General features: G+C 41.8%; 2 protein-coding genes across 3 annotated transcripts in view; both read right to left on the bottom strand.

The window, feature by feature from the left end:
* Positions 1–12,453, bottom strand: part of si:ch211-266g18.6 (synaptotagmin-like protein 1) — a 56,916-nt gene extending 44,463 nt beyond the window's left edge. For both annotated transcript variants that reach the window (XM_065025613.1, XM_065025614.1), the window contains exons 1-6: positions 12,026–12,453; positions 6,912–7,055; positions 6,589–6,684; positions 5,649–5,694; positions 5,516–5,558; positions 3,881–5,419 (exon numbers count right to left, since the gene is read on the bottom strand). In XM_065025613.1, the coding sequence (XP_064881685.1) occupies positions 3,881–5,419; positions 5,516–5,558; positions 5,649–5,694; positions 6,589–6,684; positions 6,912–7,055; positions 12,026–12,156 (1,999 nt within the window). In that variant the 5' untranslated portion in view covers positions 12,157–12,453. The remainder of the gene's footprint in view (positions 1–3,880; positions 5,420–5,515; positions 5,559–5,648; positions 5,695–6,588; positions 6,685–6,911; positions 7,056–12,025) is intronic.
* A 16,582-nt stretch (positions 12,454–29,035) lies between these two features.
* Positions 29,036–55,339, bottom strand: LOC115138266 (uncharacterized). Its single transcript, XM_029674943.2, has 3 exons — positions 55,000–55,339; positions 42,593–42,728; positions 29,036–30,713 (listed from the first exon to the last, which is right to left on the bottom strand). Exons 1-3 carry the CDS (start codon positions 55,204–55,206, stop codon positions 29,575–29,577), a joined length of 1,482 nt encoding a protein of 493 aa, XP_029530803.2. The 5' UTR covers positions 55,207–55,339; the 3' UTR covers positions 29,036–29,574.
* Positions 55,340–72,089: the final 16,750 nt, after the last annotated feature.

The raw sequence follows: 72,089 nt of genomic DNA, 5'->3' as shown, positions 1-72,089 counted from the left end.
CCAATATATATATATATACACTGCTAAAAAAAATAAAGGGAACACTAAAATAACACATCCTAGATCTGAATGAAATATTCTTATTAAATACTTTTTGCTTTACATAGTTGAATGTGCTGACAACAAAAATCACGCAAAAATTATCAATGGAAATCAAATTGATCAACCCATGGAGGTCTGGATTTGGAGTCCAAAATTAAAGTGGAAAACCACACTACAGGCTGATCCAACTTTGATGTAATGTCCTTAAAACAAGTCAAAATGAGGCTCAGTAGTGTGTGTGGCCTCCACGTGCCTGTATGACCTCCCTACAACGCCTGGGCATGCTCCTGATGAGGTGGCGGATGGTCTCCTGAGGGATCTCCTCCCAGACCTGGACTAAAGCATCCACCAACTCCTGGACAGTTGGTGGATGGAGCGAGACATGATGTCCCAGATGTGCTCAATTGGATTCAGGTCTGGGGAACGGGCGGGCCGGTCCATAGCATCAATTACTTCCTCTTGCAGGAACTGCTGACACACTCCAGCCACATGAGGTCCAGCATGGTCTTGCATTAGAAGGAACCCAGGGCCAACCGCACCAGCATATGGTCTCACAGGGGGTCTGAGGATCTCATCTCGGTACCTAATGGCAGTCAGGCTACCTCTGGTGAGCACCTGGAGGGCTGTGCGGCCCCCCAAAGAAATGCCACCCCACACTATGACAGACCCACCGCCAAACCAGTCATGCTGGAGGATGTTGCAGGCAGCAGAACGTTCTCCACGGCGTCTCCAGACTGTCACATGTGCTCAGTGTGAACCTGCTTTCATCTGTGAAGAGCACAGGGCGCCAGTGGCAAATGCCAAACATCCTGCACGGTGTTGGGCTGTAAGCACAACCCCCACCTGTGGACGTCGGGCCCTCATACCACCCTCATGGAGTCTGTTTCTGACTGTTTGAGCAGACACATGCACATTTCTGGCCTGCTGGAGGTCATTTTGCAGGGCTCTGGCAGTGCTCCTCCTGCTCCTCCTTGCACAAAGGCGGAGGTAGCGGTCCTGCTGCTGGGTAGTTGCCCTCCTATGGCCTCCTCCACGTCTCCTGATGTACTGGCCTGTCTCCTGGTAGCGCCTCCATGCTCTGGACACTACGCTGACAGACACAGCAAACCTTCTTGCCACAGCTCGCATTGATGTGCCATCCTGGATGAGCTGCACTACCTGAGCCACCTGTGTGGGTTGTAGACTCAGTCTCATGCTACTACTAGAGTGAAAGCGCCGCCAGCATTCAAAAGTGACCAAAACATCAGCCAGGAAGCATAGGAACTGAGAAGTGGTCTTTGGTCACCACCTGCAGAACCACTCCTTTATTGGGGGTGTCTTGCTAATGGCCTATAATTTCCACCTGTTGTCTATTCTATTTGCACAACATCATGTGAAATGTATTGTCAATCAGTGTTGCTTCCTAAGTGGACAGTTTGATTTCACAGAAGAGTGATTGACTTGGAGTTACATTGTGTTGTTTAAGTGTTCCCTTTATTTTTTTGAGCAGTGTATATATATTTTTCAAAACATTAACCACGTGTGTAGGTAGATGTGAAAGGTTGATACAAATGATTTGTTGTAAGTTGGGGAGTTGTTTTTTTTCACACCTACAGTAGCAGAGCTATTAGACTATCCTTTTGTAAAGGTTGAAGAGTCTATTGTCCTGCTAATAACCCATCCAAGAAACATTGTTTGCAGAATTCACAACCTGCTACGCTTGTGAAAAACATAATGCCTCCAGCTGTCCATCACTACTGTAAATAAAAACACAGAATATCTAAGGGGCTTTTATATAATTATAATGCAGAGTTAATAATAATAATACTTTTTCCCCCTTCCACTTGTTGAACGTTCCACTTGATTTTTCTTTTTTTTAATCAATTAATATATTTGAGTTTAACCACAATATTTGTTGTATTATTTTTCTGGTGGATTAAACAAAATAACAATATTTTGGAGATTATTTTGTTTTCAAATAACTGAAAGTGAGCGATTGTAATCGGAATATAGGGAACAGGGCCATTCTTGAACATGGGGTGAGACATTCTTACTAATTTGCAAATAATTCCAGTTTGTTATTTAGAAAAATGTATTTTTGTTTTTAGAGGGAGAGAAACCAAAAGCCCACCGTGCCTATGTTTTGGACAAGGACATCCCGGGCGGCCAAACCCTCCCCTAACATGGACAACCCTGGGACAATTGTACATGGGTCTCCCGGTCACGGCCAGCACGGGTATAGAACCAGCATCTGTAGCAACGCAGTTTACACTGCGATGCAGTGTCTTAGACCGCTGAGCCACTCAGGAGGCCCCATCCACAAAGTATTTCATGCTGATCAATTGCATTGCACAAAGTATCAAAATACTACTTAAACAGAGAAATTCAAATTCATTATTAGGAGATATGCTGGACCCTATGTCAGAGTTTTTTTTGGGACCACATCGTGTCTATTGTCCTGCTAATAGCCCTTGTGAAAAAACATTTTTCTCCCTTCCACTTGCCTCTTCCATTAATTTTGTATTTTTATCAAGGAATCCTGTACAGTATATGCTTTATCTGCCATTTCGCGGGTGCATGAGTTTGAGTTAAAAATCTCTTCCCAACAATTTAGTTAAGTGATAAGTAATCATTGCCATTCCAAATAAAATGTAATAGTTTTTGCTCAAATAATTTAGCAGGTCATTCTGCGCCTGAATCTCCGCCAATGACGTGACTCTCTGCCAATAATTACATTTAGAGGATTGGAGGATTCTAAATGTCAGCCTTTAAATGCTTTATTATCCAAATGTTTAAAGTGCGTGTGGGAGACGAAGAGAATGCATGTGTCTGTTAGGGCTTTCAGGAGGAACAGAAAATTGCGCGTCAATTCCATGCCATGGAATCACTTCCCAACTATTTTGCAATCTATGTCTCTCCGCCAATAATTACATTTAGAGGATTGGAGGATTCTAAAATAATATCTAAGGGTCATTTTTTGTTAGGGCAAATCTGGTCTGTGAGTATATCTAATAATAATAATAATAAAAATAATCGCTTTGTAAATAAGGATGCATTATGAAAGGATACTGTCATGCGCAAGAGACGGTGGGAGTATTGCTCATTTTAGAGACTATAATACTGTATCCACGGCATCCAGGTCAGGATAACCACAGAGAACTAACTGGAATATAATTACATAACATTTTTGTTTCTCTTAGAATAACCCTCTTCATCCTCATCATTCAATTTTGAAGTTGTGCACAATTATCCGTTTTTATTTGTTTTATATTGCTCATTCATTGTCAGGTATAGACACATTAATGCATTTGGAACCAAGAGCATAATCAGTGCTCTTACTCCCCCTTGTGGTTGTCTGGAGCAATGAGGCAGTCATGTAGGGTAACATTCTAAACCACAAATTCCCGCGGCATAATCTCAAAACTTTTAATTGAGGAACCACTGAAGAAAATAAAGGAAAATCCTTGAATGAGTAGGTGTATCCAAACTTTTGACTGGGACTGTAAATATATATATATATATATATATATATATATATATATATTATATAAGTCAAAGGTGTGTCATGACACTCCTCAAATGTCATAGCTTGAAGCTGTGTTGCAAACGAGGAAACACTGTAAAGTACTTTCATTCTGAGCCTCCTTTCTAACAATGTATTCACTTAAGAGTTGACCTTCAATAGCAAGCACAAACACAGTTATGAAGGCAAAATATTTGAAATCACGAGATCAGGATTTAATTTTATCATGTTAGTTCGGCTAACAAAAGCATCGCAACATGTTGTGGCATGTGAAACTGAAAAATTACAGAGAGCTCCATACCAATGTTTAAACTGCAAAACAGAGAGACCGCTTACCTTCAGTGTCATCTGTCACTGGGGATTCAGAGGAATTGACCACTATTGTGGGAATGAGACATTTTCCAGTCTTCTGATTCACTTTTTGAAAGTCTCCATTTGGAGACAGCTTGGACTCCAAAGTATTCCTTTCCTTAAATATATCTACCTCCTCTCCATCTAAAGTAACAAATGTTTGCCCATCCACTGCTTTGCTTAGAGATTCAGTAGACTTTTTTACATCCATCTGTTCTTGTTTATTTTCTTCATCAAAATCTCCTGGAGAAACCCTATGGTCCATCTTTGTTACATGTTTCATGCCACCAACAATTGCAGTCTGTGAGAGAGAATAATCTCTAAACTTTGACACTTCCTTCTCTTTGTCCTCTCCAGTGTCCTCCTTTGATGTATGGAGATTGCTAGACATGATGACTTCATCTAGAACATGAACAGCAAATGGTAGAGATTCCTCTGAACAAACTAGGTCCTTCTTGGGTCTGGCCTCTTTGAAGATAGATGATTCATCAACAGGAACATGTTTGTCTATGGTGAGTATGTCCTGTGGTCCCTCTTGGAGCAAGTACTGAGGTTTCTCTACACATTTGAATGACTCAATGGTAGGCAAAGGGTCATTTCTCTGGAGAGAGTATGTATCCTCAAATGATAGCATTTCACTGTGGTTTTGGTCTGTTTGAAGTTCTTGGCTCTCTGTTGAAACATCTTGGTTTAGCCTAACATATTCCAGCCCCAGCATATCTTCATATTCAAGCTGAAATTGCTCCTTCTCATACTTGACCTCTGAAGATTGCATGCTATGAGGCCCCTCACTTTCTGAAACTACATCATCAGGTCTCCTGTTGTTGAACTTATCTTCTGATTGGGTCACAGTGTCACCACTAGGTGGAGTCCCTGTGGTATTTGTCTTTCCATGGGTAAAGTTGACCTCTTTTGGCTTTGGCCTTATGTGGCTGCTCTGTGGCGAGATCTCAAAAGACAGAGTAGTGAGAGACTCATGCCCTGAATGCTCAACATCAAAACCAATGGCGCTATCCTCTGACCTGTTACGTGTGTCAACCCTAGGCGATATCACTATTGTTTTAGTTGTTCCTATGGCCATCTCTGTGTCTTTTGGCTCGGCCTCTATGACGCTACTTTTGAACTCTGGTTGTGTCCATACATAGGGGTCTACATACATTACAGAGCTGTTCTTCTCTGGATCATCCTTTATCTCAGGGGGAAACACCAGCTTTCTGCTAGACTTCAGATTCACAATAGTGTCCAGGGATTTGGTTGTTGGTTTGGTTTGAGGGCCGGGACTAGATACGTTGATAGGACGGAGCTGAGACTCAAGAACGACATTGGCAATATAAGCAGATTCTGTCTTGTTTTCTTGTCCAGGTTTCCTGTCTGGTGATTGGTGGACAGTGTCAGTTGTGCTAGAGTATGGCATCTCTTGATTTTGAGATGTAAATGGGTTGGTACATTTTTCCTCACTAGCAGGCCCCTCATGAGACCTGTAGAGTGGATGTTTCCATTCAGGAACATTAACCGTGGTGTTGTCTGTAACAAATGAAAAGTTCAAGTTTAGTTTACGGTTGGCCTGTCGGGATAGGGTTCGGTGGATCCTTCCACAGCTGCTAAATATTTCATACTCACCAGTATCCACAGTGCTTTCCTCATTGCTAAGTTCCTGGTTAGCCTGAGGATCACAATTGTGTTATTATGTATCAACTCTTTGATTAAAGTGAAAGAAAGTTTTGTCTCAAATAATAATGCAATAAAAAAATACCTTTTCACGAAAAGATAGGTTGAGGAAACTTGTGTCTGGTGTCTGGCTATGAGTGGAAAAGAGAGATTGTAAGGAGTTGTACTCAAACATTAAGAATATAAGTACTTAATGTGCATATTCAGTACTTCAAATGTCAGTACAAGAATGAAAGATGTAGAACTCTTTAAAAAAAAATGTATATTTGGCTAAATTAAAATGTTTGAATGACAAATAGGTATTTCTTCAATATCAATTTTCAAAGCTTCATGCAATTGTTGAAAAGCCAGGAGATTTATTTAGTGAGTTGCATGCATAGATACAGTAATAGAATTGCGTGCACCAATACAGTAATTCCTTGCTTTCTAAGCTAAAACGAATCATTGAGTAAAATAAATCTAATGGCCATCTGAGCTATTTGCGTTGACCCCCCCTCTTGTTTTTACAATGCTGCTACTCGCTATTATCAATGCACAGTCCCTTTAACCCTACCTACATGTACAAATTACCTCGACTAGCCTGTACCCCCGCACATTTACTTGGTACCTGTACCCCCTGTATATAGCCTCTGTTATTTTATTTTGTAACTTTTTAGTTCATTTAATAAATATTTTCTTAACTCTATTTTCTTAAAACTGCTGTTGGTTAAGGGCTTGTAAGTAAGGATTTCCCTGTTGTATTCGGCGCATGTGACAAATATAATTTGATTTGATAATACCTTGCAGTAACAGTAAAAGTTATTCTGTGGCATAGAAAAACCAAGCCATGAAGCATAATTATGTAATACCAGCACAGAAGTCTTCTGAAGCATTTATTGCCAGAAGTTTGCTCTTGTAACACATTTCTCTTCTATTAGGAGATAGCAATTCACTGTTCAATGCTTAAGCCTCTGCAATGTGTATGTTTGTATTCCCTGTGTGACCAGAAATCTAGATATTGTAGGCTACTCTGAGAATAAACTTACATCTCAGAAGCCTTGGTTTGAGGGTCCTTATTCTCCTTTTCTCCTTCTTTGTTTTCTGTTTGTCCGACATCGCTGAAAGTGCTAGTCCTAAAGGCTAAGAAGCAGACAATGATCACTCAGATTATTTATCTTCGGTCAGACCATCCCTCTGTATGAATAATATAACTAGTCTTTATCCTTCTCTCTGAGGAGTGACAGTGGGAGATGACTGACAAAGGAGTTAAAGTCAGAATATGGAAAATATGAATTATTCTTTCATTGATTGAGAGAGTAATTATTTAACTGATTAATTCATGGTAATCGGTACAAAATCTATACCTGTTGTTGGCTTCTTTCTCCTCATTGAAGACCTGAGAACTTCTGTCACGTCTGACTGTCGTCCATAGCGACGAGTCCGGAGCTCTTCAAACCACTCCCCGGTCATAACTTTGAGCTTTTTAGGGTCAGGAATGGAGATTTGCAGACGACTGCCACCAATAGACAATAAAGTAGATGGAAAAGTAGTAAATGAAAAGCCTGATTATTTTAGTAAATATTCCAACAAAAATGTTGGCCTCTATTAACATGAATCTACTGCAATGTAATTCTTGTCAAATATGTAGATGTTTTATATGTTCAAATCAGCTCTTAAATTTGGGCTGAAGGGCTAAATATAACAGGTGAACAGTACTAATTTCAAGTAATCTATACTGAACAAAAATATAAACACAACATCCAACAATTTGAACAATTCTACTGAGTTACAGTTCATATAAGGAAATCAGTCAATTGAAATCAATTCTTTAGGTCCTAATCTACGGATTTCCCATGACTGGGCATGGGCACAGCAATGGGTGGGCCTGGGAGGGCATAGGCCCATCCGCTGGGGAGCCAGGCTCAGAATTAGTTTTTCCACCACAAAAGGGCTTTATTACAGACAGAACTACTCCTCAGTTTCATCAGCTGTCCGGGTGGCTGGTCTCAGATGATCAAGCAGGTGAAGAAACGGGATGTGACTGTGCTGGGCTGGTGTGGTTACACTTGGTCTACAATTGTGAGGCCTGTTGGACGTTCTGCCAAATGATCTAAAACGACGTTGGAGGCTTAAGGTAGAGAAAATAACTACATTATCTGGCATCAACTCTGGTTGACATTCCTGCAGTCAGCATTGCTATTTGCATGCTCACTCAAAACTTGAGACTTCTGTGGCATTGTGTTATGTGACAAAAGTGGCCTCTTATTGTCCTCAGCACAAGGTGCACCTGGGTAATGATCAAGCTGTTTAATCAGCTTCTTGATATGCCACACCTGTCAGGTGAATGATTATCTTGGCAATGGATAAATGCTCAGTAAGAGGGAGGTAAACAAATGTGTGAGTATGGAACAGATCTGCACCTTATTTCAGCTCATGAAACATGGGACCAACACTACATCTTGCATTTTTATTTTTGTTAAGTATAATTCTAAATATGTATTTAACTGCATTGAGATACACTATACAGTGCATTCAGAAATTATTCAAACCCCTTGGACTTTTCTCCACATTTTGTTACGTTACAACTTTAATTCTAAAAATGATTAAAAATCTATATAATTCTCATCAATCTACACACAATATTCTATCATGACGAAGCAAACACAGCTTTAACTTTTTTTGCAAATAAAAAAGCTTTATAAACAGAAATACATTATTTACATAAGCATTCAGACCCTTTGCTACGAGACTCATTTCCAGACTCGTTTCCAGGATGTACACCTGTTGTAAATTCAATTGATTTTACAAGATTTGGAAAGGCACACACCTGACTTTATACAGTTGAAGTAGGAAGTTTACATACACCTTAGCCAAATACATTTAAACTTAGTTTTTCCCAATTCCTGACATTTAATCCTAGTAAAATGTCCCTGTTTTAGGTCAGTTAGGATCACCACTTTATTTTAAGAATGTGAAATGTCAGAATAATGTCATATTCATCACATTCCTAATGGGTCAGAAGTTGACATACACTCAATTAGTATTTGGTAGCATTGCCTTTAAATTGTTTAACTTGGGTCAAACGTTTCGGGTAGCCTTCCACAAGATTCCCACAATAAATTGGGTGAATTCTGGCCAATTCCTCCTGACAGAGCTGATGTAACTGAGTCAGGTTTGTAGGCCTCCTTGCCTACATGCTTTTTCAGTTCTGCCCACAAATGTTCTATAGGATTGAGGTCAGGGCTTTGTGATGGCTACTCCAATACCTTGACTTTGTTGTCCTTAGGCCATTTTGCCACAACTTTGGAAGTATGCTTGGGGCCATTGTTCATTTGGAAGACCCATTTGCAACCAAGATTTAACTTCCTGACTGATGTCTTGAGATGTTGCTTCAATATATCCACATAAATGTCCTTTCCTCATGATGCCATCTATTTTGTGAAGTGCACCAGTCCTTCCTGCAGCAAAGCACCCCAACAACATGATGCTGCCACCCCAATGCTTCACGGTTGGGATGGTGTTCTTCGGCTTGCAAGCATCCCCCTTTTTCCTCCAAAAATAAATGGTGGTCATTATGGCAAAACAGTTATATTTTAGTTTCATCAGACCAGAGGACATTTCTCCAAAAAGTACGATCTTTGTCCCGATGTGCAGTTGCAAACCCTAGTCTGGCTTTTTTTAATGGCGGTTTTGGAGCACTGGCTTCTTCCATGCTGAGCGGACTCTCAGGGTAAGTCGATATAGGACTCGTTTTACTGTGGATGTAGATACTTTTGTACCCGTTTCCTCCAGTATCTTCACAAGGTCCTTTGCTGTTGTTCTGAGATTGATTTGCACTTCTCGCACCAAAGTACGTTCATCTCTAGGAGACAGCACACGTCTCCTTCCTGAGAGGTATGACGGCTGCATGGTCCCATGGGGTTTATACTTGCATATTATTGTTTGTACAGATGAACGTGGTACCTGGAGGCGTTTGGAAATTGCTCCCAAGGATGAACCAGACTTGCGGAGGTCTACAATCTTTTTTCTGAGGTCTTGGCTGATTTCTTTTGATTTTCCCATGATGTCAAGCAAAGAGACACTGAGTCAATTAGCCTATCAGAAGCTTCTAAAGCCATGACATCATTTTCTGGAATTGTCCAAGCTGTTTAAAGGCACAGTAAATTTAGTGTATGTAAACTTCTGACCCACTGGAATTGTGATACAGTGAATAAGTGAAATAATCTGTCTGTAAACAATTGATGGAAAAATTACTTGTGTCATGCACAAAGTAGATGTCCTAACCGACTTGCCAAAACTATAGTTTGTTAACAAGACATTTGTGGAGTGGTTGAAAAACGAGTTTTAATGACTCCTACATAGGTGTATGTAAACTTCTGACTTCAACTGTAAGGTCCCACAGTTGACAGTGCATGTTTGCACAAAAACCAAGCCATGAGGTCGAAGGAATTGTCCATAGAGCCCCGAGTCAAGATTGTGTCGAGGCACAGATTTTGGGAAGGGTACCAAAACATTTCTGCAGCATTGAAGGTCCACAAGAACACATTGGCCTCCATTATTCTTAAATGGAAAAAGATTGGAACCATCAAGAATCTTGCTAGAGCTGGCCGCCAGGCCAAACTGAGCAATCGGGGGAAAAGGGCCTTGTTCAGGGACGTGAACAATAACCCAATGGTCACTCTGACAGAGCTCCAGAGTTCCTCTGTGGAGATGAAAGAACCTTCCAGAAGGACAAACATCTCTGCAATACAGCACCAATCAGGCATTTATGGTAGAGAGGCCAGATGGAAACCACTCCACAGCAAAAGACAGCCTGCTTCTAGTTTGCCAAAATGCACCTAAAGGACTCTAAGACCATGAAAATCAAGATTGAACCCTTTGGTCTGAATGCCAAGGGTCACGTCTGGAGGAAACCTTGTACCATCCCTACAATGAAGCATGGTGGTGGCAGCATCATGCTGTGGGGATGTTTTTCCATCGGCAGGGACTGGAGAGACTAGTCAGGATTAAGGGAAAGATGAACGGAGCAAAGTTCAGAGAGATCCTTGATGAAAACCTGCTCCAGAGCACTCAGGACCCCCAGGCTGGTGCGAAGGTTCACCTTCCAACTGGATAAAGACCCTAAGCACACAGCCAAGAAAACAGAGGAGCTTTGGGACAAGTATCTGAATGTCCTTGAATAGCCCAGCCAGAGCCCAGACTTGAACCCTGGAGAGACCTGAAATAGCTTGAGAGGATCTGCAGAGAAAAATGGGAGAAACTCCCCAAATACGGGTGGGAAAAGTCAATGGGTCTGAATGCTTTCCGAATGTACTGCATATACAAAAGTATGTGGACACCACTTCAAATTAGTGCATTCTGCTATTTCAGCCACACCCGTTGCTGACAGGGGTATAAAATCGAACACACAGCCCTGCAATTTCCATAGACAAACATTGGCAGTAGAATGTCTCATACTGAAGAGCTCAGTGACTTTCAGCGTGGCATCATAGGATGCCACCTTTCCAACAAGTCAGTACGTCAAATATCTGCCCTGCTTTAGCTGCCCTGGTCAACTGTAAATGCTGTTATTGTGAAGTGGAAACGTCTAGGAGCAACAACGGCTCAGCCACGAAGTGGTTGGACACACAAGCTCACAGAATAGAACGGTCAAGTGCTGAAGTGCATAACGCGTAAAAATTGTCTGTCCTCAGTTGCAACACTCACGGAAGAGAATTGGAATGGGAATTTCATTGTACTTCCTCAAATGACTGGAATTGAAATGGAATTGACCCCAACTCTGCTATGTAGCCTAGGCCTATGCTGTATTTATATTTGAATGCATACTTCCTCAGGATGCAACATCATCACCAGAACTGTTCGTCGGGAGCTTCATGACATGGGTTTCCATGGCAGAGCAGCCTAAGATCCCCATGTGCAATGCCAAGAGTCAGCTGGAGTGATCTAAAGCTTACCGCCTTTGGACTCTGGAGCACTGGAAACACGTTCTCTGGAGTGATGAATTGCGCTTAACCATCTGGAAGTCCGACCGACTAATCTGGGTTTGGAGGATGCCAGGAGAACACTACCTGGTCTGGGGCTGTTTTTCATAGTTCGGGCTAGGCCCCTTAGTTCCAGTGAAGGGAAATCGTATAGCTACAGCATACAATGACGATTCTGTGCCTCCAACTTTGTGGAAACAGTTTAGCGAAGGCCCTTTCCTGCTTCAGCATGACAATGCCCCCGTGCACAAAGCGAGGTCCATACAGAAATGGTTTGTCGAGATACAGTAGATGTGGAAGAACTTGACTGGCCTGCACAGAGCCCTGACTTCAACCCCATCGAACACCTTTGGAATGCCGACTGCGAGCCAGGCCTAATCGCCGAACATCAGTGCCCGAGCACAACATTAACTATCATGAAATAGGGAATGTTCATTCTCAGCATGTATGTGAACCAACAATATCAAGACATTTATTGCCACCAAGGCCAAAAATTAATTACCGTATGCGTCCAGTCTCTCGCTTCCTGAGGTTGTCATCTCGCTGAAGCACCTGTCGGATTGCCAATTCCTCATCTGTGGACAGATGACTCAGGTCCAGAAACTCCAATAAATCCTTTGTGGACTTCATCATGACATGAAGTTTATGTCAGTTTGACACTTCCAAAAAAAAGCTGTAATTCCAAAAGAGTCCCAAAGATACAAATGAGGAGAAAAAGGAGTTTTGTTTTCAGTCTTCACACACCTGTGAATGTAAATAAAAAAGGGTGCCAAACCGGTTAATCTAGTTTGAGGTAAGAGGAAAAACACATTGACTGATGAAAGGTGAAAGTATGATATATATTCTTTACATGTCCCAAAGAATTCTCAATTTAAAACAGCTAATCTAATGAGGGGACACGCAGCCACTGAGTTCCAACACACATACCAAAGTGTTTGGCCGAACTGGCAAGGAATGATGTAATAATGTAAACAGTGAACGGTCCTTTGTCAATGAGAGTCGTGTTAATGATTTACAGTGCAAAGCCATTGTCCAGGGAGAAATGCTGTGGGCACTAGGAGCACATATGTTTTGTCAATAATGTCAAGATTTTAGAATCTAAGGAGAAGTAAAAAATGAATTACTTATCCAGTCTGTTTCCCAGCCTAATGAAAGCTATGGGCAACTTTGTATCAAGGCTTCACTGATGAACAATTTCAGCAACCTTCTCCATTAACACTGAGAAGGGTTTAGCCTTGTTGCAGAGTGAACACCCTTAACTAATGCTTGGGTAAATCATTGTCATTGCTTTAGGAAAACCCAACCACAAGACATAGTGGAATTGTTTACAGACAGACACACCTCATTCTTGTGGAAACATACAAGTCATGTGTTCTGACACACCCTATCAAACGGAAACCTGATATATTGACTTTTTTCTAAGGAGGGACAATTTATTTATTTATGATCCCATAGTGAGCTATACACTGAGTATACAAAACATTAGGAACACCTGCTCTTTCCATGCCATAGACTGACCAGGTGAATCTAGGTGAAAGCTATAATCCCTTATTGATGTCAGCTGTTAAATCCATTTCAATCAGTGTAGATAAAGGGGAGGAGACAGGTCAAAAAATGATTATTAAGCCTTGAGACAATTGAGACATGGATCGTGTAGGTGTGCCATTCAGAGGGTAAAATAGCAAGACAAAAGATTTCAGTGCCTTTCAAAAACTGCAGTTTTTTTTTAATGCTCAATAGTTGTGTGTATCAAAAATGGTCCTGTCGACACCTTGTAGTCCATGGTCTGACGAATTGAGGCTGTTCTGAGGGCAAAACGGGGTGCAAATCAATATAAACGTGTTCCGAATGTTTTGTAAACTCAGTGTATTTATAGGCCTAGATAGTTTCAAGAAAATAAATGGTATTTTCTTTTCTTATTTCCTTGTCTATCAATTAGCTTTTGAAAATACAGTATCTGTGCAGGTATGACATTGAGAAGATATGATACCTGTATGTACAGTTAAAGTCAGAAGTTTACATACACCTTAGCTAACTACAATTAGATTCAGTTTCACAAATCCAACATTTAAATCATTGTAAAAGCTAGGATCACCAATTTATTTTAAGAATGTGAAATGTCAGAATAATAGTAGAGAGAATGATTTATTTCAGCTTTTATTTCTTTCATCACATTCCCAGTGGGTCAGAAGTTTACATACACTCAGTTAGTATTTGGTAGCATTGCCTTTAAATTGTTTAACTTGGGTCAAACATTTCGGATAGCCTGCCACAATCTTCCCACACTAAGTTGGGTGCATTTTGGCCCATTCCTCCTGACAGAGCTGGGGTAACTGAGCCAGGCTTGTAGGCCTCCTTGCTCAAACACGCATTTTCAGTTCTGCCCACACATTTTCTATGGGATTGAGGTCAGGGCATTGTGATAGCCACTCCAATACCTTGACTTTGTTGTCCTTAAGCCATTTTGCCACAACTTTGGAAGTATGCTTGGTGTCATTGTCCATTTGGAAGACCCATTTGCAACCAAGCATTAACTTCCTGACTGATGTCTCGAGATGTTGCTTCAATATATCCACAAAATTGCCCTTCCTCATGATGGCATATATTTTGTGAAATGCACCAGTACCTCCTGCAGCAAAACACCCCCACAACATGTTGCTGCCACCCCGTGCTTCACAGGTTGGCATGGTGTTCTTAGGCTTGCAAGCATCCCGCTTGTTCCTCCAAACAAAATGGTCATTATAGCCAAACAGTTATAATTTTATTTCATCAGACCAGAGGACATTTCACCATAAAGTACGATCTTTGTCCCGATGTGCAGTTGCAAACCGTAGTCTGGCTTTTTTATGGCGTTTTTCTTCCTTGTGGTACCTTCAGGCGTTTGGAAATTGCTCACAAGGATGATCCTGACTTGTGGAGGTCTACATTTTTTTTCTGAGGTCTTAGCAGATGTCCAGCAAAGAGGCACCGAGTTTGAAGGTAGGCCTTCAAATACGTCCACAGGTACCTCCAATTGACTCAAATGATGTCAATTAACCTTAAACTTCTGACCCACTGGAATTGTGATACAGTGAATTATAAGTGAAATAATCTGTCTGTAAACAATTGTTGGAAAAATTACTTGTGTCATGCACAAAGTAGATGTCCTAAAAGACTTGCCAAAACTATAGTTTGTTAACAAGAAATTTGTGGAGTGGTTGAAAAACGAGTTTTAATGACACCAACCTAAGTGTATGCAAACTTCCGACTTAAACTGTATTCTTTACATCAACATATGAATCACTTTAAAACGTATTGTATGATCTTTTATACACTATATTAGACCCAGCCTTTGGAACTTTGGTTTTCCTAGATATGGCTATTATATTGTGATCACTACATACTTTGGATTTGGATACTGCTTTAAAGCAAATATGCAGCATTAGTAAAGATGTGATCAATACATGTTGATGATTTAATTATTGTGCTGTTTGTAACTACCCTGGTAGGTTGACTGACAACCTGATCCAGGTTGCAGGCACTGGTTACACATTAAAGTTTTCCTGAGTGGGCAGCTTGATGATAGTCAATCAATATTTAAAAGAATCCAGAAAATATACTTCTCTGTTCATATCACATATTATCCAGATACGGACTGTTAGCACTTGGTGGTCTATAGCAGCTTCCCACAAGAATGGGCTTCAGGTGAGGCAGGTGAACCTGTAGCCATATTACTTCAACATTAGATTGTCTAAGCTTTTCAGGAATGTGGTTCTGAATATAGACCGCAACACCTCCTCCGTTGGCATTTCTGTATTTTTGGTAGATGTTATAACCATGTATTGCTACCACTGTATCAAAAGTATTGTCTTAGTGAGTTTCAGAGATAGTCAAAATATGAATGTCATCTGTTACAAGCAAGTTATTGACTTCATGGACCTTGTTTCTTAGGCTACCTATGTTAATATGGGCTATTTTTTAGCACTTTTCTGGGTTGCTTGATTGTTTTTAATGCTTTACTGGGAAGCTTATCAGAGTTACACTTTATGCAACTCACCCTGCACTAAGTGGTCTCCCTACTATTTCACACCGCCTCAGTGCAAACAGTGTAACTCTGATTTATAGGCTCATGATTACTGCTTACAATAGCTGTAGGATAAACGGCTGTATTTGGTGAATTTAGGGGTACAAACATTAAATTACTTATGTTGAATGGGCCGGTCTCTCAGGCAGCCTCACGTTCTGGTGAGGCTAGGAGCTCCGAGGATCTGAACCCAAGGTAGAAACCACCGGAGAGGGAGACAGAACCGAGGACGAAAACGCAGGTACCTCCGGATCCGATCTTGATTGGGAAGCCATCAAGGACGAAGGTGCTGGGACCTCTGGATCCAAGGCGCAAAGCTGTTTCTGGTCTGTGTCAGTTCTGGGCTCAACATCTCCATGGAGATCCCCGTTGCCAGAGGACTCCTTCTTCGACTTCCACGGCAGGTGACGTACCTCCATGGCTGCTTAGTTGGGTCGAGGACAGCTCCGTTCTCCAGGAAAGGGGAGATCCCTTCGAGGATGGAACCCTACCTATCACCAGCCAGTCGGCAGTGGAGAGCCAACACGGCGGTTAAACTTCCAACAGACCAGAGCACCTAAAAGTAGGTGGGCATGGGTTCCCCAGTAGCTTCTTCACTCCTGTAGTCCTCCGCAAGCAAGCAGTTGCTACATTGAAAGTTAGCGCAGTCCACATTGTCCCGGAACAAAGCAAAGTAAACATTCAATAGTGGCCTCCATTTGAGACCGCCGAGCCAGCTAGGCAGGATCACGGGACAGATAGCAGCACTCACAGCAATTTAGCCAAAATAAAATTATACAAAAACACGGTCAGCTTTTAAACCAAGGTCTTTAGTTCAGGTTTCGGCATTCGACAACAACAAACATCACACTAACATATCTACAATACAAAATGTATAATACCACGATACAAGAATATTCATTGTACGTGCGTGTGCTAGCATTTGTGTCCGTGTGTCTCTTCACAGTACCCGCAGTTCCATAAAGTGTATTTTTAAAAATCTGATTCTACTGCTTGCATCAGTTATCTGATTTAGATTAGAGTTCCATGTAGTCATAGCTCTATGTAGTACTGTGCACCTCCTACAGTCTGTTCTGGACTTGGGGATTGTGAAGAGACCTCTAGTGGCATATATTGTGGGGTATGCATGGGTGTCTGAGCTGTGTGCTAGTAGTTTAAAAACAGACACCTCAGTGCATTCAGCATGTCAACACTTCTTACAAAAACATAGTGATGAAGTCAATCTCTCCTCCACTTTGAGCCAGGAGAGATTGACACGTACAGTGCCTTGCGAAAGTATTCGGCCCCCTTGAACTTTGCGACCTTTTGCCACATTTCAGGCTTCAAACATAAAGATATAAAACTGTATTTTTTTGTGAAGAATCAACAACAAGTGGGGCACAATCATGAAGTGGAACGACATTTATTGGATATTTCAAACTTCTTTAACAAATCAAAAACGGAAAAATTGGGCATGCAAAATTATTCAGCCCCTTTACTTTCAGTGCAGCAAACTCTCTCCAGAAGTTCAGTGAGGATCTCTGAATGATCCAATGTTGACCTAAATGACTAATGCTGATATATACAATCCACCTGTGTGTAATCAAGTCTCCGTATAAATGCACCTGCACTATTATGGACATACAACTCCCTATTTTAGCTACATTGTATCAATATGTTTTGACCATGACAGTTTACAATCCAGAGAGATGGGTTGTGTGCACGTGTGGTTTGCTTATCGGAGTATGTAGTACAGTAATATAATAGATTATGGCTGTTAAATGCAAGAGATCATGGGGCAGATGTGAATTATCCACATTTACACACCCTAATGATACAGCTAGTCACATAGTAGGACAATTTAAGATAAGAGCTTTTAAAAAGGGACACAACAACATTGTTTAGTTTGTAGATGGTAGTTTACCCTAACCACTGATTCAAGGTCAGTTTTCTTCTTTTAGAAGTGACATCACTTCTTGGAAAGGGAGAACTGATTCTAGTGAAGTGCTTACAAGAAATATACACCTCTGATTATTACATCCAACCTGGGATTTGAATTTACAATGTTAGGGTCACCGGACCAAAGTCTTAACCACTATAACATACAACCACCTCTCGACATAACTTACGTTCCTAGCTATTATAAACTCACAATGAAGATTTGACAGGCTAGCTGGGCACAGAGCAGGGGGGAAGGGGAGCGGAGCATCAGGGTTGAGCCTTGGGACAACTGTTTGACAAGCTGTCGGGAATGTTGGCTTAACAGGAGAAGGAATCAGTTACAGGGCAGCGGTCGCTAGCTAAGGTGCCATTGTGGGGCAGAATTTGGTTCAGTCATTCAGGAAGCCTATGACTCCTCACTAAAGGTGCTGTTCGAGAGTTGAGGGAACATGGGATGTACCAAAAATGAAGAATTCAGGAGGGGTTTCTTTTGGGTTTCTATTATAATTAAGGTCCTTGAGATTGGTTTCATTATTATTAGTGTCTTGCATCTTTATACGAGTTTTCTAGAGTAGTTGATCAATTGAGTAAAGGATTTTACTGCTAGGCTGGAACAAAAGCTTGCACACCAATGTTGCTCTCCAGGACAAGGACTGTACTAAAGGAGTCCCATGACTCTCACCAGTAGCACCCCATGTCTTAATATGTTCCCACAAGTGTCCAAATTATTTTAAAGTGATTCCTTCTTATCTTGTTTCTTTGCTTCATGACGGCTAATCTGAAAACTCTTGAACGATGTGAAATAAATAAAGTTGCAGTGGTAAAATTGATATGATAATGATACAGAATGTAATGACAATAATATGGTGGATGACTATGTAGCCTTTTCATCGATTCATAGTCATTAAGTAAAGGAGATGAGGAAGGAGGATCCAGTCCACTCCACTCTATTTCTGCACTCCCTGCCCTTTCCTCCTCTCTCTCGCCATCATAAAGTCTCCATGACTAATAGCTGGCGCTAATTACCCCAAAGAACTCAGCGGAGTGTGTAAGTGATAGTGAAAATCTATGTTGGACAGGGAGTTGTGTGTGCATTGTTGTGCATGCATGTGTGGGAATGTGTGTGTCAGAGTATTTATGTACACATTTTTCTGTGTGTCAAGTATTTAGTGTGTGTGTGTGTGTCTGTGTGTGCTCGGTTATTTGGCCCAGAGTTCGGAGGATGAAGGTAACTGTTTGACCAAAGACATGATAGGTATGATACTGTTGGTTGCCATGGTGACAAGATCACAATCACAACAGGAAACATCTGCATCCTCAGACACGGAAAGCCAAGACTCTTCCTTCAAACCCAAGCTAAACCAGGACAAAAAAATAACTCAAAGATATTTATTTTTTTACATTAAGGTACACTTTATAAAAATGAAGGTTACAGTTTAGGTTATTAGCCCATAATAAACCACAGGCAGTGGCGACCCATCATTCAGAGAAAGTGGAGCAGATCCCCACCTGTTTGCCCAAAAAATAAAAAAATGCATGTTATTTTGGCATTCATACGTGTCACATATCAGTTTGCAAACAATATAAAAATAAATCATTGTGTTAATAAAGCCGCATACAAAACTATTTTTTGCTTTCTTGAGTAAGGCAGCTCCAAAATGCAGGTGTTTCAGTCTAGCTCAGTGCTTTCTGTGGTAGTGGGGCAGCCAGCGGAAAACACGGAGCGTATGGGTAGGTAATATTCTTTGCCGTGAATGGCTCAGTGTTCTGTCACTCATGGCGACACTACGTCACAGCAAAATCTAAGGGTAGAGCTGGAAAATTCAAGCCCCTTTAGGTGCTGCCATAGAGTTGCATTAGAAGTGCCCATCCAAGAAGGCTCAAGGTCATTGGCCACAGATAAAATTAAGTCACATCACATTATATCTACAGTAGCTTTGATTGGACTGATCAAGGACATCATACTTAAAAAATCTTATCTAGCAGGCTAACAGTCATCGTGAATCAAGTCGACAATCTACTGGCAAATCCTTTTCAAACCTTGTCATATGAAAATACATTTTGTGATACATATTAATAATATTTCAGCAGTAGGCAAGTCAAAGGCTGCATATATGTGGATATCTGGAAGTTAGCCGATGTTTTGACTGTGTCCGAGGTGGAACTGCGTTAGAGCTGTCAAATTCACATATGACTCCCAACATTATACCTAGAGCGATGAGAAAATGAGAAGAAAAGAAATCCAGAAAATCACATTGTAGGATTTTTTATGAATTTATTTTCAAATTATGGTGGAAAATAAGTATTTGGTCAATAACAAAAGTTTCTCAATACTTTGTTATATACCATTTGTTGGCAATGACAGAGGTCAAATGTTTTCTGTAAGTCTACACAAGGTTTTCACACACTGTTGCTGGTATTTTGGCCCATTCCTCCATGCAGATCTCCTCTAGAGCAGTGATGTTTTGGGGCTGTTGCTGGGCAACACGGACTTTCAACACCCTCCAAAGATTTTCTATGGGGTTGAGATCTGGAGACTGGCTAGGCCACTCCAGGACCTTGAAATGTTTCCTACGAAGCCACACCTTTGTTGCCCGGGCGGTGTGTTTGGGATCATTGTCATGCTGAAAGACCCAGCCACGTTTCATCTTCAATGCCCTTGCTGATGGAAGGAGGTTTTCACTCAAAATCTCACGATACATGGTCCCATTCATTCTTTCCTTTACGCGGATCAGTCGTCCTGGTTCCTTTGCAGAAAAACAGCCACAAAGCATGATGTTTCCACCCCCATGTTTCACAGTAGGTATGGTGTTCTTTGGATGCATTCTTTGTCCTCCAAACACGACGAATTGAGTTTTTACCAAAAAGTTATATTTTGGTTTCATCTGACCATATGACATTCTCCCAATCTTCTTCTGGATCATCCAAATGCTCTCTAGCAAACATCAGACGGGCCTGGACATGTACTGGCTTAAGCAAGGGGACATGTCTGGCACTGCAGGATTTGAGTCCCTGGCGGCGTAGTGTGTTACTGATGGTATGCTTTGTTACTTTGGTCCCAGCTCTCTGCAGGTCATTCTCTAGGTCCCCCCGTGTGGTTCTGGGATTTTTGCTCACCGTTCTTGTGATCATTTTGACCCCATGGGGTGAGATCTTGCGTGGAGCCCCAGATCGAGGGAGATTATCAGTGGTCTTGTATGTCTTCCATTTTCTAATAATTGCTCCCACAGTTGATTTCTTCAAACCAAGCTGCTTACCTATTGCAGATTCAGTCTTCCCAGCCTGGTGCAGGTCTACAATTTTGTTTCTGGTGCCCTGACAGCTCTTTGGTCTTGGCCATAGTGGAGTTTGGAGTGTGACTGAGGTTGTGGACAGGTGTTTTTTATACTGATAACAAGTTCAAACAGGTGCCATTAATACAGGAAACGAGTGGAGGACAGAGGAGCCTCTTAAAAAAGAAGTTACAGGTCTGTGAGAGCCAGACATCTTCCTTGTTTGAAGGTGACCAAATACTTATTTTCCACCATAATTTGCAAATAAATTCATAAAAAATCCTACAATGTGATTTTCTGGATTTTTTTCTTCTCATTTTGTCTGTCATAGTTGAAGTGTACATATGATGAAAATTACAGGCCTCTCTCATATTTTTAAGTGGGAGAACTTGCACAATTGGTGGCTGACTAAATACTTTTTTGCCCCACTGTATATCTATCCTTCCCTGCATTTCTAAAGTCTTCGAAAGCCAAATTAACAAAACAGATAACCGACCATTTCGAATCCCACCATACCTTCTCCGCTATGCAATCTGGTTTCCGAGCTGGTCATGGGTGCACCTCAGCCACGCTCAAGGTCCTAGACGATATCATGACCACCATTGATAAAAGACAGTACTGTGCAGCAGTCTTCATCGACCTGGCTAAGGCTTTCGACTGTCAATCACCGCATTCTTATCGGCAGACTCAACAGCCTTGGGTTCTCTAATGACTGCCTCGCCTGGTTCACCAACTACTTCTCAGACAGAGTTCAGTGTGTCAAATCGGAGGGTCTGTTGTCCGGACCGCTGGCAGTCTCTATGGGGGTGCCACAGGGTTCAATTCTCGGGCCGACTCCTCTCTGTATACATCAATGATGTCGCTCTTGCTGCTGGTGATTCTCTGATCCACCTCTACGCATACGACACAATTCTGTATACTTCTGGCCCTTCTTTGGACACTGTGTTAACTAACCTCCAGACGAGCTTCAATGCCATACAACACTCCTTCCATGGCCTCCAACTGCTCTTCAACGCTAGTAAAACTTAATGCATGCTTTTCAACCGTTTGCTGCCCGCACCCGCCCGCCCGACTAGCATCACTACTCTGGACGGTTCTGAATATATGGACTACAAATACCTAGGTGTCTGGTTAGACTGTAAACTCTCCTTCCAGACGAACATTAAGCATCTCCAATCCAAAATTAAATCTAGAATCGGCTTCCTATTTTGCAACAAAGCCTCCTTCACTCATGCTGCTAAACATATCCTAGTAAAACTGACTATCCTACCGATCCAAAATAGCCTCCAACACTCTACTTAGCAAATTGAATGTAGTCAATCACAGTGCCATCCGTTTTGTCACCAAAGCCCCATATACTACCCACCACTGCGACCTGTATGCTCTCGTTGGCTGGCCCTCGCTTCATATTCATCGCCAAACCCACTGGCTCCAGGTCATCTATAAGTCTTTGATAGGTAAAGCCCCGCCTTATCTCAGCTCACTTGTCACCATAACAACAGCCACCCGTAGCACGCACCTCAGCAGGTATATTTCACTGATCATCCCCAAAGCCAACTCATACTTTGGCCGCCTTTCCTTCCAGTTCTCTGTTGCTAATGACTGGAACGAATTGCAAAAATCACTTTAGCTGGGGACTCACAGTTGAAGTTGGAAGTTTACATACACTTAGGTTGCCATCATTAAAACTTGTTTTTCAATCACTCCACAAATTTCTTGTTAACAAACTATAGTTTTGGCAAGTCGTTTAGGACATCTACTTTGTGCATGACACAAGTAATGTTTCAAACAATTGTTAGACAGTTTATTTCACTTATAATACACTGTATCACAATTTCAGTGGGTCAGTAGTTTAGATACACTAAGTTGACTGTGCCTTTAAACAGCTTGGAAAATTCCAGAAAATTACATCATGGCTTTAGAAGCTTCTGATAGGCTAAATTACATAATTTGAGTCAATTGGAGGTATACCTGTGGATGTGTTTCAAGGCCTACCTTCAAACTCAGTGCCTCTTTGCTTGACATCATGGGAAAATCAAAAGAAATCAGCCAAGATGTGGAGATTGTGGAGATCTCCACAAGTCTGGTTCATCCTTGGGAGCAATTTCCAAATGCCTTAAGGTACCACGTTCACCTGTACAAACAATAGTACGCAAATATAAACACCATGGGACCACGCAGCCGTCATACCACTGCTGTGCTGTCTCCTAGAGATGAACGTACTTCGGTGCAAAAAGTGCAAATCAATCCCAGAACAACAGCAAAGGCCCTTGTGAAGATGCTGGAGGAAACAGGTACAAAAGTATCTATAGCCACAGTAAAATAAGTCCTATATCGACACAAGGCCGCTCAGCATGAAAGAAGCCAAAACCGCCATAAAAAAGCCAGACTACGGTCCTCTGGTCTGATGAAACAAAAATAGAACTGTTTGGCCATAATGACCATCATAATGGTAGAGGAAAAAGGGGGAGTGTTACAAGTCAAAGAACACCATCCCAACCATGATGCATGGGGGTGGCAGCATCATGTTGTGTGGGGGATTTGCTGCAGGAGGGACTGGTGCACTTCTCAAAATAGATGGCTTCATGAGGAAGGGCAATTATGTGGATATATTGGAGCAACAACTCAAGACATCAGTCAGGAAGTTAAAGATGGGATGCAAATGGGTCTTTCAAATGGACAATGACCCCAAGCATACTTCCAAAGTTGAGGCAAAATGGCTTGAACAACAAAGTCAAGGTATTGGAGTGACCATCACAAAGCCCTGACCTCAATCCCATAGAACATTTGTGGGCAGAACTGAAAAAGTGTGTGCGAGCAAGGAGGCCTACAAACCTGACTCAGTTACACCAGCTCTGTCAGGAGGAATGGGCCAAAAATTCACCCAACTTATTGTGGTAAGCTTGTGGAAGGCTACCTGGAACGTTTGAAGTTAAACAATTTAAAAGGCAATTCTACCAAATACTAATTGATTGCATGTAAACTTCTGACACACTGGGAATGTGATGAAATAAATCAAAGCTGAAATAAAAATCACTACTATTATTCTGCCATTTCATATTCTTAAAATAAAGTGGGGATACTAACTGATCTAAGACAGGGAATTTTTTACTAGGATTAAATGTCAGAAATTGTGAAAAACTGATTTTAAATGTATTTGGCAAAGGTGTATGTAAACATCCGACTTCAACTGTATATCTCCCTCACTGACTTTAAGAATCAGCTGTCAGAGCAGCTTACCGATCACTGCACCTGTACATCTGTAAGTAACCCACCCAACTACCCCATCCCCATATTGTTATTTATTTTTGCCCTTTTTCACCCCAGTATCTGTACTTGCACATCATCATCTGCACATCTATCACTCCAGTGTTAATGCTAAATTGTAATTATTTCGCCACTATGGACTATTTATTGCCTTACCTCCCTAATCTTACTAAATTTGCACACACTATATATAGATTTTTCTATAGTGTTATTGACTGTACGTTTGTTAATCCATGTGTAAATCTGTGTTGTTTTTGTCACACTGCTTTGCTTCATCTTGGCCAGGTTTCAGCTGTAAATGAGAACTTGTTCTCAACTGGCCTACCTGGTTAAATAAACGGACGGACGGATATGGATCCCCAAGGAAACGATCAAAGCCCACCTGCCACCTGAGTTCAAGGACTATCCAGACACCCAGGTAGTGATCAACTGCACTGAACTCCGCAGCCAGACACCATCTTCACTACTACTGCAGTGTGAGGTGTATTATTCCTACAAGTCACACTTTACCTTTAAGAGCATGTTGGGAATGTTACCACATGGAGCTGTCACTGTTGTGTCGTCGTTGTATTCTGGATCTGTGAGTGACAAGGTGATCTTCAAGCAGTCTGGAATTATTTCCTTACTCATCCCTGACATGGCCATTATGGTGGATAAGGGCTTTCTCGTAGATGACATTGTTCCAAGCAAGGTCCACCGGCCAGCCTTTCTGTCAAGACGCACACAGATACCAGCGCATGAGGTTAGGGAGACCCAATCCATTGCCAGGCTGAGAGTGCATGTTGAAAGAATGATCCGCAGAGTAAAGGAGCACAAGCTGTTTGACACAGTCATCGCCCTGACCATCTCAGGCAGCATCAACCGATTATTTGTACCTGTTGGTCAACTATCAAAACGGACCTTTGGTCAGAGCATGGGCCAAACCAGTGTAAATGTACATGTGTTTATTTGCTAGCAGCAAAATCATTATTTGTTTATCTATGACATGTATCAATCATTTGTGTTGTAGTGAATATCAGTTTGTGTGGAGCTTGTATTGGCTTTGATTAGGCAATGAGTTTAGGGGTGGGGGAACGAAAGCAAGTTAACACAGAATAGCCAGAATGCAAGATTGAATAACTGAACTGTTGAACATTTGCAGAAATACATTTTTTAAACAAATCTATTCTACTGTAGTTTTCACAATAACATCAAAACATATTTTTCATGATACCAATAAACTTGGCACCCATGCAGGGGATCCATTCAGGTGCGAGAGACACTTCTGCAAGTAGTTTTTTTGAAACTTGTATATCTTTATATATCCTTTCAACTAGGATGTCCTCCTGTGCACAGATGACAGTCACACCAGCTACAACCTGTGAGAAAGATTTGACCTTGCACCTGCCAGTAGTAAGCATGAGATCTCTTCAACTTCAGCTCTCCATTATGTATCTTCAGGTAAGGGCAGTCAACATAACTTGGTAAATTTGGGTACTTGACCTCTAAATTCCAAAGAGTGGTCTCACACTGGGATCAAATATGATGCAATCTGGAGAGGATCCTAACCACGGGGCATCTGAATGCACTACGAAGCCTCACAGAAAGAAGTTTACATTATTCAGTGTGCAGTACTCCTGTACAGCCAGTGGCTCCATGGGTAGTTCCCTCTTCATCTCCGTGGTCTAAATACCAGATCCCTTTAGCATCCGCTCAGCTAGGCAGTCAGCTGAGGTCTCTCCCCGGACATGGAAAACCTCTCGGAAACGACAGGATGTTATTCTCATTTTCCTGAGCTGATGCAATTCTGGGCTGCTGCTCTGCTCCGTTATAGCAACCTCGACTTTGTGTGACATCTCATAACTTGTCTCTAATGCCTTGACGTGGAACTGCTCCTGGTGGCTAAGGACATGAGCACACTGAGAAGCCTGTAGCCATCTAATGGAAGTATTGGTGGAGAAGGGGCTATCTTCACAATTTCACAGGTCTTTGGCTGTGGAAGTTTATAGGACATCACACTGCCAGTGCAAGCTGAACCTCCAACGTACCTTATTCCATCAGCACACGAGTTAGTAAGTTTACATAACTCTATCCCATCAACCAGACCTGGCTTCACACCCTAATTAACAATGATTTACTGTTACATAGGCTGAATACTATTCAGGTGCATTTTTTTATGGATATTGATAGACTCACAAGTATTATTGGCTTGTGCCAACGCTGTTCTGTGTCTGCAGCAGGAATGTTTAGTTGAGAGTAGTGCGCTGTCTGGTAAAGAAGGGCCACCGGATGAATGCACAGAGCACTTCCTGCAGCACAGGAGCAGTGGCTCTGGACCACTATCACTGGTACGGAGTGCTTTAACACCATCTTTGAAGATACGTGTGATGAAAGACTGAAGTGAGAAACAAGAATGATGCGGCCCATAAATAACAAACATAGTAGTCTTCTTAACTAGGGGCTCATTTAACTATACAGGAATGCGTCAACATATCTTTACTAAATAACCTGTTAAATGGGCAATTCTAAATTGAGATTGGGACCCATCATTAATATCTAATGATAAGATTAAAAGTCGACACTCTCTCCAACACATTTTGACCACGATGACAGTGTCCCACAGGATATATTTAACAAGGTCCCTAGTAGCTATCTATAACCTTAGCCTACTCTCATGCTGTGTGGTTTTTCACTCTTCCTCAAGGACCTGTGACAGGCAGGTGATCTCCCGTCAAAGTATTTTTGTTAGATACTGTGTAGAAGACATGAATAACCATTATTTTTAGCTAGCAAATATATCTAGCAGGCATAATTTTTAAGCAAGCTAATGAAAATACACACATTCCGGTAGATTCTGCCAATTTTACATAATTTTATAAAGTAACTAGCTAGCTACAGTTACTAGTTAAATTAGCTATCTAGCTAATATGATTGTAGCTAGCTATATCGGTCACTGACTTGGTACAGACCTTCATAGTTGTCTATGTAGCTTCATATATACATCTTGAACCTGAGGCTGATTTACCAATTTGATGTACATCATTAATATTAATTTGAGGCAATTCCTGAAGACACCTAGTAATAAAATGTGACAGTGGTAGTAATGCTATATTGTCGATAACAACTAGACTGACTTCAGTTCTATAGTATGCGCCACTGGAAATATCCTCACCGGTAGGAAGTGTGCTTATAACGTTCAGTCATGGAATGTGCATAAGGGCTATTGCAGTAGAGAAATCATTTTTCAACTAATGCATTTACAGTGCCTTCGAAAGTATTCAGACCCCTTGACTTTTTCCACATTGTTACGTCACAGCCTTATTCTGAAATAGATTAAATAAAATCTACACACAATAACCTATAATGACAAAACGAACAGGTTTTTAGAAAAACATACCTTATTTACATAAGTATTCAGACCCTTTGCTATGAGACTCGATATTGAGCACAGGTGCATCCTGTTTCCATTGATCATCCTTGAGATGTTTCTACAACTTGATTGGCAGTAACCTGTGGTAAATTCAATTGATTGGACATGTTTTGGAAAAGCACACACCGGTCTATAAGATCCCACAGTTGACAGTGCATGTCAGAGCAAAAACCAAGCAATGAGGTCAGAGGAATTGTGTATGCAGCATTGAAGGTCTCCAAGAACATGGCCTCCATCATTCTTAAATGGAAGTTTGGAACCACCAAGACTCTTCCTAGAGGTGACCGCCTGGACAAACTTAGCAATCAGAGGAGAAGGGTCTTGGTCAGGAAGGTGACCAAGAACCCGATCGTCACTCTGACAGAGCTCCTCTGTGAAGATGGGAGAACCTTCCAGAAGGGCAACCATCTCTGTAGCACTCCACCAATCAGGCCTTTATGGTAAAGTGGTCAGATGGAAGCCACTCCTCTGTAAAAGGCACATAATAGCCCGCTTTTACCTAAAGTCTCTCAAACCATGGGAAACAAGATTGAACTCTTTGGCCTGAATGGAGGAAACCTGGCACCATCCCTACGGGGAAGTATGGTGGTGGCAGCATCATGCTGTGGGGATGTTTTTCAGTGGCAGGGACTGGGAGACTAGTCAGGACCAAGGCAAAGACGAACGGAGCAAAGTACAGAGAGAGATACTTGATGAAATCCTGCTCCAGAGCACTCAGGGCCTCAGACAGGGGCGAAGGTTCAAACTTCCAACAGGACAACGACCCTAAGCACACAGCCAAGACAACGCAGGTGTGGCTTTGGGACAAGTCTCAATGTCCTTGAGTGGCCCAGCCAGAGCCCGGACTTGAGCCCGATCTAACATCTCTGAAGAGACCTGAAAATAGCTTTGCAGAAATTACTCCCCATCCAACCTGACAAGGCTTGAGAGGATCTGCAAAGAATGGGAGAAACACCCCAAATACAGGTGTGCCAAGCTTGTAGCATCATACCCAAGAAGACTCGAGGCTATAATCACTGCTGAAGTTGCTTCAACAAAGTACTAAGTAAAGAGTCTGAATACTTATGTAAATGTATATTTCCGTGTTTTATTTTTAATAAATTTGCCCCAAAATTCAAAAAACCTGTTTCTGCTTTGTCATAATGGGGTTTTGTGTGTCGATCAATGAGGGGAAAAAACTATTTGATTTTATAAGGCTGTAACCTAACAAAATGTGGAAAAAGTCAAGGGGTCTGAATACTTTCCGAAGGCACTGTACTTACCATGTTGTTGATATTGTTGCCATTTCCACCTGGTATTCACTAACAAACTAGTTATTTCTGGTATACAGCAATAACTCCTCCAATATGAATTGTGCAGTGTTACTAGGCCATTATTATGCAATTACCATTTTAACACTTTCTTAGTACATACAAGGGGTCTCAAAATTAGCTAAGTTTTATACTAAATTTCAGCACACAATCATAAAAAAAATGTATGGAGTGACAATTTATAAAATGTATAAGCATTGTTAAAGGTGTAGGAATCACACAAGCATGTTTCATTAATAAATCACCCTTTAACAAAAAAAATCAAATTAAATTATTTTTTCACATCAAGTTTAAGGTTTATGAATCAATGTTGTCATGGATTTCAACGTACAAACAATTCACAATCTAAATCTGTGTAAGAAGATTTCATAAATGACCAGACTATAAAATAAAGCAAAAGCAAAACTGCAATTTTACATTTCCTACATTGAATATGTTAAGGGAGAGTGTGCGACTGATATTTAACAAAATGTACAGTACAGATAGCCAGAGTAAGCATTTCTGATCGTACCCATGCCCTGTTATCTGGTACAATGGAAGGACCAATACTATCAGCAAGTCGTGGCACGGCCTACCAGGCAAACAGTGCCATCGTCACGCTGATTTGATTCACATAGGTTATGGAAACTTAAAATCAGTCGAGGACTTACAGTGAGGCATTTCTTGATCCTCTGTGATCAGAGATTAGGGGGTCGGAAAGGAGATTCCAATTTCAATTCAGGAAGTCTCCGGAGTTAAACTTATCTGAATAAAGTATTGACTCCCAAACCTGGTACTGTGTGGAAATCAGGTTTTGGGCAGGGTTAGAAGTCAGGGTTCACGGTGGAAGTCCCTCTTCCCGCCTGTCTTACTGACCAGTTTGACGTCCGTAACGGTGATGTCATGACTCACCGCCTTGCACATGTCGTAAAGCGTCAACGCCGCCACCATGACTGCCGTCAGGGCCTCCATCTCCACACCGGTGCGGCCTGTGGTGTGGGCAGTCGCCGTGACAACGGCTGCGAGTCGGCTGGCATCGAGGTTGAAGGTGACGGAGATATGGTCTAAGGGCAGCGGGTGGCAGAGCGGGATGAGGGCGCTAGTCTGCTTGGCGGCCATGATTCCCGCTAGTTGCGCTACGGCTAGTGCGTCGCCCTTAGCTAACTGGTTGTCACGGAGCAGGCCGAAAGTGGTGGGGCCCAGATGAACGGTAGCTGTGGCTGTGGCGCTTCGCCGTGTGGGAGACTTGCTGCCCACATCCACCATGGAGGCCCGGCCTTGGGCGTCAGTGTGTGTCAGTTGGGCGGTAGTGGGGTTGTCTTGCTTAAGGTAGTGAGAGGAATTTGCATCCGCTACCAAGTGCTCTTGTGTGGGTTGTTTGAGTTTGGCTTGGGGGACATCTCTGGAGGTTTGTCTGTGGCACAGCCTTATGCTATACTGGCCTAGGAGGGGCCCTGTTTTGGCGTTTCTCAGTAGTGTGCAAAGGGAAGGAATCCCGGAGGTCCTTGTAGAGGAATTCTTTATTAAGTTTGGACCCCTGGTAACTGTGTACTTGAGGCAGTCTGTGTCATTGTGACTCAATACATTTGTGTGTGTGTCAGAACCAGAAGCTTTGGTTTGATAACTGGGGGTTGCCAGTAAGTCACCGTTCCCATATTTGCTGCGGGGGTCTACACGAGAGGCACTGTCACCCCCGTAACGGCTTCTTTTGACAATATGGGACCACTGAGGGATTCTTCCACACTGGTGGGTTCCCGAGCAGGTGACACCAGGCTGCACTGTTGAAACGGTGTAGCCTGAAAGGCATGATACATCCTTACTGGATTGGCCACCCCCGCTTATGGAGTGGTACTGTTGGAGGGTCATAGCTGAGGTGAGGACTCTAGGATGGGGGACATAGGAGAGGGGGGGAGAGGACCCCTGGAAGATTCTGGTCTTGGGCAGGGACAGAGGCCTTTTGGCTGTGGTGCCTGAGAGACAGGGAAGAAATTATGATGAAGGTTTAGGAAGGCAACTCTAACATATAGTCAAACAGCATTGTAATATGGTAATGCATTGTCATTATTGTAATTCAATCAGTAATAGTGATTTTATTTTAAAAGTTACCACATGACTTAGAGGTCAAAAAGGCCTCTATCCAAGCAGAAGAGCAATGTTTCCCATTTTGCATGCCAGAAGAATACAATGTAGCTGAAAACACAACTCATAGAAGTGGAGATGTGCATCTCTTTGACAACATAGGCACCATTTTGAAGTAGTCAATTGGGTGGGACATGCTAATGAGTTAAGTAAGGATAACAGAATTCTATCCAGGTCACCAGGATGGTTTAGCCAATTAACTATACTCCTGGACATTCCATAAACTGCAGGTGGCAGTAAATCACCTACCTTGGCTTTATACCTGTTCAGACTTTACACACTCCAGCACAAAAGGTGGTGGTATGCACCTTTTCAGTTAATTTACAAACTTCCAATTTACTCATAGGAGTAAAAAGTTTCCTGAGCAGTTTCTACCCCCAAGCCATAAGACTGCTAAACAGTTCATCAAAAGGTTACCTGGACTATTAGCATTTACCCTGTTTTGCACTGACTCCCTCCTACTGGACTCTTCTCACGCACAGTGAATTCGGGAAACTATTCAGACCCCTTGACATTTTCCACATTTTGTTACGTTACAGCCTTATTCTAAAATCGCTTATGCTAAATTAATAAATACCTTATTTACACATTCTCCTCTGAACATTTGATGTTGAGATGTGTCTGTTACTTGAACTCTGTGAAGCATTCATTTGGGCTGCAATTTCTGAGGCTGGTAACTCAAATTAACTTATCCTCTTCAGCAGAGATAACGCTGGGCCTTCCATTCCTGTGACAGTCCTCATGAGAGCCAGTTTCATCTAGCACCTGATGGTTTTTGCTACCGATCTTGAAGAAAAGTTCTTTAAATTTTCCGTATTGACTGACCTTCATGTCTTAAAGTAATGATGGACTGTCATTTCTCTTTGCTTATTTGAGCTGTTCTTACCATAATATGGACTTGGTCTATTACCAAATAGGGCTATCTTCAGTACACCCCCCCCCCCTTGTCACAACACAATGGCTCAAACGCATTAAGGAAATCAATTCCACAAATTAACAAGCCACACCTGTTAATTGAAATGCATTCCAGGTAACTACCTCATGAAGCTGGTTGAGAAGATGCCAAGAGTGTGAAAAGCTGTCATCCAGGCAAATGGTGGCTATTTGAAGAATCTCAAATATATTTTGATTTGTTTAACACTTTTTTGGGTTACTATATGATTCCATGTGTTATTTCATAGTTTTGGTGTCTTCGCTATTATTGTACAATGTAGAAAATAGTACAAATAAAGAAAAACCCTTGAATGAGTAGGTGTTCTAAAACTTTTGACCGGTAGTGTATATCAAATCAAATTGTATTTGTCACATACACATGGTTAATGTGAGTGTAGCGAAATGCTTGTGCTTCTAGTTCTGACCATGCAGTAATATCTAACAAGTAATCTAAGCTAAATTTGAATCGTTTCAGGAAACTAGGCATACGACGTGCGTCACTACTTCCCAGGAGAGCCATTTGAACATATTTTTGCCTGGTACGGCAACTGCTCCACCCACAACCTTTAAGGCTCTCCAGAGGGTAGTGACGTCTACACAACACATCACCGGGGGCAAACTACCTGCCATCCAGGACACCTACACCACCCGATGTCACAGGAAGGCCAAAAAGATCATCAAGGACAATAACCACCTGAGCCACTGCCTGTTCACCCCGCTATCATCCAGAAGGCGAGGTCAGTACAGGTGCATCAAAGCTGGGACCGAGAGACTGAAAAACAGCTTCTATCTCAAGGCCATCAGACTGTTAAACAGCCACCACTAACATTGAGTGGCTGCTGCCAAAATATTGACTCATCTTCTAGCCACTTTTAATATTGAAAAATGTATTAAAAAATGCATCACTAGCAACTTTAAACAATGCCACTTCATATAATGTTTACATACCATACATTACTCATCTTATATGTATATACTGTACTCTATACCATCTACTGCCGTTCGGCCATCGCTCATTCATATATTTTTATGTACATATTCTTATGAATTCCTTTACACTTGTGTGTGTGTGTGTAAGGTAGTTGTGAAATTGTTAGGTTACTTGTTAGATATTACTGCATGGTCGGAACTAGAAGCACAAGCATTTCGCTACACTCGCATTAACATCTGCTAACCATGTGTATGTGACAAATAAGATTTGATTTGTGACGTTTCAGGAAACAAGGCGTACGTCGTGCGTCACTACTTCACAGGAGAGCCATTTGAATGCAAAACGTTTTTTTTTATATATATAAAAATGCATTTTGCTGCAGAAATACCTTTTGGAACATGTGAACTTTCATGTGCCTTAATAATACACTTCTATGCCATCTGTAAATATGAATAAAATAGTTCAATTACAAGCCTAGTTGGTTTAGCCACTGATGAAACATGTTACTTTTAACAGACAAAACTGTAGTTTGTTTGTATCCTGTTTAGTGAATGATTACTGTGAGTATTAATGGAGTTTAGGCCATTAAACTGTGTGCAAGCTAATTTGGAAAGGTTGACCTAATCAAATGAGGAAATTGCCTACAATCAAACAGCAGGGTCAGGCCCAGGACAAGAGAGGACCATGGACATTCCACAAGGGAGATATGGCAAACTCATAAAATGTATAGCTGTGGAGGTGACACCTAAAGGAGGGAAGAGTATAAGCTGTGTTGTGAACTTTCTATATGTATGCACTCAGCTGACGACATCCTCGGTATTAAACATTTGGAACTTCTCTTAAGCTTTTGGTCTCAATTCCTTATTGCAAAGAGGTTGCAATAGCATTTTTCTTTTTAACACCATGGAAAACATCAGGAACCTTCCCGCTGGCCATGATTGGCTGAGATAATGGATGGGCTGAACGTGCTGAGATATGAGTTTGGATTGGTCTGCCATGTAGCACACTTCCGCCTATAACATGAGCTGCTCAGTATGTGTAGGTAATCCTAACGTGGCTGTTTTTTAAAGATATCATGAAGAACTGAAAAAGTGTTTCTCTCCACTTTCTGGAGGACCAGGTTTTGAAATCAGTGGGAGTATGATAGCTAAGTAGATGGAGAAAATTATGCCGTTTGATTGCAAATATGCGGAGGGAGTCGAAAAGAGAACACAGAAGGCTGTTGTATAAAACACTGGAATACATCTTTAAAAAAAAAAATAAGGGCAACCATGGCATCCGTGACAGAGGGAGAAGCGTTCATCCATGTATATGGGTAAGAGAGACTAGCTACATTTTCAGATATTAAAAGTTTTTAAATTGTTGTTTTCATTAAAGTGTACTGTTAGCTAGATACCTTCTGTATCCTGTGCATATGACAAATACACTTTGATTTGATATAGAGTGTTTACCAGAGATGGTAATGTGAAGAACATGACCTGCACCTAAGTCGAATTAGGATATAACATTAGACCAACTAGTGTCCAAGTTCTAAAAGAAGTAGAAAGCCTTGCTTTTATTTCGTCTCACTCACAACCGTAAATTATTTTCTGTAATTATCTCACCGTTAACTTGTAAATAATGACATTGTTGTGATTTTCACCTGGTTTGATAGATTGACATACTTGAACACTAAATTCAAAACATTTTTAAAACAGATGCTTTTAGTCACCTGGTTTGCTAGATTGACATACTGTAGACTAAATTCATTTTTAAAACAGATGGGTTTATTGGTGTTAAAATACACAAGTTATGCTATTCTGGACCACCAGGCTGCTGATGTCACGCAGCCTGTCATTTTTGTGTTTACTTTTTCATAACGACAAGTTTGATGTCGGATTACAAATGGTCATAATGTCACTGCGACAACTGTATACAGACACGTTGATAGGCGTAGTATAAACCAGCCTTTAGTCTTGAAATCTTTGGTGTTTAGTACTCTACTGTACTCAATCTGTTTCGCCTGTGAATGCTTAAAGAGATGGGTGAGCCTAAGGCTTAAGAGTGTGTGAACATTTTATTTTTAATTTTTTACCTTTATTTAACCAGGTAGGCTAGTTGAGAACAAGTTCTCATTTGCAACTGCGACCTGGCCAATATAAAGCATAGCAGTGTGAACAGACAACACAGAGTTACACATGGAGTAAACAATTAACAAGTCAATAACACAGAAGAAAAAAAATAAAAAGGGGGAGTCTATATACAATGTGTGCAAAAGGCATGAGGTAGGCGAATAATTACAATTTTGCAGATTAACACTGGAGTGATAAATGATCAGATGGTCATGTACAGGTAGAGATATTGGTGTGCAAAAGAGCAGAAAAGTAAATAAATAAAAACAGTATGGGGATGAGGTAGGTGAAAATGGGTGGGCTATTTACCAATAGACTATGTACAGCTGCAGCGATCGGTTAGCTGCTCAGATAGCTGATGTTTGAAGTTGGTGAGGGAGATAAGTCTCCAACTTCAGCGATTTTTGCAATTCGTTCCAGTCACAGGCAGCAGAGTACTGGAACGAAAGGCGGCCGAATGAGGTGTTGGCTTTAGGGATGATCAGTGAGATACACCTGCTGGAGCGCGTGCTACGGATGGGTGTTGCCATCGTGACCAGTGAACTGAGATAATGCGGAGCTTTACCTAGCATGGACTTGTAGATGACCTGGAGCCAGTGGGTCTGGCGACGAATATGTAGTGAGGGCCAGCCGACTAGCGCATACAAGTCGCAGTGGTGGGTGGTATAAGGTTCTTCAGTGACAAAACGGATGGCACTGTGATAGACTGCATCCAGTTTGCTGAGTAGAGTGTTGGAAGCCATTTTGTAGATGACATCGCCGAAGTCAAGGATCGGTAGGATAGTCAGTTTTACTAGGGTAAGCTTGGCGGCGTGAGTGAAGGAGGCTTTGTTGCGGAATAGAAAGCCGACTCTTGATTTGATTTTCGATTGGAGATGTTTGATATGAGTCTGGAAGGAGAGTTTGCAGTCTAGCCAGACACCTAGGTACTTATAGATGTCCACATATTCAAGGTCGGAACCATCCAGGGTGGTGATGCTAGTCGGGCATGCGGGTGCAGGCAGCGATCGGTTGAAAAGCATGCATTTGGTTTTACTAGCGTTTAAGAGCAGTTGGAGGCCACGGAAGGAGTGTTGTATGGCATTGAAGCTCGTTTGGAGGTTAGATAGCACAGTGTCCAATGACGGGCCGAAAGTATATAGAATGGTGTCGTCTGCGTAGAGGTGGATCAGGGAATCGCCCGCAGCAAGAGCAACATCATTGATATACACAGAGAAAAGAGTCGGCCCGAGAATTGAACCCTGTGGCACCCCCATAGAGACTGCCAGAGGACCGGACAGCATGCCCTCCGATTTGACACACTGAACTCTGTCTGCAAACTAATTGGTGAATCAGGCAAGGCAGTCATCCGAAAAACCAAGGCTACTGAGTCTGCCGATAAGAATATGGTGATTGACAGAGTCGAAAACCTTGGCAAGGTCGATGAAGACGGCTGCACAGTACTGTCTTTTATCGATGGCGGTTATGATATCATTTAGCACCTTGAGCGTGGCTGAGGTGCACCCGTGACCGGCTCGAAAACCAGATTGCACAGCCGAGAAGGTACGGTGGGATTCGAGATGGTCAGTGACCTGTTTGTTGACTTGGCTTTCGAAGACCTTAGATAGGTAGGGCAGGATGGATATAGGTCTGTAACAGTTTGGGTCCAGGGTGTCTCCCCCTTTGAAGAGGGGGATGACTGCGGCAGCTTTCCAATCCTTGGGGATCTCAGACGATATGAAAGAGAGGTTGAACAGGCTGGTAATAGGGGTTGCGACAATGGCGGCGGATAGTTTCAGAAATAGAGGGTCCAGATTGTCAAGACCAGCTGATTTGTATGGGTCCAGGTTTTGCAGCTCTTTCAGAACATCTGCTATCTGGATTTGGGTAAAGGAGAACCTGGAGAAGCTTGGGCGAGGAGCTGCGGGGGGGCGGAGCTGTTGGCCGAGTTTGGAGCAGCCAGGCGGAAGGCATGGCCAGCCGTTGAGAAATGCTTATTGAAGTTTTCGATAATCATGGATTTAAATCGGTGGTGACCGTGTTACCTAGCCTCAGTGCAGTGGGCAGCTGGGAGGAGGTGCTCTTGTTCTCCATGGACTTCACAGTGTCCCAGAACTTTTTGGAGTTGGAGCTACAGGATGCAAACTTCTGCCTGAAGAAGCTGGCCTTAGCTTTCCTGACTGACTGCGAGTATTGGTTCCTGACTTCCCTGAACAGTTGCATATCACGGGGACTATTCGATGCTATTGCAGTCCGCCACAGGATGTTTTTGTGCTGGTCGAGGGCAGTCAGGTCTGGAGTGAACCAAGGGCTGTATCTGTTCTTAGTTCTGCATTTTTTTAACGGAGCATGCTTATCTAAAATGGTGAGGAAGTTACTTTTAAAGAATGACCAGGCATCCTCAAAGGAAGGGATGAGGTCAATGTCCTTCCAGGATACCCGGGCCAGGTCGATTAGAAAGGCCTGCTCACAGAAGTGTTTTAGGGAGCGTTTGACAGTGATGAGGGGTGGTCGTTTGACTGCGGCTCCGTGGCGGATACAGGCAATGAGGCAGTGATCGCTGAGATCCTGGTTGAAGACAGCGGAGGTGTATTTGGAGGGCCAGTTGGTCAGGATGACGTCTATGAGGGTGCCCTTGTTTACAGAGTTAGGGTTGTACCTGGTGGGTTCCTTGATGATTTGTGTGAGATTGAGGGCATCTAGCTTAGATTGTAGGACTGCCGGGGTGTTAAGCATATCCCAGTTTAGGTCACCTAACAGAACAAACTCTGAAGCTAGATGGGGGGCGATCAATTCACAAATGGTGTCCAGGGCACAGCTGGGAGCTGAGGGGGGTCGGTAGCAGGCGGCAACAGTGAGAGACTTATTTCTGGAGAGAGTCATTTTCAAAATTAGTAGTTTGAACTGTTTGGGTATGGACCTGGAAAGTATGACATTACTTTGCAGTAGACTGCAACTCCTCCCCCTTTGGCAGTTCCATCTTGACAGAAGATGTTATAGTTGGGTATGGAAATCTCAGAATTTTTGGTGGCCTTCCTGAGCCAGGATTCAGACACGGCAAGGACATCAGGGTTAGCAGAGTGTGCTAAAGCAGTGAGTAAAACAAACTTAGGGAGGAGGCTTCTGATGTTGACATGCATGAAACCAAGGCTTTTTCGATCACAGAAGTCAACAAATGAGGGTGCCTGGGGACATGCAGGGCCTGGGTTTACCTCCACATCACCCGCGGAACAGAGGAGGAGTAGTATGAGGGTGCGGCTAAAGGCTATCGAAATTGGTCGCCTAGAGCGTTGGGGACAGAGAATAAGAGGAGCAGGTTTCTGGGCATGGTAGAATATATTCAGGGCATAATGCGCAGACAGGGGTATGGTGGGGTGCGGGTACAGCGGAGGTAAGCCCAGGCACTGGGTGATGATGAGAGAGGTATCTCTGGACATGCTGGTTGTAATGGGTGAGGTCACCGCATGTGTGGGAGGTGGGACAAAGGAGGTAACAGGGGTATGAAGAGTGGAACTAGGGGCTCCATTGTGAACTAAAACAATGATAACTAACCTGAACAACAGTATACAAGGCATATTGACATTTGAGAGAGACATACAGCGAGGCATACAGTAATCACAGGTGTTGAATTGGGAAAGCTAGCTAAAACAGTATGTGAGACAACAGCTAATCAGCTAGCACAACAAACAGCAGGTAAAATGGCGTTGACTAGGCAACGGGGCCGACAGATAAAACAAACAAGCAGAATGGAGTACCGTGATTAATGGACAGTCCAGCGTGCATCAGCTATGTAGCCAAGAGATCAGTGTCCAGGGGGCAGCGGTGGATGGGCAGGGAAGCTGGACTGGCGAGTGTTATCCAGGTTTAAAAAAAACTAACAATGACTAAATAGCTTGTAGCTAGTTAGCTGGTTAGCGTCTGGAGGTTCTTGAGTGTGTTCTAAAAAATAAAAATAATAGCGATTCCGTATCACATTAGGTGAGGCAGGTTTCCGGAAGGTATAAACAAATTAAAAATCAAAAAGAGATAGAAAGTAAATATGGGTCCAGAGAGTGTTTGGGACGCGGCGATTCAGACGGTTAGCAGGCCTATGCTAACAAGCTAACAGTTCGTAGGCCCGGGCTAGACAAGGTAGCAGTTAGCGGACCGGAGCTAGACAAGCTAGCAGTTAGCAGGCCGAATTAGCAAGCAGGGAGATAGCGAGGGCTAGAGAGTTAGCCTTTGGGGGACGTCGCGATGGGGTGAGTCTATTTATTCCTCTTCATGCGGTGACATCGATAGACCGGTCGTGGGCCCGGGTATTGTAGCCCAGGAGTATGCTACAGGTGCTCTGGCCGGGCTAGCTTCAAGCTAAGTGGGTGGAAACGCTAGCCAGGAGTAATCATCCGGGGTAGAGGTTTAGCTAGATAGCTAGTTGTGAAGATCCAGCTGAAAAATGTTCCGTTTGCGGTGGGAATCCGGGGATGAATCCGGGGATGAAAAATAAATAGGTCCGTTATGCTCTGGTTAGAGTCGCGTTGTTCGAACTGGCGAGAGCTTTCCGGGCTGAAGGTTAGCTGATGACCGGTTAGCTGAAGACCGCTAGCATAGCTGGTGGTTAGCTGGCTAGCTTCAGTTGAGGGGTTCCGGTTCCGAAGTAAATATAAATACTTTAGGAAAAATAGCTACATTGGGTGAGGCGGGTTGCAGGAGAGTATTTGGAAGCTTAGGTTTAGCAAAATGTTTTTAAAGAGGTATGCGAAGAAAAATATGTAAAAAACGAAAAAGAAACTATATATACAAGGTATATACAAGGGACAGGACGACAGGACGACTTACTGCTACGCCATCTTGGATTCAGAATGATGCTGAATGGGTGTAGACAAAGAAGAGTTCTCCATTACGTGTACCAAAACATTCAAGGGTCATTTTCTGGAGTTTATCAACTTTCAAAGCAGAATTACTTTCCCAACTGTAGCGTATGATATAGTACCATTTTCTAGCTCGGAGTCTCTACTTTTATCCAATGCAAAAAAACACAATTTCTAATTTTCTACATAAGACCGACTTGAGCCGGTCAGTCACATATTACAAGTGCAAAGGAAAACGTAAACTGCCACTACCTCAGAATGCAACCAATTTCAAACATATCCCTACACCTTAGCCTAGGCGCTTGCATCGATCTGCAAGGATATAGTGGACAGGTCACCCTAGGCCAGGGATGAGAAACTGGCGGTCAGGCCCCTTTAAGGCTCTCAAATTAATTTCCACCAAAATAATAAAAACAATTTGGAACTCAATCGGGGTCTCAAGTTACTGTTGCGAGTTAGAATATACAAGGTGCAATTTAAACATTTGGTTGTGCGTAGGGCTGTTGCTGTGACCGTACTACCACCACTAGTCATGAAGGCAGTCAAATTCCATGTGATCGTTTAGTCAAATAATTAGGCTTCTCCAAGCTCTGATGCTGCTGATGGTCATTAGTCTACCAAACTTGCTAACTGCCTGGTACTCAGCACTTTATTGTCCCTCTAATTACACTGATGTTGATGCAAATGTGTTCAAAAATCTAATCAATCACTTCAGGCTATGCAATTGTGCAAGAAACGAGTGATGGCCTCTACTGAAAAGAGGAGGATCAACTTTTTAAAGGCCTACTATATTTATTTCTAAACTTTCCTAATATTATGCACATTGCTTATATTTAAAACAGGAGTATAGACTACCTGACTGGCATGAAAATAAACCACCGGGAAAAGCGTCCTCCATTCGCATAGATGACATGTATTTTTTCCCGCTCCCCTGTTTCGATACAGGTGCATGATAATGGTCCATTCTAAATCAAAACAAATTTCACACATTATTTAGTATAGGTAAAGACAAGATTAAATCAAGAATAGTCTGATGGTTGATCATATTAGACTATCACTTGTGAATGATGCCTAGCATAAGAAACAATGCCTATAAAAAAAAATCATGGTCACACATCTCATGTAGCCTAGCCCATAGACACTAAAGTGGCCAAAAAACTTCTTAAAATTAAGCACATTAATCCCCTTTACAAGGGGTGTAGAGCCTAACTGGCATATATAAGCAGCACGAGTTTCAAGTTTGGGGAAGACAATTTTCACCATAAAAATGCACCTTTATAATAAAAGTATTACATGCATAATTGCATTTGCGGTCACTTTTGATAGTGTTTTCCGCTAATAGAACATTTGTGCTTATCGCCTACTACCATGTGCGCATTGCTACACTTATGTGAAGAAATAGCCGTCAGCCACATTGCATATATTTTTTTGGTGCTAGTGGTTGTATTAATTTGGGATCTATCGCATCCCACAACTGTTCCAGACTGTTTGGAATATTTATTTATCACACAGAATAGGTCGACCTTTGTAATATGGGACATAGGCTAGTGCTTATGCTATGTCGTTCTTCCCCTGAACAGGCAGTTAACCCACTGTTCCTAGGCAGTCATTGTAAATAAGAATTTGTTCTTAACTGACTTGCCTAGTAAAAAAGGTTTAAATTTTTTTTGTTTGGCCTGCTCATCTTGTTGGCTGATAAAAATGTGGACAGTTCTTCCAATATCTACCTCAGAATTGGATAAGGACACACACAGTTGCGTCCCCGATGGGTCTGTCTTCACTTGTAGCCTGATCACGTGATGGAGCGCAGAACTTCGGGAGAAGTGCACAACAGCCACTGGCCACTAAAAGCCATGGATTTTTTTGGAGGTGCATTATGGCACACAAAGGGGATGCCGCCGTGAAAATCTTGTCATTATCAAGTGCTTGTCAAATTGTGAATGAGTGACTGATGGTGTGTGTACAGCCTGCGCACAAAAACAAAGCAGGGCACAAGACAGTGACTTTTTCAAATCATCATTTAAGTCGCAACCTTCATGCAGCCTTACAATGTATTAAAAATCAAAACATATAGCCCAACGTTTATAGAACAACTAAAGTTACATTAACTCCAAATTAAGCATATAGGAATATACATTTCTTTGTTAACCACTCAACACAGAATAGCAGCATGTGCCCACTCTCTCAGATCGATTGGAGAAAATATCCTTTGCATTTTATTTAGCTTCTGATCAATTGTATTTTTCATAATATAAAATACTGCCACGGAATTCTAAGCAAATCTTGTCTACTAAATGAACTAGTGTAGCCCACATCCATATGGCATAGAGCCAGTTAAGGACAACTCAGAGTATGCTTTTCTGTTCTTCTGAAATAAGACATTTTCTTCATATCATGCTTCTTTAGACCTGTCCAAAATAAATAAGGGATTTATTGTGTAGTCTATATTACATTGATTTATTTTAAAATGTAGATGTTCCAAAGGTCAGCATCAGTGGCTTGTAGGGCTGTGTGTGAAAGTGCTAAATGAGTTTGTTAATTAACAGTCAATTACCACGAAGAGAACAGTTATTTGCTTGACAATCACTGGTTGACGAAATATCGTGACTGCCACAGCCCTACTTGTGCATCAGCAGAGCAACTGCGCCCCTCATGATGAGATCAAATTTTGTGTCCCCTACCCTATCAAAGTTGCCTATCCCTGACCTAGGCTATCGGAAGGCAAGACGGAGCTATTAGGCTAGCATTTTGTTTATCTGATTCTTTCAGGGGGTAAGGGGTGAATTACAAATGCAGGACAGTTCTCATGAATGAAAGACCAAAGTTAATGTGACAGAGATGAATCACCACTATTGGCAAGAAATTGAATAATTTTTGTAAATGTCTCTATTGTTCAAAATGCTTACAGCGAAGGTTGCATTCCTCCATCATGGAGACGCGCAGATAGGTTTGCCTTCGACAAAAGTCGCCTGTCAGGAAGGCAGAGAAGGGTGGAACGTCCTGGTTTAACCTTCGCCTCCGGCCCCCTGGGACAGCCACCCCCTGGACAATAACAATAAAAGACCAAAGAAACTGTTAGCAAACATTAAGGAGGCTTACTTAGCCAGCATTTTCTGTGCTTCATGTCCAAATCATCTTAAAGTAGGCTCACTTTATTGAATTAGACAATCAATTTTCGGACATGAAACGGAAAAAATGCTAATATAATAATGCATTTTTGGGTCACAAATGCTAAAGACACAGCATTTGGAGATGCAGGTAAACAAAAACAAAACATGGTTGCCTAGTGACTGCGTACAGGATAATGAAATAAACGTGCAACATTATCCCTTTACCTTTACCTTTAGAAAACCTGGCAGGTCAATTAAGAGCAACATCTTATTTACAATGACAACCTGGCAAGTTGATGGTAGTATATTTTTCATAGGGGAGAAAATAAGTGAAAATGCAGAGGTGTGTATGGAACAACATGGTCGAGGCACTATGTTCTTCATGTGGGAGCAAAGCAGCAATAATACAAAAATCAGGGATTCAGCTAGTCTCTCTGGCTGAATGTCTATGTTCTCCAGATGAGTCTGTCAATGAAAACCTTGATTGCATAATTGTAAAGGAAACTAATGCAACTCATACTGAATACCAGTCTAAACATATTTTTCTAAAATGTGAAGTGTCATCAAATTTGTGATCAATTACAATAACTACATGGACAAATACATCTGGAATGGTTTTGCATCAAGTATTCTTTCACTGACAAGACAATTGTATAGGGTACAATTGTAAAGTACTGTGCATTATTATTATTGTTAAACAATAAGGCCCGAGGGGGTGAGGTATATTGGCTTTATACCACAAACCCCCAAGGTGCCTTATTGCTATTATAATAATCCTAGTCATGGCAGTCATATTAGTAACCCAAAATAGTTAAGTTTGACTTCCAGATGAAAAGCCTGCCCCCAAAAAACTGCCTGCTACTCAGGCCCAGAAGCTAGGATATGCATATAATTATTGGTAGATTTGGATAGAAAACTCTACATTTCTAAAACTGTTAAAATAAAGTCTGAGTATAACAGAACTGAAATGGCAGGCGAAACCCCGAGGACAACCAACCCCCCAGAAAAATGTATCCTACCACTGATTTCAATGGCTGGCACTTTTATAATAGGGCGAAATCGTGCCCGATTGCAGTTCCTAGGGCTGGATTGCGTTGGATTGTTCACCCACTAATAGGGAACGTGAGCTGGGTTTAGACCGTTGTGTGGCAGGCTAGTTTTACCCTACTGATGATGTGTTGTTGCAATAGTCTTTAGAACGAGTTTCAGGCTGGTTTTTGGAAAAATGAGCCAGAAATTGTAGTTTTTCTAGGTGGTTCCCATTTTGGCTGTAGTGTTTCCAAGTGCGTTCTTTGGTATTTTTCTCCAGTAAAGACAATAATGAATCTCCGTCTTAAATTCTATAGTTTATTTCCGTATTAGGGTACCTATTTGATTATAAACGTTGATGGGCTTGTTTGAATAAGTTTATTGATAACGTTTGGGATTCATTTTGTATGCATTTTGAAGGAGAGAAACAGAGTGGATTATTGACTGAAGCGCACCAGCTAAACTGAGTTTTTATGGACCATTTGTAATGTTACTGGGACCTTTTGGAGTGCCAACAGAAGAAGATCTTCAAAAGGTATGTCATATATTATATCGCTATTTCTGACTTTCGTTATGCATTTGTGTACAGGGCGCTGTCCTCAGATAATCGCATGGTTTGCTTTCGCCGTGAAGCCTTTTTGAAATAGGACATGGCGGCTGGATTAACAACAAGTCAAGCTTTACTTTGATGTATTGCACTTGTGATTTCATGAAAGTTAAATATTTATAGTAATTTAATTTGAATTTGGCGCTCTGCAATTTCCCCGGATATTATCGAAATGGGACAGTAGCGTCCCACTAATCTGCTAATAATGCATCTTTAGATCTCCCTTCTCTTAATTTCTAATGGATATTTTCTGTTGCATCAGCCTCATTGATTTTTTTATTATTATTATGTACAATGGTTGTATGAATTTTGGATCGGTCATCCCAGAACTGCCCCCGAATCTTTTTTTACACCATGGACATTTATTTAAATCGTCCCAGGGATGACACCCTTAATTCCGAGCCCTGGAGGGAATATTTTATAATGACAAAAAGTATTTGGTTGTATTTTTTTAGGTTGCGATATTTTATAGGCTACCAAGGATGGCCAACCATCCTCCAGGAGAGCCTTAAAAGGAGAGTTGTATTTTGAGACAGGCTTGAATATGCAAAGACAATAGACATAGTGTAGCCTATATCTTTGTCATTCTCAGTGGTAAAAAATAATTCATTTTATTTTGTAAAGTGGCATCTTTACAAAAGTATGTAAAAATTGTGTTTCTTTTGGGACAAGAGACTTGATCTTGTCCCACTCAGGCCAAAAGACAATTGGCTAACAAAGTTAATGTCAAGCCCTTTTAGTGAACATAGCTTGTTTGTGTTGGAGTTTCCATGGGACTTCATAAAGACTTGTTGATGTGTTGATGCATCTGAACATTAGGAGTTTACTTCCTAAACTGGATTACATCAAGATCTGGGCTATGCAGACAAATCCAGACATTCTGGTATTGACTGAAACTTGGATCTCAGGGGACATTCTGGACTCTGATATCAATATTGAGGGTTATGTGTTCAGAGCTGACATACAGGGTAGAGGTGGTGGAGTGGCAATTTTTATACAAAATAGTTTCTCTGTCTCATAGCTGAAATCCATTTCACTCGCCCAAAAAACTTTGATCTATTATCTTTAAGCCTTTGTCTGGAGAAACATGTATCCATAACTGTTATAGTGGTCTACCATCCTCCCTTGGCTAACCTTTGTGCACTTGAGGAGTTAAGAAACAAGTTATTTGACTAAATCTGAAGTTATTGTCTGGGATGACCTAAAATATGATTAGGAAATGCAGGCTTTAGACGATCTAAAACACATGTGTAATGATCTAAACCTAACCCAGCTGGTGACTAAGCCTACAAGTTCCAACCTTAGAGGTCCTTCAAAGTCAACACTGATTGATCTTATATTAACAAAATATGTTTCTACTGGTGTCGTCGCCCAAGGCAATAGTAGCCATGGCCCAGGTTCTTGTGTTAGAGATGTGAGAATACACAAATCTAAGCCTTTAAAATCAAACTGTTATTTTTTATTTTACATTCTTTATTTTAGTGACCTTAATTGTATTTCAGCTATCCCTGAACCTGATTTAGCTTATTTAAAATGTAATTACTATGTAACCGCTCTTTCAGATTGTATTGGGAACCATACTAAATTCTGGAAAAAAACTCAAATCCCTGAAGGGTTGTACTTCCTCCTCTCTGCCACAACAAATTAACTCAGACACTGGCCTCATTATGGAAAAAAATGCCATCATTGATACATTTAATCACCACTTTATTTCAGCAGGCTCTCTCTGAAATAACTTTAATAACTAAGCCTATTCACAATGATTGGGCTGGTAGCTGATAGGGAAATTTGCTTAATGATCAGAAATGATATTCAAAGCTTTTCTTTAAAAAGTTATTTACAGAAAAAAAATCCTGAATGCATTGCTAGCAATAGACAAGAAATCCACAGGGGCCGAACAATTGGATCCTGGTCTGCTTTTTTATTTAACATTATTATCAGGAAATATTACACAATTATGGAAATTAGCTCGTGCTGCCACATTGGAAGCGGGGACTGTAGTGATTGTAATCCTTATCACCCCATTTCAGGTCTTCCGTCTCAAGCGAAGATTCTCTATCTGAGAAATGCATTTTGAATGTAAACCAAAATCAGGGTTTAGGCCTTGGCATAACACTATTACAGAACCCACATTAGTAGTTCATGCTCTTGTCAATGCTTTAAACACTCACATGAAATGTGCTGCTTTGTTTGAGGACCTGTCAAAAGCTTTTGATCATGTTAGTTGATTGAATGAATTATCCACGATAGGCCTGAGTTTTGACACCTGTTCTTGGTTTCATTATCTTAATGACAGAACTCAGGCCATCGCGATGGACGGGGTTAAGTCTGAATTTCTTGAAGTGCACCACAGAGGTCCATTTTTGGACCTGTTCTCTTCACTATTTGTGACCGACCGCCACAGTAGCAAAATTTGAAAGTGTTTTTTACATTGGATAAAATTAGAGAAGTAAGTAAGTAATGGGTATATAATTCTGCTTTGAAAGTTGATCAACCCCACTTTTGACAAAAATGGCCCTTGAATATTTTGGTACATCTACTGGAGAGCTCTTCTTTGTCTACACCCATTCAGCATTAACCTTAGCCCCAACCATCTCTTTAAGGATTCACGTGAGGCCAATTAGTTTCGTAAACAACCAAAGATTAAGACTAAAAGTGGTAACACTCCAGGTAAAAATACACTTTATCTAGTCCTTGGCATATATCCTAATCTGATTTTGGAACAGGTCATGTTGTTTTTCCACATTACCATCTCTGGTAAACACACATATCAAATAAAAGCTAAGTTTGTCACATGCACACAATACAGAATGTGTAAACGGTACAGTGAAAAAAAGTGTCCAGATAAAAACATTTTAGATGACGCTTACCCGACACACTTGTTTACATTGATGGGTCATGTGAAGGAAATGCTATAACCAACCCTCAGCCACATCTAGCTAAGTGGATGGGTCACTATTGTTTAGACATGTACAAGTCATGAAATACAATAGATGGCCGTAATCACCCCCAGACACACATCGAGCAACTTGATGGGTCATGTAGTCATCTGGCGAAGTGGGGTCTTTTGTTTAGACATCTAGCTAGCTAAACAAAGAACCAACATAATCATAATACTGTCAAAACAAACACTGCCATAGCTGTAGTATGAATATGCAGGTAGCTAAAGTTAACCAAAAAGGTTCAATGTTAGCAAACTATAACTAGCAATGCAAATGGCTTTCTGATTCAAACAATATTACTACACAGATCATACACGTAACTTTAGCTGGAGAGTCAGCAAGCTGATGTTTGCTAGTTAGCTAAGAGTACACTTTAACTTGCAATGAAAACTAACTGACAAACATAGAAGATGTAGCTAGACTATTACCCGTACACAGTGCATTGGAGAAAGTATTCAGACCCCTTGACTTTTTCCACATGGTCCCCCGCCCTCAATCTCCACACAATACCCGATAATTACAAAGCAAAAACAGGTCTAGAAATGTTTGCAATTGTATATATAAAAAAAGAAATACCACATTTACAACTGAAGTCGGAAGTTTACATGAACTAGTTAATGACTCCAAGTGTTTCAACCACTCCACAAATCTCTTGTTAACAAACTGTAGTTTTGGCAAGTCGGTTAAGACATCTACTTTGTACATGAAAAGTAATTTTTCCAACAATTGTTTACAGACAGATTGTTTCACTTATAATTCACTGTATCACAATTCCAATGGGTCAGAAGTTAAGATAACCTAAGATGACTGTGCCTTTAAACAGCTTGGAAAATTTGAGAAAATTATGTCATGGCGTTAGAAGCTTCCGATAGGCTAATTGACATCATTTGAGTCCTTGGGAGCAATTTACAGAACGGCCGAAGGTACCATGTTCATCTGTACAAACAATAGTGCGCAAGTATAAACACCATGGGACCACACAGCCGTCATACCGCTCAGGAAGGAAATGCGTTCTGTCTCCTAGAGATGGACGTACTTTAGTGTGAAAAGTGCGAAACAATCCCAGAACAGCAGCAAAGGTCCTTGTGAAGATACTGAAGGAAACCGGTACAAAAGTATCTATATCCACAGTAAACATTAGTCCTATATCGACATAACCTGAAAGGCCGCTCAGCAAGGAAGAAGCCAATGCTCCAAAACCGCCAGAAAAATACCAGATTGCAACTGCACATGGGGACAAAGATGATACTTTTTGGAGAAATGTCCTCTGGTCTGATAAAACAAACATTTTACTGTTTGGCCATAATGACCATTGTTATGTTTGGGTGGAAAAGGGGGAGGATTGCAAGTCGAAGAACACCATCCCAACCGTGAAGCACGGAGGTGGCAGAATCATGTTGTGGGGGTGCTTTGCTGCAGGAGGGACTGGTGCACTTCTCAAAATAGATGGCATCATGAGGCAAGAAAGTTGTGGATATATTGAAGCAACATCTCAAGACATCAGTCAGGAAGTTAAAGCTTGGTCGCAAATGGGTCTTCCTAATGGACGATGACCCCAAGCATACTTCCAAAGTTGTGGCAAAATGGCTTAATTAAGGACAACAAAGTCAAGGTATTGGAGTGGTCATCACAAAGCCCTGACCTCAATCCTATAGAACATTTGTGGGCAGAACTGAAAAAGCGTGTGCAAGCAAGGAAGCCTACAAACCCGACTCAGTTACACCAGCTGTCAGGAGGAATGGACCAAAATTCACCCAACTTTATTGTGGGAAGCTTGTCGAAGGCTACCCGAAACATTTGACTCAAGTTTAACTTTTCTAGCGCAGGCGTTCCGCTTGCAACATTCCGCTGAAAAGGCAGTGCGCGAAATTCAAAAATATTTTTTTGCAATATGTAACTTTCACATATTAACTCATCTGTGCAGATCAAGATAGCTGATATCGCCACCATTCTGTGTTCCTCCCGGTAATTCCAACATAGCTAAATTCCTGCCGATCGTAAACACAGGCTGCCACAAAGCGGCTTATAAATCTGTACGCTCAGATTTATGAATAAGTCACACAAGACCAGTTTGTATCAAGACCTGTTGTAAATTCAGCTCATGTTACAAATAAAATTATATTTATTAGTAAAACAAATACTAGTATATCAATGGACAATGTTTAAGTAAAAAACAGCATAGTATGTCTAATTAAACAGTACAGTATGTAATGAATATTAATTTCCCCCACACATCCCACAGCTTGTTGGACAGGAGGATGGTATAGTGCTGGTGGAAAGCTATGGCTGGCAACAACACCTGACTCTGTACTTCAGGCCACTGCCAGTGTTCAAGCAGTACCAGCACTTCAGTTGAATATCATTTTCGTTGTATGAGGTTATTCTTATTATCTACAATAGGGAGGTCAATTGATGTTATACAAGGTTGTAATGTCATCGTCTATTTTCCTGTTTTACAGTGTCGATGCTCCTTCCTCCCATAGATGGTCTGCCTGTACAAGCACCACCTGGACTGGACACAACCTGACAAACGTATCTTTTTGAGAAGATCAGGTGGTTTTGCGACGAAGAGCCCATGGACATTACATGGCCTAGACCAAAGTCATGTGGAAGACAAAAACAGGCTCTCCGAATATAGATTCCCTTATTCATCCTCGGTGTGGAAGGACCAGTTGATCACTTGGGGCAAGTTCCCAGTCATCCGGACTATCTGCAGTGCCTCTATGCACATTCACATGACTAACACACACACACACATTGCTGCTACATTTTTTTTTGTTCTGCTGCTCAGCCACTTTACCCCATATTGTATGCATATAACTACCTCGTCTATCACCAGTATCACTGTTATTCTTCTTGTGCATACTATATATATTATTTTGTTCTTTCTCTACTGGCATTGGCACTTTTTAATTGATAAAGTGTGTGTTTACCAAAGACGGTAATGTGAAGAACAACATGACCTGCACAAAAGTCAGATTAGAATATAGGCCAAGGGCTAGCTAGTGTATTTTTACCTGCAGTTTTTCCTTATTGTAGGCTACTACTTTTACCACTTTTAGTCTTGAAATCTATGGTTGTTTACTACACTACTCACTGTTTAGCACATGGCTTCACATGTGAATCCTTAAAGAGATGTGCGGGGCTAAAGCTTAAGAGGGTGTGAACAATGCTGAATGGGTGTAGACAAAGTGCTTCAGTAGGTGTAGCAAAACATTCAAAGGCCATTTTCTCAAAAGTGGGGTTACAAGTGGATCAACTTTCAAAGCAGAAATACTTTCCCATTGTTCCTCAACTGCAGTTTATGATATACCAGTTTATATCTCAGAGTCTCTACTTTTATCCAATGTAAAACATATTTAAAAAACTGTTTCTACTTAAGACTGAATCGAGGCAGTGAGTCACAAGTTTTGGTAAACAGAATTGCTTGGGACAGTGACAGAGTGACATATGTGACACTAGCCACAATAGCAATTAGCCACAATGGTAGAGTTTGCCTTCAAGCTAAAAGTCCCTAATTTAAAGTGAGTCAAACGTAACAGAGTAAGAAATATATCCTGTTTTATTTGTGAAGTTCGCCAGCATTTGTTTCATATGCATTGAATTCATGCTTGAACATGTCATAGTTTCAATTATTCCTATTGATAGGTTTCTTTCATGGTTATTTGACGGACATCATGTGGATGGTTGACGGTAATGCATCCTAGCTGCCGTATTATTTAGACTGTTTCATGCTGACGGTATTAATGGTAGGTAGGGAATGCTTCTCCACTCCTTTCTCAGTTAAAAGGCACTCTCTATAATTGCGTTCCAAATTGTCACAGAATATATAAGAACTAAGGTACAATGTAATAACATGTAGTTTGTCATGATGTGAAGTGTATTTTGTTGTTTTAACTTGTTAGCTATGCTAGCTCTCGTCCCGTTACCCATGTACACTGTTAGCTAGCTTGTTTTCAACAAAGGAAAAATACTATACGATCAAAACAAGAATAATATGACAGACTGTTTCATGCTGATGGAATTAATGGAGGTGAGAAAAGCCATAAATCAACCAGCACTGCAGTGTATTATTGTCTGTTCCCAAAATATATATTTTTTTCATATGCTCCAGTCATGTCCATAGTTGCCTCGAAAAGGAGTTAAAATCAGAAGGCTACACAAACAAATAGTGGAATCAAGACATATTTGGACTAGATAATGCTAAACCATGTTGGAATGAATTTAATTAAAAATGTTATTATTTACTCATTTGACAAACAGAAAAACTGTTTATATCCCACTGTGGATCTATTAGACTGCATATTGCATGATTATATTTGCAGGCTTATATGCACTACGCTGCCTTGCCTCTGAATTGTGCACACATGAATTGGGGTAACACCCGCAGAACATAGCTAATTTCCCCCCAAAAATCAGCCACCCCTAACTTCAGACAAAATCAGCTCGTGCTCAACATTTAAATGGACTGGAAAATAACGGTAAAAGTTCTGCGACTTATTGCAATTCATGTAAGTTTTCAAGAGAGTTTTCAAAAAAGTAACATGCATTTTGTAGGACACGCTGTGTATCATAAAATTCGACTGCGCGACAGACCACACATCATTTAACATCAACCTCTTACCTCTGAAATATAGCTAACGGATTTGCTAATGTTCCTAGCTTGGTTGCTAAATGTTTATATAGTAAGCAAAAAGGAAATAAATTGTAAGCGTTAGATAATACATATCACGAAAACAACTGAACGTTGTCAAGCATTACCGTATCAAAATTGGAGTCCTCTGACCGGGGCGTTTTGCACAATCTGCAAAAAAGTATTTGGAACTTCGAACCATTAACTTTGACACCTATCACTGTAGGCTATGTTTAATCTTACAACAGCTACATAGAGGCAGTATTGAGTCAAATGTTACATCAATATTAAACTTATTGGAACACTAATTTTCATACAGATATTTAAAAAAAAGTGGGTACACTTTTAGTTATTGTGAAAATGTTCACCTTTCAATGCCGTAGCTCTGAAATGTAAAATGTTTAAACATATTCAGATTGAGTTAATCTTTCTAAAATGTGTATAGTTTGCCAAGTTATTTAGCGACGCGTTTACCACCACTGCATGGAGAAAGTCAAGACGAAGCAGTGGAGCGAGGTGGACATGTACCATGCCACGGAGGATGGCGGGGCAGGGATGACTATCTGCCAGGCTACCAAGGTTAGGCATCTTTTGTTTTTAGGAGATTACCACGTGTATGTGAATTTTATCTACTAGTAACAGTTTATTTTCTACCAAGGTGCATCTCGTCAGACCCTGGCGGACTGGCTGAGCGGCCGGGTGACCCATGGTTGTCGCAGTGGACCACCCAGATTGCTTGCACCAGAGGATGAAAATTCTCTGGTGCAGTACTGCATCTACTGCATCAGCCATGGGTTTCCCTTCACCAGACAGAGGCTGATGAAATACAAAATACGCAGGTAGTTGGTGTTCTATGTGTTTATGTATGTAGAATGCTGGACTGACTGTTCTCAATGTGTGTGATGTAAAAGTTCAAACAGGTGCCATTAATACAGGTAACGAGTGGGGGACAGAGGAGCCTCTTAAAGAAGAAGCTACAGGTCTGTGAGAGCCAGAAATCTTGCTTGTTTGTAGGTAACGAAATACTTACTTGCCACCATAATTTGCAAATAAATTCATTAAAAATCCTACAATGTGATTTTCTTTTCTCATTTTGTCTGTCATAGTTTAAGTGTACCTATGATGAAAATTACAGGCCTCTCATCTTTTTAAGTGGGAAACTTGCACATTTGGTGGCTGACTAAATACTTTTTTGCCCCACTGTATATCAATTACTATTGTTGCTGTAGTACTTCTACATTTTGCAGAACCAATCAATTTAATGTGTGTTTTTTTCTCCAAATTAAAGAAGACACCACCTGCTGTGCTCACTGCGGGGAGCGTGATCCACCTACAAACTCCCCGCAAGAGTGTAAGTCCGAGGTTCCATGGGTGTGCTGTGACTTCTGCCAGTACTGGTTCCACTGCAGGTGTGTGCTGTGACTTCTGCCAGTACTGGTTCCACTGCAGGTGTGTGCTGTGACTTCTGCCAGTACTGGTTCCACTGCAGGTGTGTGCTGTGACTTCTGCCAGTACTGGTTCCACTGCAGGTGTGTGCTGTGACTTCTGCCAGTACTGGTTCCACTGCAGGTGTGTGCTGTGACTTCTGCAAGTACTGGTTCCACTGCAGGTGTGTGCTGTGACTTTATCAACACTGGTTCCACTACAGGTGTGTGCTGTGGGATCTAGAGGTGGAGCTGGATTTGTGACAATAAAGGGATGGAGGTCAATATGTAATTGTTTGTTTTCATATGAAATGTCTTTGTTTAAAAAAATACATGTCTAAAATAATATATATTTATTCAACCCATCTTGTTTATTTCTTCCTTTACTTTCCAAGTGCAACTCTGCAACAAACTCCAAAAGAGGTTTAATTGTTTATGTCAATGCACGACTGAAGTTGTATTTATTTAAACTCGTGTTTATTTTAGTATTAAACTGTTATCTACTTTCTCAAACCAACATTAATATGTAAAACAAATGAGACATTTTGTAACAACACAATATGTTGTGTTGTAAGCAATATGTTGGTGAAGAACCATTTAAGAGTCCAGAGGAGGGCGCACCGGGCTACGCAATTAATTAAAAGTTGACAATGCAAGCCGGAAAGCTAGCCAACTATCTAATAAACACTTCGGATACGAGGTTGGTTTATCCTTTTTGAACAAAATTAAACAGATATCTTGTAATTGAGCAAAATAGTAAGGTGGCCGATAACTGGGGACCGTATGCCGAAGTATTTTTTTGCTAAGGCGTTTATCAAAAAGCTGTTATGAGTATATCCACTGAAATGTCAAACATGCTCATTTCTGACCCGTTGGCTAATATTTTTACGATACCAATAATCACAAAACATTGAACATTGATGGCTTGATCACAAGATGACACTTGATGGTAATAATTCTTAAACGCTGTTGAATATGACGATGTTCGCGTGGAACCCCGTATTTATGTAGAGTTTACAGAAATATGAACATCTTATTGCTGGACTTTGACTGTTGGAAATCACCTTCCAAGTCAGTATATTGTGCGTAATCAAAGTTACATTGACTACGTCCGTTCTAACTCGCTAATTAATGTCTCAATCGAAATGACGGATTGCCTCATCAGCTTGTCGTCCCCTAAATACCATAGTTTGTATCTTAAATGTCATTAGAAACCACATGCTTAAGCAAGTCAGCCATGTTTTTTAAGTCAGTAAATGTGGCTGAATGAACTGTTTTGCTTGCCAGACAAGGCTGATAGCCAGATGTAGCAGTGCTAAGATTTTGGGACAGCTTCATGTAGGCACCGTTTGCACTATAATGGTGACAATTCATGTATGGTTTAGTGTAGTGGCATTGCTGGCATGCATCACACTTTGTTGTTGTTGCCCCACCAATATTTACATGCTGAAATCGCCACTGGTAAGGTTGACAGCTAGCAAGAACTTGCGTTATAACTTAAATAGTTTAAAATGTTGGTAAAGCCTTTCTTACTAACCTGGGCAGCCGTTATAGGTGTACTTTCTTACCTGTGTCGTTACGGTGACAGCTGCAATTGAGTGTGCAAGAGTTACGAGTTGAAGTTCATTTTCCTCTTGCGTATCACTGGAATAGAACCGCAGCATGTTGGCTGTTGAGCTTGGCGCAAATAGTTTCATGTGCTGCGTTGACAGGGCCTTGACAACGTAATGGTTGCACAGTACAATGCGGCAGCACTTGCTGGCATGAAAAGCCATCGCATAAATTAAATGTAGCTGTGGAAATCGATGTTTATCGTCTTAAAAGTATCAAAGGAAGACACTTCGCATCCAATAGTGATGTCAGAGGATCGCATAACGTTTTCAGAGTCACTGCAGCCATATTCGAGGGGGAGTGGGCAGCTTCAGCCAATCATCTGAAACCTCGATTTTGTTGCCGTCTGGTAAGTGTAGTTTTACCATAGACAGGTTTCCTTCCATTGACATTGTTTATTCCACAAAAGCAACGTCGCCAAAAACAGCAACATTGCGACATGTGAACAGTAGGTAATGGAAACGGCAACTATAGAAGAACTGTTCTAAAGATCTACAAAATCTTTATCCGTTCAACAGAGGTGGATTTTTCTTTTGTCTAACTTTCTTTCCTGCTACAAATTATGATGGAAAGTGTTTTTGTTTTTTAAATAAATTATATTTGCCGAAAAATGTTGAAGGTAGGTTAGGTCATTACACAGCTTAACTATAATGCTCCGTTCGTAACCAAGTGGGTGGTGGGAATTTACCAGTTGTGAAGTCCTAAATACCCGATGGATGCATTCAGATGCGTTGAACTCGTTGAGAAACGCTGATTGGCTAATGACCAACAAGCTATGGAAACCATAAACTAAAGTACAGCTATCATGCCTTTAGACTAATTATAGTGATTAATTAATTATAGACTAATTATTGTTGCATTTAACTGCCGAAAATGATGTTACTGAGGTAATTTCCTTAGTAGGTGGTGTCAGAGGTCAGCATGTGGGAGCTCATGCTGTGTTCACATGCTATCGGAGTTATTGGAAGTTCCTAGTTCCGACTGGGAAGTTTGACTTGGAACGACCCTCCAAATCAGAATTACAAGTGGGAAACTCTGAGGAAATGTTGTTGCCCACCAAGGCACCTGCAAGTCCCCAGACATTTCTGGGGGGAAGGGCCCTAGCCCTCACCCTCCGATCCAAAAGGTCCCAGACGTGCTCAATGGGATTGAGATCCGGGCTCTTTGCTGGCCATGGCAGAACACAAATATTCCTGTCTTGCAGGAAATCACGCACAGAACGAGCAGTATGGCCGGTGGCATTGTCATGCTGGAGGGTCATGTCAGGATGAGCCTGCAGGAAGGGTACCACATGAGGGAGGAAGATGTCTTCCCTGTAACGCACAGCTAACAGTACACTTGTAATGAAACCACTTCCTGTCAAAATTAGAAACGTGTAACATCTGAATCTTACCAGTAGTATACATCATAGTTGGACGTGTCTCCTGTCTGATGCCATGCATGGTTGCCTTAGTTTGACGATGTAATCCAGATGTAATCTGGTGTTTTCTCCATCTCCTTAGCTATAATACTCGAATTCCACTGATTTCAAAACTCGATCCTCCAGAAAGTGGAGAGCATTCACATAACGTTAGCTAGCGAGTCAGCCAGCCAACTGTACACTTTAACTCAACATTAGGTTTATGCAGTTTTACTACGCAATAAAAAAAAGTTAAAGCCGCGTTCGACACGATTACCTAAACATAATGACCAGCTCCAATAGACAGACGCGTGCTTTGTGGTAGACCAATCCAAACTCATCTCTCGGCATGTCCAGCCCACTCATTATCTCAGCCAATCATGGCTATCTGGAAGGTTGCTCCCTTTTTCTGTGGCTTAATTAGGCTCGTAATTTAACAATTGTATTTACGGATGGCATACAAGTTTGTTATTAAGGCACACGAAAGGTCACATGTTTGAGAAGGCATTTCTGCCCCCCAAAAAACGCATATTGATTAAAAAAACATTTTTTACGTTCAAACGGCGCTCCTGTGAAGTCCTGACTTGCGACATATGCCTAGTTTCCTGAATCGGGTCACAAATAATGTTTCATTGCAGGAGAAGGATTGTCCTGTCTTTCAAGAATGACTGAATTGCTTCGCCTTGCTTTCTGGTTGTTTCACCATCCAATTATTTCAGATTTGCTATGGATAATGTAAACACTTCAACCACTTAATTTTTATTCAACACTAGGTTTTTGCAAAAAAGCGTTTTTTTTTTCTATAGGTGTGACGTCATTACGTCCAGCTGTTTTTATCGACAAGACAGTTCAATGGAAACACACTGTAGCAGGCAATTGTCACATCTTTTTTCTAAGCAAACTTGTTAAATGTCCACAAGAAATCACTGGACAAGTTATTTTATTTTTATTTAACTAGGCAAGTCAGTTAAGACACATTCTTATTTACAATGACCGGCTACCGGGGAACAGTGGGTTTAACTGCCTTGTTCAGGGGCAGAACAACAGATATTTACATTGTCAGCTTGCAGATTCGTTCCAGCAACCTTTCGGTTACTGGCCCAACGCTCTAACCACTAGGCTACCTAAGTTAATGGAAACATAGCTAGTGACATTGGCATTAATGGGCGGCTATAGAATAACATACAAGTCATTACAAACAGCATGAAGTCTGATTTAAGAGCATTTGTGTAATTCATTGATAGCCTACATGGAAATGACAAGAGGAGCCTTCAAAAACGATTTGAGACAATAATTGACTGTGAATTGAAAGCATTTGGGATGGGCAGTCTGCAAGTCAAGATAATCTAACAATAGTGCTGGAAAAATGTGACTGAGATACTTTTGTATTTGAGGTTTTGTATTTGATTTGACAATTTAAAATACATAAAAATGTTACACCAGGTAACATATACAAATATTACTGTCCACAAAAATGTCAGAAGACTTGTTTCCTCTTGACTTATTATGGTCAAGAAGTCATTGTGGTCCTCTTGTAGCCTATTATGTAAACAATAATTAAGTTTAACGATGACCTGTGCTGATGTTTGTGTCACTTAAATCTCCATTAAACAACTAGAGAAATACTATACAAAGAGACACTCCTAGTGGGTGAAGCAGGAACACTAATGCATTAATTACTCACATTCCTCCAAATCCTAACCTCACTGTGGTTACAAATGCTAAATAATATATTGTGTTTCAAATGCTGTAAACTTTGTCTACTTCTTTCATGTTATAATGTAAATGTGTCCTCAGTTCATCCAATAATGCTCTACCTATAGATGTATATTTTCACTTATTGGCCTAATTTATCAGTGACAAAGACCCAACAGGCGTAAAGAATACACAGCTATAGAATCTGCTACAAACTAGCCTCAGGAGGTTGTCAACGATTCATGAATGCAGACCGATGACGCTGCTAAAGGAGTTGTACTGTGATTTTGGAGTTTGACTGTATTTGGTGAAATTCTTCTCACCAATGCACTACCACTCACTTACTACAGCTAATGGCAAATTTCCACCTGAGACTTATCCCGTTGTTTTACCAAAAAGGCTTAGACTTTGTGTTTTCACCTCCACTGCACGGCACCTGTGTCTCACAGTGGACCTGCTCTGACTTGAGACCAAGGCCAGGCCACTGGTAATTTACATAGCAAGGTTGCTAGGGTTTGGGTTAATAGGTAACACAACCAAATATGTATTCCTCTCACGCCTCAATTTCAATACTTTCTATTCATATAAACAATTAAAATATGTAAGGGGAATGTAAATTATATTCTCGAAAAAGAACGAGATTAAAATGTAGGGTACGTGCTCAAATGCACATAGAGGAGCAGCCCACACAAAGTATACATCCCATGTATATAGCACAAAACAATGTCTACCGCCCTTTATTGTCTAGGACACATCTTCAGTGGAGATTCACAATTAAATAGAAACTGTTATTATTTGATTCGTACACATTATCTATTGTTGAAGCATTGACACTAGGTGTGTCAGTAACACTGCACCTCTATCTTTTGTGAGAATGGTGTCATCTAGTTGAAACTTCTGGTATTGCATACAACATGGTCAGGTTTTCAGTGTAGTAGATGGCAATTAGTCTGGCTGACACAACTCCTAGTCTTCCTGAATTCATAGTCTGGAAAGGCTCTTTGATATTGTCGGCATGATGTTGTGTTAGTGAAGGGGGCTCCGCTTTTAATGGTTGATTAGCCTCTGTCTGAGTGCTGCCCCCCTTCCATTACAACTGTTGGATTTTCAAATTCAAAGAAAAAGAGGTTGCAACCGCCAGAAGAAAAAAAAACATTTGACAGAACCAATCAAAGCTCGATCAATTTCTGGGCGAATATTGCATTAACAAACTGAGTCTTGTCCAGACTGTACACACATTGTAATGCCAAAGACACATCAGAATGGCGATGAGTGTTCCTAAGGGGTCTTTCTCAGTCCTGTCTTAAATCTGCTTGAAAATCAAGGTTTGAATCCGTTTAGTTCTTAAACGGAAGTTGTAGTTCCATAAAAAAATAAGTGGCTGGAAGAAGGAACCACATGGACTCCACATGGAAGAACAGAGAATTTATAGATGTCCATGTTGTGCCCAAGAACATATTTGCTGTAAGTAGGCCTCAACTAAACCACCTTGGCATTTTTACTATTTTGTTGCCTTTACAATCAGGAATTAAAATTGATTTTTGGGGGGGTTTGTATCATTTGAGTTACACAATATGCCTACCACTTTGAAGATGCAAAATAGGTTATATTGTGAAAAACAAGAAATAAGACAAAAAACAACTTGAGTGTGCATAACTATTCACCCCTCCCCCCCAAGTCAATACTTTGTAGAGCCACCTTTTGCAGCAATTACAGATGCATGTCTCTTGGGCTATGTCTCTATAAGCTTGGCACATCTAGCCACTGGCATTTTTGCCCATTCTTCAAGGCAAAACTGCTCCAGCTCCTTCAAGTTGGATGGGTTCCACTGGTGTACAGAAATCTTTAAGTCATACCACAGATTCTCAATTGGATTGAGATCTGGGCTTTAACTAGGCCATTCCAATACATTTAAATGTTTCCCCTTAAACCACTTCGAGTGTTGCTTTAGCAGTATGGGTCATTGTTCGGGTCATTGTTCTGCTGGAAGGTGAACCCCTGTCCCATTCTCAAATCTCTGGAAGACAAACAGGTTTCCCTCAAGATTTCCCTGTATTTAGTGGCATCCTTCAATTCTGATCTGTTTCCCAGTTCCTGCCGATTTAAAAAAAAAATAATAATAATAAATAAAAACATCCCCACAGCATGATGCTGCCACCACAATGCTTCACTGGGTAGGGTTCTCGGGTTTTCGTGGTGATGTGTTGGGTTTGCGCCATACATAGCGTTTTCCTTGATGGTCAAAAAGCTCCATTTTAGTCTCATCTGACCAGAGTACCTTCTTCAATATGTTTGGGGAGTCTCCCACATGCCTTTTGAGGAACAATGGCTTTTTTCTGTCCACTCTTCCGTAAAGCCCAGCTCTGTGGAGTGTTCGGCTTAAAGTGGTCCTATGGACAGATACTGCAATCTCCGCTGTGGAGCTTTGCAGCTCCTTCAGGCTTATCTTTGGTCTCTTTGTTGCCTCTCTGATTAATGCCCTCCTTCTATTGTCTGTGAGTTTTGGTGGGAAGCCCTCTCTTGGAAGGTTTGTTGGGGTGCTATATTCTTTCCATTATTTAATAATGGATTTAATGGTGCGCCGTGGAGTGTTCAAAGTTAATGATTTTTTATAACACAACCCTGATCTGTACTTCTCCACAACTTTGTCCCTGACCTGCTTGGAGAGCTCCTTGGTCTTCATAGTGCCGTTGCTTGGTGGTGCCCTTTGCTTAGTTGTGTGGCAGACTCTGGGGCCTTTCAGAATAGGTGTATATATACTGAGATCATGTGACACTTAGATTGCACACAGGTGGACTTTATTTAACTAATTATGTGACTGCTGAAGGTAATTGGTTGCACCAGATCTTATTTAGGGGCTTATTTAAGAGCAGGTGTTCCTAATGTTTTGTACACTCAGTGTATATGCCCAAATAATAGATTATCCATCTTTTTGGGGGACCTAGAACGCAGACTGGCTGGGATGGGTTATTATCCAATTCTAATGGGAGGAGACGTTAATCAGGTTCTTGATCCCATTCTGGACCGCAGTAGCTCATGTTCCTCCCGTCAACGTAGGTCAGTTGAGGTATTAGCCTCTGTAAGGCCCTAGGTTTGGTTGATCTGTGGAGAATGTTCAGTCCTACAACAAAAGACTATACATTTTTCTCCTCCCCAACATCATGTTTATTCTAGTATTGACTATTTCTTCATTTCTGTCCGTCTCCTCTCCTCCAGCCTCTCATGCACAATTGGGAATATTCTGGTATCTGATCATGCTGATATGAATCTCTGCTTTGTACCCTTAAGTAAATCAAGTAAATCTCATGGGTGGAGGCTTAAGGCTTGGTTCTAGTATCTTTTGGATGTTGACTGCAGGTTTTTTTAAAGCTCAAATTGACTTGAAAAATACATTAATCTGCCCTCCGCCCATCACCTGGGGGGATGTGGGAGGTTCTAAAGGCTTTCCTTAGGGGCCACATAATCCAGCATGCCTCACACAAAAAGGAGAGTGCTGCCAAAGAACTGGAATTTGAGAAACAGATACATGTGGCATAATCAGGTTTCAGACAGAATATGTCCAGCATTAATTTTAGGCATCTGACACAGTTGAAATACGAATTCAATACCCTCCTCACTCAAAGTGGAATTCTTTCTATTCAGGGCTAGGCAGAAATATTTTGAAGAGGGTATAAAGCAGGGAAATTACTATTGAATTACACCAAACAAAAGTAATTGCTTAACCCTATACAGTTGAAGTCGGAAGTTTACATAAACCTCAGCCAAATAAATTGAAACTCAGTTTTTCATTATTCCTGACATTTAATCCTAGTAAAAATGCCATGTCTTAGGTCAGTTAGGATCACCAATTTATTTTAAGAATGTGAAATGTCAGAATAATAGGAGAGAGAATTGTTTATTTCAGCTTTTATTTCTTTCATCACATTCCCAGTGGGTCAGAAGTTTACATACACTCAGTAATTGGTACCATTGCTTTAAATTGTTTAACTTGTGTCAAACGTTTCGGGTAGCCTTCCACAAGCTTCCCACAATAAGTTGGGTGAATTTTGGCCCATTCCTCCTGACAGAGCTGGTGTAACTGAGTCAGGTTTGTCTGCCTACTTGCTCACACACGCTTTCTCAGTTGTGCCCAAAAAATGTCTATAGGATTGAGGTCAGGGTTTTGTGATGGCCACTCCAAAACCTTGACTTTGATGTCCTGAAGCCATTTTGCCACAAATTTGGAAGTATGCTTGAGGTCATTGTCCATTTGGAAGACCCATTTGCGACCAAGCTTTACCTTTGTGACTGATGTCTTGAGATGTTGCTTCAATTAATCCACATAATTGTCCTTCCTCATGTGGCCATCTATTTTGTGAAGTGTACCAGTCCCTCCTGCAGCGAAGCACCCCCACAACATGATGCTGCCACCCCCGTGCTTCACAGTTGTGATGGAGTTTTTTGGCTTGCAATCCTCTCCCTTTTTCCTCCAAACATAACAATGGTCATTATGGCCAAACAGTTCTATTTTTGTTTCATCAGACCAGAGGACATTTCTCCAAAAAGTATGATCTTTGTCCCCATGTGCAGTTCAAATCTGTAGTCTGGCTTTTTATGGTGGTTTTGGAGCAGTGGCTTCTTCCATGCTGAGCGGCCTTTCAGGTTATGTCGATATAGGACTCGTTTTACTGTGGACACACAGTGGGGCAAAAAAGTATTTAGTCAGCCACCAATTGTGCAAGTTCTCCCACTTAAAAAGATGAGAGAGGCCTAATTTATCATAGGTACACTTCAACTATGACAGACAAAATGAGAACAAAAAAATCCAGAAAATCACACTGTAGGATTGTTAATGAATTTATTTGCAAATTATGATGGAAAATAAGTATTTGGTCACCTACAAACAAGCAAGATTTCTGGCTCTCACAGACCTGTAACTTCTTCTATAAGAGGCTCCTCTGTCCTCCACTCGTTACCTGTATTAATGGCACCTGTTTGAACTTGTTATCAGTATAAAAGACACCTGTCCACAACCTCAAACAGTCTCACTCCAAACTCCACTATGTCCAAGACCAAATAGCTGTCAAAGGACACCAGAAACAAAAGACTGAATCTGCAATAGGCAAGCAGCTTGGTTTGAAGAAATCAACTGTCGGAGCAATTATTAGGAAATGGAAGACATACAAGACCACTGATAATCTCCCTCGATCTGGGGCTCCACGCAAGATCAAAATGATCACAAGAACGGTGAGCAAAATCCCAGAACCACACGGGGGGACCTAGTGAATGACCTGCAGAGAGCTGGGACCAAAGTAACAAAGCCTACCATCAGTAACACACTACGCCGCCAGGGACTCAAATCCTGCAGTGCCAGACGTGTCCCCATGCTTAAGCCAGCACATGTCCAGGCCCGTCTGAAGTTTGCTAGAAAGCATTTGGATGATCCAGAAGAGGATTGGGAGAATGTCATATGGTCAGATGAAACCAAAATATAACTTTTTGGTAAAAACTCAACTCATCGTGTTTGGAGGACAAATAATGCTGAGTTGCATCCAAAGAACACCATACCTACTGTGAAGCATGGGGGTGGAAACATCATGCTTTGGGTCTGTTTTTCTGCAAAGGGACCAGGACGACTGATCCGTGTAAAGGAAAGAATGAATGGGGCCATGTATCGTGAGATTTTGAGTGAAAACCTCCTTCCATCAGCAAGGGCATGGAAGATGAAACGTGGCTGGTTCTTTCAGCATGACAATCATCCCAAACACACCGCCCGGGCAACGGAGTGGCTTCGTGAGAAGCATTTCAAGGTCCTGGAGTGGCCTAGCCAGTCTCCAGATCTCAACCCCATAGAAAATCTTTGGAGGGAGTTGAAAGTCCGTGTTGCCCAGCAACAGCCCCAAAACATCATTGCTCTAGAGGAGATCTGCATGGAGGAATGGGCCAAAACACCAGCAACAGTGTGTGAAAACCTTGTGAAGACTTACAGAAAATGTTTGACCTCTTATCATTGCCAACAAAGGGTATATAACAAAGTATTGAGAGAAACTTTTGTTATTGACCAAATACTTATTTTCCACCATTATTTGCAAATAAATTCATTAAGAATCCTACAATGTGCTTTTCTGGATTTTCTTTTCTCATTTTGTCTGCCATAGTTGAAGTGTACCTATGATGAACATTTCAGGCCTCTCTCATCTTTTTAAGTGGGAGAACTTGCACAATTGGTGGCTGACTAAATACTTTTTTGCCCCACTGTAGATACTTTTGTACCTGTTTCCTCCAGCATCTTCACAAGGTCGTTTGCTGTTGTTCTGGGATTGATTTGCACTTTTCACACCAAAGTACATTCATCTCTAGGCGACAGAACACGTCTCCTTCCTGAGTGATATGACGGCTTCGTGGTCCCATGGTGTTTATATTTGCATACTATTGTTTGTACCGATGAACGTGTTACCTTCAAGCATTTGGAAATTGCTCTCAAGGATGAACCAGACCTGCGGAGGTCTACAATTTTTTTCTGAGGTCTTTTTTCTTTTGATTTCTTTTGATTTTCCCATAATATCAAGCAAAGAGGCACTGAGTTTGAAGGTAGGTCTTGAAATACATCCACATGTACACCTCCAATTGACTCAAATGACGTCAATTAGCCTAACAGAAGCTTCTAAAGCCATGACATAATTTTCTGGAATTTTCCAAGCTGTTTAGAGGCACAGTCAACTTAGTGTATGTAAACATTGACCCACTGGAATTGTGATACAGTGAAATGATCTGTCTGTAAAAAGTTGTTGGAAAAATTACTTGTGTCATGCACAAAGTAGATGTCCTAACAGACTTGCCAAAACTACAGTTTGTTAACATGGAATTTGTGGAGTGGTTGAAAAACAAGTTTTAATGACTCTAACCTAAGTGTTTGTAAACTTCCGACTTCATCTGTACCTGCAGCTAGGGATCAGGCTGTTCACTGCTGAGCAGAACAACAGATATCAATAAAACATAGGACTTTCATGTTGGTCTGTATAGCTCTGGGTTTAATGCAGAGCCCAGGGGAAATTAATATTTTTTAGCAAGTAAAATCTCCCTACTCTGTCCAGTGAGTGTCTCTGCTGGCTTGTCGGGCTTTCATGCCTTAGCTGGCTCGAGAGGTTTGCTTGCCCCTGTTGGGTCGGCAGACTCCCATCCCACGTCATGCATCAGCCGGCTCGTCGGGCTGCTACGCCTCAGCCAGCTCATTGGGCTCCCATCCCACATTATGCCTCAGCCGGCCTATCACGCTCACACGCCTCAGCCGGCTCGCCAGGCTCCCACGCCTCTGCCGGCTCATCTGGCTTCTACGCCCCCAGCCGGCTTGTCTAGCGCCCATGCCTTGGCCGGCCCATCAGGCTCACCCAGGTGGGACACCGGGTGGCGCCTCTAGGGGAGATACTGTCACGCCTGCTCCTGCTCGCCTTTCATTACGCACACCTGTTACCATCATTACGCACATCAGCGCTCATTGGCCTCACCTGGATTCCTTCACATTTTTATTGCCTTCCCTATATCTGTCTGTTTCCTCTCTGTGTCAGCACTATTGTAGTTTCCGTTTCCCCTGTCCAGACGCTGTCCGTATTCTGTTCCTGTCCAAGGTTATAAAATGTTCACTCCCGGTACCGTCTTCTCGTCTCCAGCATCGATACTTACAGAAACGAGTCTCACATATGCTGCATTTTTATCCTTTTTTAATCTAAGCTCCAGTTTGTGGCGGAAACCTACATTGTGTATTTTCTATATATTTTTTTTATTCCACCTTTATTTAACCAGGTAGGTCAGTTGAGAACAAGTTCTCATTTACAACTGCGACCTGGCCAAGATAAAGCAAAGCAGTGCGACAAAAAACAACAACACAGAGTTACACATGGGATAAACAAAAGTGCAGTCAATAACAGAATAGAAAAATCTGTATACAGTGTATACAAATTAAACCTCTTTCAGCTAGGGGGCACTATTTTTATGTTTGCAAAAATAACGTTCCCAAAGTAAATGGCCTATTTCTCAGGCCCAGATGCTAGAATATGCATATAATTGACAGATTAGCATAGAAAACACTCCTAAAGTTTCCAAAATTGTCAAAATATTGTCTGTGAGTATAACAGAACTGATATTGCAGGCGAAACGCTGAGGAAAATCAAACCAGGAAGTGGCTTCTATTTTGAATGCTCCATGTTCCATAGCCTGCCTTCGCTCCATTTAAAGAGATATCAACCAGATTCCTTTTCCTATCACTTCCTCAAGGTGTCTGCAGTTTTTAGACATAGTTTCAGGCTTATATTTTGAAAAATGAGCGAGAAAGATAACATCGAGTCAGTGGATAGCTGGGTGTTCGCATGAGTTTTGCTTGCGCAAAGAGTGGGACAGCCATTGTCTCTCCCTCTCCTACTGAAAAAGAGACAGTCGCGGTTGATATATTATCGATTATATATTTTAAAAACAACCTGAGGATTATTTATAAAAAAACATTTGACATGTTTCTGTGGACATTACGGATACTATTTGGAATTTTCATCTGCAATTTCGTGACCGCTCGAGCCTGTGGATTTCTGAACATAACGCGCCAAACAAATGGAGGTATTTTGGATATAAAAAATAATCTTTATGGAACAAAAGGAACATTTATTGTGTAACTGGGAGTCTCGTGAGTGAAAACATCCGAAGATCATCAAAGGTAAGCGATTTAATTTGCTTTTCTGATTTTCGGGACCAAGCTACTTTGATGCTAGGTGTTCATAATGTTTTGTCTAGTGATCGATAAATTTACACAAACGCTTGGATTGCTTTCACTGTAAAACATATTTTCAAAATCTAACACGACAGGTAGATTAACAAAAAGCTAAGCTGTGTTTTGCTATATTGCACTTGTGATTTCATGAATATACATTTTTTTTAAATTATGTGGCGCTCTGCAATTCAGAGGTTGTTGATGAAAATGATCCTACTAACGGGATGGGTTGTGAGGAGGTAAGGCAATAAATAGGCTATAGTAGCGAAGTAATTACAATTTAGCAAATTAACACTGTAGTGTTAGATGTGCAGATGATGATGTGCAAGTAGAAATACTGGTGTGCAAAAGAGCAAAAAAAAGTAAATAACAACAATATGGGGATGAGGTAGGTAGTTGGATGGGCTATTTACTGATGGGTTGTGTACAGCTGCAGCGATCGGTGAGCTGCTCAGATAGCTGATGGTTAAAGTTACTGAGGGCAATATAAGTCTCCAACTTCAGCGATTTTTGCAATTCCTTCCAGTCATTGGCAGCAGAAAACTGGAAGGAAAGGCGGCCAAAAGAGGTGTTGGTTTTGGGGATGACCAGTGAGATATACCTGCTGGAGCGTGTGCTACGGTGGGTGTTGTTATGGTGACAAGTGACAAGTGAGCTGAAATAAGGTGGAGCTTTACCTAGCAAAGACCTGGGTCTGGCGATGAATATGTAACGAGGGCCAGCCGACAAAAGCATACAAATCAAATCAAATTTTATTTGTCACATACACATGGTTAGCAGATGTTAATGCGAGTGTAGCGAAATGCTTGTGCTTCTAGTTCCGACAATGCAGTGATAACCAACAAGTAATCTAACTAACAATTCCAAAACTACTGTCTTATACACAGTGTAAGGGGATAAGGAATATGTACATAAGGATATATGAATGAGTGATGGTACAGAGCAGCATACAGTAGATGGTATCGAGTACAGTATATACATATGAGATGAGTATGTAGACAAAGTAAACAAAGTGGCATAGTTAAAGTGGCTAGTGACATAAGAATGCAGTCGATGATCTAGAGTACAGTATATACATATGCATATGAGATGAATAGTGTAGGGTAAGTAACATTATATAAGGTAGCATTGTTTAAAGTGGCTAGTGATATATTTACATCATTTCCCATCAATTCCCATTTTTAAAGTGGCTGGAGTTGGGTCAGTGTCAATGACAGTGTGTTGGCAGCAGCCACTCAATGTTAGTGATTGCTGTTTAACAGTCTGATGGCCTTGAGATAGAAGCTGTTTTCAGTCTCTCGTCCCAGCTTTGATGCACCTGTACTGACCTCGCCTTCTGGATGATAGCGGGGTGAACAGGCAGTGGTTTGGGTGGTTGATGTCCTTGATGATCTTTATGGCCTTCCTGTAACATCGGGTGGTGTAGGTGTCCTGGAGGGCAGGTAGTTTGCCCCGGTGATGCGTTGAAATAGCAGACCTCACTACCCTCTGGAGAGCCTTACGGTTGAGGGCGGAGCAGTTGCCGTACCAGGCGGTGATACAGCCCGCCAGGATGCTCTCGATTGTGCATCTGTAGAAGTTTGTGAGTGCTTTTGGTGACAAGCCGAATTTCTTCAGCCTCCTGAGGTTGAAGAGGCGCTGCTGCGCCTTCTTCACGACGCTGTCAGTGTGAGTGGACCAATTCAGTTTGTCTGTGATGTGTATGCCGAGGAACTTAAAACTTGCTACCCTCTCCACTACTGATCCATCGATGTGGATAGGGGTGTTCCCTCTGCTGTTTCCTGAAGTCCACAATCATCTCCTTAGTTTTGTTGACGTTGAGTGTGAGGTTATTTTCTGACACCACACTCCGAGGGCCCTCACCTCCTCCCTGTAGGCCGTCTCGTCATTGTTGGTAATCAAGCCTACCACTGTTGTGTCGTCCGCAAACTTGATGATTGAGTTGGAGGCGTGCATGGCCACGCAGTCGTGGGTGAACAGGGAGTACAGGAGAGGGCTCAGAACGCACCCCTTGTGGGGCCCCGTGTTGAGGATCAGCGGGGAGGAGATGTTGTTGCCTACCCTCACCACCTGTGGGCGGCCCGTCAGGAAGTCCAGTACCCAGTTGCACAGGGCGGGGTCGAGACCCAGGGTCTCGAGCTTGATGACGAGCTTGGAGGGTACTATGGTATTGAATGCCGAGCTGTAGTCGATGAACAGCATTCTCACATAGGTATTCCTCTTGTCCAGGTGGGTTAGGGCAGTGTGCAGTGTGGTTGAGATTGCATCGTCTGTGGACCTATTTGGGCGGTAAGCAAATTGGAGTGGGTCTAGGGTGTCAGGTAGGGTGGAGGTGATATGGTCCTTGACTAGTCTCTCAAAGCACTTCATGATGACGGAAGTGAGTGCTACGGGGCGGTAGTCGTTTAGCTCAGTTACCTTAGCTTTCTTGGGAACAGGAACAATGGTGGCCCTCTTGGTCGCAGTGGTGGTGGTATATGGGGCTTTGGTGACAAAATGGATGGAACTGTGATAGACTACATCCAATTTGCTGAGTAGAGTGTGGGAGGCTATTTTGTAAATTACACCGCTGATGTCGAGGATCGGTAGGTTAGTCAGTTTTACGAGGGTATGTTTGGCAGGGTGAGTGCAGGAGGCTTTGTTGTGAAATAGGAAGCCGATTCTAGATTTAATTTTGGATTGGAGATGCTTAACTTCTCTAGCGTCCCACCTGGCCAACATCCAGGGGGAATTGCAGAGCGCCAAATTCAAAATACAGAATTACTCATAATGAACATTCATAAAATATACAAGTGTTAAACATCGGTTTAAAGATTATCTTCTTGTTAATCCAGCCGCTGTGTCAGTTTTTAAAAAGGCTTTACATCGAAAGCATACCATGCAGTTAGCTGAGGACAGCGCCCGCTTACAAAATCATACAAACATTTTCCAGCCAAGTAGATTAGTGAGGCTCAGGCCCTCCTCACCACCATGGCTGCCATGAGGGATGAGTTCACCAAACTGGAGAGGGAGGTTGTCCTGCTCAGGGAGAGCGTGAGCAAACAGCAACCAGACAACCACACCTTAGAGGAGCTCCTAACCAAGGTGCGGACAGAGCAGGACAGCAGACTTGCAACACAGCTGAAAGAGGTTCAGCAAGAGAGAGACGGACTCGAGAGAGCTGGCTGATCTAACAAAGGTGAGAGAGCTCCTAAAAGACATGCAGAACAGTAATAACGATCTGACCACACTAAGAAGGGAGCTGCAGGAGAGAAAGAGAACAGAGGATAGGCTGCAGGAGCAGCTAGAACACCACTCTATGACCTGCCCTCACCCAGCAGAGGAGCCCAGCTCAACCAGCCAGGCTTCCCCAGCCCTGCCTGCTGCACCCCTCCTCCCCAACCCACAGAACAGCCTCCCTCTGACAGCAGCACCGGTACAGACCAGCCACACCCCAGCTCCAACACCCACCAGCCTCCCATCTGCCCCCTCCAGTCTAGGCGAAACACTGGCTTTCATCGTCCTGTTGATGGACTCAAATGGGAAGTTTTTTCAGGAGAAGAAACTTTTCCCTAGACACAAAACGAGAAAGGTGTGGTGCCCAACAACGCAGAGTGACATGGAGCTGCTTGATAAGGTCCATCTTGGGTCGCCAAGCCACATAATCATACACACCGGAAGCAACGACCTGCGTGCTCAGCAGGAGAGGGTGGCGACTTCACTACGGGGAGTGATTGAGAAGGCCTCCGCAATCTTCCCCAACTCAAGGATCGTGGTGTCAACCCTTCTACAGAGGAAGGACTTCCACCCTGCCACAATCCAAAGAATAAATGCCAACCTCTCCCTGGACTGTGCCCTGCGACCCAATGTACACCTGGCCCGCCATCCCACTCTCGATCTGGACTGTCTCTATGACCATGTTCACCTGTACAGGGAGACAGTCCCCATCCTTGCCAAGACTCTCAAGGACGTCGCTTTAAACCGCAGGCCGACCTCTCCACCCAGGAACATCGGACAAACTCCACCCCGCCGAGATCACCGAGACAACACCCCGGACCAGCACCATGGACCCCCTAGCCACGACCACAGCACCACCAACCTCGATGCCCACCACAGCCAGCGCAGCACAGACCACCCCTGCCCAGCTTCAGAGCCACCCAGACGAGGCCTCCCACCCCACTGCCCCCCACCGCAGGTCCACACTTGGAGGAGCCACAGCCCAGCAGGCAGAGCTACGCACAGGCTGTGAGAGAAGGAACTGGCCCAGCCCCTACCAACAAAATTAGTGACATTAAACAAATGCTGAGTCTACTATGCTCACATGTGATAGGCCGAGGGTCATGGTAAGATGAGCACAATAACTCCACCATCTTCACACTACATCCACCCAAGTGGCATGACACAAATGCTATCTTAAATGATAAACAAATCACATTTGCAAAGTAAAAGTTTACTTTAATTGAAAACATCTGTTTTAATAGTTCTTGTTGGATTGTGAGTGTTTGTCTCATTTTGAAGGTAAAGAAAAAAATAAAGTTATGAAATCTTTTTACGTTGCATGTTGGAATTTACAAGGATTGAAGTCCTCTGCTTTTGGGCTAAAGAGCAGGAACCCAGACTTCCTGAAAGAAATTGATGATGTTGATAAGATGGTACAGAGATGATGTTTCCACTGGCTGTCCACTAGATTATAGGGAGATAATCCTACCATCCACTAAATTAAAAGGAATCCGACAGTGCAGAGACTCAGGGGGAATGCTTAAATGGTTTAAATCTGAACTAATTAATTCAATTGAATTGATCAAAACAGGAGAATTCTTTATCTGGTTAAAAATCAACAAGGAGACTATCTTGACAGATAAAAACGTCTTCCTCTGTGCCACATACATTCCCCCCCAGAATCACCCTACTTCAATGAAGAGAGTTCCTCCATTCTAGAGGGGGAAATTAGTCACTTTCAGGCTCAAGGCAATGTACTGGTCTGTGGAGACCTGAATGCTAGAACAGCAGAAGAACTAGACACTATTAACAGTCATGGAGATAAACAACTACCAGGAAGCAACAACCTTTCCCTCCCCACATACCCCCACAGAAACAACTATGACAAAGTGAAAAACAAAAATGGAGTACAGCTCATGAAGCTCTGTCGAACACTGGGTCTGTACATAGTCAATGGTAGGCTGAGAGGGGACTCTTTGGTAGGTATACCTACAGCTCATCCCTCGGCAGCAGCACTGTAG

Source organism: Oncorhynchus nerka, linkage group LG12, assembly GCF_034236695.1.
Source record: "Oncorhynchus nerka isolate Pitt River linkage group LG12, Oner_Uvic_2.0, whole genome shotgun sequence".
NCBI classification, from domain to species: domain Eukaryota; kingdom Metazoa; phylum Chordata; class Actinopteri; order Salmoniformes; family Salmonidae; genus Oncorhynchus; species Oncorhynchus nerka.
Note: the sequence above shows the minus strand (reverse complement) of the source record. Positions and strands in the feature narration are given on the sequence as shown.

Bases quoted from the DNA above. Each gene is read 5' to 3' on its own strand.
- LOC115138266 (XM_029674943.2), bottom strand. From the start codon at position 55,206: ATGGCTTTTCATGCCAGCAAGTGCTGCCGCATTGTACTGTGCAACCAT. The intron at 42,729-54,999 runs GTAAGAAAGTAC...GTTATTGTCCAG, and splicing joins CTGTCACCGTAACGACACAG to GGGGTGGCTGTCCCAGGGGG. The intron at 30,714-42,592 runs GTAAGCATTTTG...CCTGTCTCTCAG, and splicing joins GGAGGAATGCAACCTTCGCT to GCACCACAGCCAAAAGGCCT.